Below are 72,089 nucleotides of genomic sequence, written 5' to 3'. Positions count from 1 at the left end.
TTTTGATAAAATTATTTACACAAACATACAAATTATTAGACAAAAAAATTAGGTCACAAATAAAGTAGAAACAATTTAACATGCATATCATAATTGATGGTTCTCTTTTAATGAATTACCTCCAGTTAAGTGGAGAGATCGAATTAATGAATTTGGAATGTTACTTGTCTGAATTATAATGAATACGATAAGATTAGAAACGGTAAAGGTGAAGCAGAGTGGGTCATACATGCTTGATTTAACTTGATCCTGTCACGTGGGGCGACGCAGTGGGCTGCGTACAATAGCATTACTCAGATTATTAAAATATTTACCTTTTTTAAAAAAAAAAACAAATAGACCGGTTACATGTCAAAATCAAAATGGAAAGGCCATTAAAGGAGGTTAATACAGTGGGCGTATTATACTGCGTTGAATAAACTGGCTTTCTATCTTCCTTTTCTTGTCGCGCTGCGCTGCGTCAGGAAACGAAAATGCAGCTAAAAAAAGTGAACAGTTGGAACCTACAAAGCGACAGTTTCAACTTCAGTTTCAAATCCTCAGTCCTCACGCTTTCACGCACTTATTATTAAAGCCGCAGACGCAGGTAGTCAGTCCTCCTAAATTTCAAAGCGCACTTAAAGCTAGCGGAAGAAGAAGAAACCGGACCGTAAGTGATCGACTCCGGCCCACAGAGAAGAAGAAGAAGAAGAAGAAGAAGAAAATATTCGCGATTCGATCGACTTGTCGGAGAATCATCATTGCCCGATGAAAGCGAGAGCGAAAGCGCCTTGGACCGTCGTCACCAAGCTAGGTTTACCGGCCGTCTTCCTCCTCTGCTCCTTCTTCTTCCTCGCCGGCTTCTTCGGCTCCACTCTCCTCTCTCAGGTCCGTGTCTCTTTCTCTCCCATCTGGAGTTCCTTGTTTGGTTGGGACTTAGTTTTGTTTGTTTGACAACTGGTCGTCGGCGGCAGGATGTCCCCGGCGTGCGGAGGCCGAGGATGTTGGAATCGGTCGACGAGGAGATCGATTTCGATCTGTTGCCGAACGGGGAGACCGGAGAATCTTCTATTTCAAGGATCCCCTTCCAGGTGCTTCTTTTCTGCCTGTTGACCTGCTCTGATAGTTTTTTAACTGTTCCGGCAGTTTAATCGGAGTTGGAAGTAATGTGCTGTGCTGTTACTTATTTAGTTCTTAACTGTTGTGTGCTAGATGTGAATTTGACCGATTTGGCGGTAAATTTGGTTTAAAGGAGAAATTAGGTAGAATCATTATGTGATTAGATGAATAGCCTCTTTTTCAGGATTAATTATAATGTGTGGTATGGTGTTCTCCAAAAAATAAAAATGAAGTGTGATGTACTGATTCTCCTGAAACATCAGCAGCGATTTAACGGTTGTATTTAGAAAGTGGTTTTGCTTTCTGTTAGCTTTGTTTGTTTAGTTAGTTAGAATCGCTTATTCAGTCTGTTCGAGGATAAGTTTGACGGGGAAGGGATTCTATGGTTCTTCGGAAGCAATTGATTTGAAACTCAATCTTCTTTCTTCTCTTCTTCTACCCTTCTTCTTTGTCCACTCCATTTCTTCCTGCTCTTTTCTGTCTATGTTTCCACCAATTTGCAGCCGTGCTCTGTTTGGATTCATTGAATAAGTGAATTCAGGAAACGACATGATGATTGTTGGAAGGAGCACAATTTGGATCTTCTCTCGAAATGGATTGAAATGAAAGTTCAGAGAACTACAAACTTCAGAGAATTACCTGCTTCAAATTATGTCATGGTTTGATTAAGCAGTTTGCCATCAACTGTTGAGATACCAAGTCGATTTTTTGGCTGTTCGGTGGCAGACGTTCTTTTGGTTTATTTTTTTTATTTCATTATTTTTTTATTCTATGCATATGCAATGCTCAGGCATAAATCCAAATGTTGGTGATTTTTTTTTATCATTATTCTGCTATCCAAAAAACTGTATACCTTCATTTTTTTTTTTTTTAAATTTCAAAGGCAATACTCAAAATGTTTTATCTGACTGAAAGTTTTGAGATGAAAAGAAAGGGCTGTCTGGTTAGTTGAAGGGTATTCTTGGGCACAAACTTAGGGGGAGTAACAATCACCTATGACCACTGGATTGTGACACTAGTTCTGATTATTTCATTCAGGTATTTTCCTGATACAATTAGAAGATCAAAGCAAAGGAAAAGATAAGGTTTCCTTTACGGAGCATTACTCCTTTTTCATTTCTTAAATGTGCAGACTTGCCATTTTAACTTATCACTGAATTATTATTTCCTTCTGTGCGAGTTCACTTTCTAGGTTTGTTTTGAGGCACTTCAGCTATTTTTATTTTTGTTTTTATTTTTATTTTTTGACAGCTTGGAAATTGGGTATGTTTAGGCACTCCCTGATGTTGGCTGCATCTTTCTTATCTATTGGGTACTTAACAGTGTTAGGAAATTTAAATAATGATTTACGCATAGATTACATCTTATTTATTGACATATATCAAATTTTCAATAAATTACATTTGTAAACAAGTTGGTATAAATTTGGCATAGATAAAAGGGATTTTGAAGTGGAGTTTTGTCGTGGGTCTACTATCTGGTCAAGAGTACAATGTGCGTTTCTTGATTAGATTAATTTCTTCGGTTTGCTTGTAGACATTTTATGCTAGTATTTAGTTTGTCTTGCCATTTGATGCACTTCATGAATTAGTTTTGATCAAATGTAGGACTTGTCATACATATTCTAAAAGTTGCCACTAGGCTTTTATGTTATGGTTAATATTGATGTATCTTGGTTAGTAATGAATGATTTACTTAATGAATACTTGGAGTGCATTTTCAAACTTCATGGCTAATTTAAAATTTTATAGACAAGTATTTTTCTTTTTAAGTTTTTGGGTAAAGTGGTAAAATCTAACTTGACATCAAATCTAGTCATCAAAAGATCCTAGGTTCTAGTCTTGTTGCCCACATTTATTGTCTAGTGTTTAAAAATTATTATATTCCCTATAATGGGTATTATTATTTACCATGTATTTGTCTCTCCATGTGCTGTCGGGCTGCATGTGTGGGAGAGTGCTAAAGCTTGATATACATTGTTGGCCCACAACCTAATAGCTTAAGATTTTGGGTAAAGTGGTAATATAATAGGATACAATAATGCAAGACAATTCGAGCAATATTTCGTTATTAATGTGAGATGCATATTGTTCAATTGTCTTAGTACCTATCACCATGCAAACTATTTGGCTTGCCTAAAGCTTTTGAGAACTCTGGGGGATTAATTTTTTGTTGCACTTGCGTCAGTAACACGTTCTAAAGGGTCAAGTGTTTGACCTTGAACAAAATTTAAGAACTATTGCTCCTATTGTTTATGGAACCCAGTGTTTGTGCATGAAGTAGGAAACTTTATACAGAACCCAACTGCATACGTTTTGCTTCCCTCAAGCTTGTTCTTATGTTTGTGGAACCCAGTAATTGTGCGTGAGATATTAAATTTCTAGGCAGAAACTAACTGCATGTGTTTTGCTTCTTTCAAGCCTTTGTCTTCCCTAAAAGTCAATTTTTAAGTCACTGGCAAAATTAATTGGCAATTTATTTTATGGGATTTGCATTTTCACTACCTATTTATTCTGTACCATCTTAAACTTATGCAGGTTTTAAGCTGGAAACCGCGTGCATTATATTTTCCTAATTTTGCTACTGCAGAACAATGCAAAAGTATAATTGAAATGGCAACCGTAAACCTTACTCCATCAACCTTGGCTTTACGAAAAGGAGAAACAGAAGAGAACACCAAGGGAATTAGAACAAGGTGCATCATTTATCTTTCTTGTGCATGGAATGTATTCTTTGATTTAAGCCAATATAGCTTGTCCCGCTGTCAATTTCGCAAATTTTGTCATAGAGTGCCTGTAGCATATTTAGAAGGATATTTTGAAAGGGAGAGACATTGTAATAGAAGGATATTTAATTGTATTGGAATATTTAGTTGCATGGATTTTCTTGGATTTTAGCAGCTGAATTATATGGATTGTGGACTTCAAATTTTTTCTTGTGCATGGAATGTGTTCTTTGATTTAAGCCAATAAACCTTCTGACACGGGATGTTTTAGATGATGGAATTAAAAAAATTGGCCAATACACATTTTACTCATCAAATCTAGCATTATGTACAATATCTAAGCAAAGAGAACAATTCATCTTCATTGCCTACATTTCAGTACCATAGAAATCTAAAATGTTAATAGTCACTTCTGTGAGAATGCTTTCAATTATGAAAATTTACTTTTTGAAGATTATATTGATTTGTCCGTTAAAAATTATATAAAATGTTAGCTTATACTCTTCTTTCAATCAGTTCTGGCACATTCATTAGTGCATCTGAAGACAAAACTGGGATCTTGCAAAATGTTGAGGAAAAGATTGCAAAGGTTACAATGATTCCCAGGATCAACGGAGAGGTAATTTTTCACGGTAAAGTTCTGTGCCATTTTCAAGCATTCAGAATATATTGTTAATCTTGTTATTACGAATTGAACACATGTATCAGCACTGTGGATTTTGTGCATTCTTTTCCTGTTCTTAATAAGAAATTGCAGATATGCTTCTAGGTAGTACATGTTTTCCAGGTGCTGTCTTAGTAGCTTTGTAGCCAAACTAACAACCAAACTTTAAGGTGCTGTTTGGTTTATGGGATAAAAATATTCTCATGGAATGAAGTTTCTGGGAATCTCTTTCTTGGGGTACAGAATGCCTACCTCATGGGAATATTTTTATTTAGTTTGCCTTGTGACAAGAATGCACATAGGATTACCGTTTCGATATTTGGTTCAACATGAGAATCCTAGTAGGTATTTCAAGAAGATTACCATTATATCCTTAATGTGTGTACGAACATTATATCATATTTTCAATCCAAAAAATATATTGATTACTAAATACATGTCGCAACTCCTCCTGTGATGCACTTAATGTCCTAATTTTTTCACACACAACTGATCCCAATCCCGGGTAAAGGAGGAGGGTTGCGTTAGGTAGCTGACAGTCAGCGTAAAATTTGTTAGATCACTATGATATGAATCCTTACCAAATATTTGCTGGGGCGTCCCCTACAAGCGATGTGTTGCACTTGAACCACCTGGGTGTAGTGAAAAGTGGGCGAGAGTGGGCTAGGTCGTTGCCCCGAAGCGACGCGCCGTGTCAGCACCCAGGTATGCTGTCAAATATGCAAGGGTTCCTGCATCATTCTGGACGTGGGCAAGTAAATACGTTAGTTCAGAAAACTAGGACTAGATTAGCAACTTGGAATATATTGACACTTACGGGTAAAAGCATGGAAATTATGGATACAATGATCAGAAGAAGAATTAATATAATTTGCATTCAAGAAACTAAGTGGGTGGGGGAGAAAGTTAGAGAAATTGATAAATCAAGATTTAAACTTTGATACATTGGAAAAGAAAAACATAAGAATGGAGTAGGCTTTATTATAGACAAAAACTTAAAAGATAACGTTGTGGATGTAACTAGAGTAGGGGATAGAATTATAAAAATTAAGATGATATTAGGATAAGAGATAATAAATATCATTAGTACTTATGCTCCTCAAGTGGGCTTAGTAGAAAATCTTAAGAGACAATTTTGGAAAGATATGGATAGTATTATACAAGGCATACTAGGGACTGAAAAAACACGTTGGAAGGGATAATAAAAATTATGAGAGGATATATAGAGGATATGGATATGGAGACAAAAAATGAGCCTGGGGAGATGATCTTTGACTTTGTTATGTCATATGATTTTAGTATAATGCATACTTGCTTTAAGAAGAGAGAAGAACACTTAATAACCTTTAAAAGTGGACAAAATAGAAGTCAAATAGATTTTTTTTTTTTTAAACTAGGAGGGTAGATTGTTTATCATGCAAGGATTGTAAAGTTATTCCAGATGAAAGCCTAACCACACAACATAGAGTTATAGTGTTAGATATATGTATTAAAAAATGGAAGAAAAAGGATAAAATAAACCAGTGTAAGAGAACTAGATGGTGGAACCTAAAAGGAGAAAATATAATAAAATTTAAAGATAAAATGATTAAAGATGAGGATTGGACTATAGAGGATGAGATAGATACAAATACTCTTTGGAGCTAGGTTTATTAAAAAGATAGCAAAAGAGATTTTAGGTGAATCAAGAGGAAGATTCTCGAATAGCAAAGAAAGTTGGTGGTGGAATAAAGATGTATAAAAAATCAAAAAGACAAAGAATTTGGTATAAAACGTGGCAAAAATGTTGAAACATGGGTAACTTTGAAAAGTATAAAGAGGCAAGAAAAGATGCAAAAAATGTCGTTAGTGAAGCTAAATATAGATCATTTAATAGTTTGTATGATAGATTAGGTACAAAAGAAGGGGAAAGAGAGATATTTAAACTTGCTAAAGTTAGAGAAAGGAAGAGTAAGGATTTAGGAAATGGAAAATTTATAAAAAGTGAGGATGATATTGTCTTGGTTAAGGACGAAGATATTAAAGAAAGATGGCAAAGTTACTTTAGTAAGTTGTTTAATGAAAACCAAATAGAAGGCTTAAACTTAGAATTGTCAAATGAGGGAAAGACTAAAAATATGAGATTTATTCACAAAAATAGAGTTAACGAAGTTAAGTTTGCACTAAAAAAGATGAAAAATGGGAAAGTTATAGGACTAGATAACATCCCAATTGAAGTTTGGAAATGCTTAGGTGATAACGGAATTATATTGTTAACTAATTTATTTAATGCAATTATAAAAACTAAGAAAATTTCAGATGAATAGAGGAAAAACACTTTAATACCTATATACAAAAATAAAGGAGATATTTAAAATTGTAATAACTGTCATGGAATTAAACTTATGAGTCATATGATGAAACTATGGGAAATGGTAGTTGAACAAAGATTAAGGTTAGAAACGAAGGTCTCAGAAAATCAATTTGGTTTTATGCTTAGGAGATCTACCACAGAAGCTATTTATCTTTTAAGAAGACTAATGAAAAAGTTTAGAGAAAAGATGAGGGACTTGCATATGATATTTATTGACCTTGAGAAAGCATATGATAGAATACCTAAGGAAGTTCTATGGTGGGTTTTGAAAAAAAAAAAAGGTGTATGTAGTAGGTATATCGATGTCATTAAGGATATGTACGATGGAGTAATGACTAGTGTAAGGACTATAGATGGAGAAACTAGAGAATTTCCAATCACCATAGGTGTACATCAAGGATCTACTTTGAGTCCTTATCTTTTTGCTTTAGTGATGAACCAATTGACTAAGAGTATTCAAAAGAAGGTTCCATGGTGTATGTTGTTTGTAGATGATATTATATTAATTGAGGAAACTAGGGATGGAATAGAGGCTGAGTTAGAATTATGGAGAGAAGTTTTGGAATCTAGAGGCTTTAGGATAAGTAGAAATAAGATAGATTATATGAAATGTAATTTTAGTAATGATAGGAGAAATATTGGAGACAAAGTTAAACTTAACGATGAAGAAATAAATAGCACTTGTAGATTTTGATACCTTCGATCTATCATGCAAGTTGAAGAAGAAATTGAATATGATGTAATGTAGAGTTATAGCAGGTTGGGTAAAATGGAGAAGTGCTTCAAGGTGCTCTGTGATCGTAGAATACCCTTAAAATTGAAAGGGAAGTTTTAGAAGACAGCTATAAGACCAACCATGCTATATAGATTGGAATGTTGGGCGATAAAGAAACATAATATCCAAAAAGTAAAAGTTGTCGAGATGAGAATGCTTAGATGGATGAGTGGTATAGCATTGAAAGATAAATTAAGGAATGAACATGTTTGCGGTAAGTTAGGTGTAGCTCATATAAAAGATAAGATAAGGGAGGGACGACTCAGATGGTATAGACACTTGCAACGTAGATCACATAGTGCACTTGTGAGGAAGAGTGAGTTAGTTATTGTGGGGGGGGGGGCAGTAGAAGGGGTAGGGGTAGACTTAAAATAATTTGGGAGGAGATTGTGAGTAAGAATTTAATATCCCTGAATCTATCAAAAGAAATGGTCCATGATTGCATAAATTGGCAAAAAATGATTTATATAGCCGACCCCACCGGCACCTAGTGGGGCTAAGGCTTGGTGTTGTTGTTGTTGTACTAAATCCATGTCACAAAAATTTGAACCATGATAAATCAAAAAAAAAAATTCAACACATAATAATCTGATTAATTGAAATAATGGGGTGATTTGGGCTTAAAATTTCAACTATTTTTTTATATTATTATAACATAATAATATTACTTATGTATATTTATTATTTATAATATTTTATTATTTTAAATAATGAATAGTGTGTGATAATACTATATTATGTTAAAGCCATGGGGGTGATTTAGTCCCAAAAATATGATACCTATGAGAATAAGATTCCCATGTTTTATGGAACCCTTCATTCCTAGGCAATGCCAAACTATAATGGTCTTGGGCCCAACTCCGATGAGACATTGTCCGCTTTGACCCGCTGTCCTCAAAAGGCGTCTTACATAATTGGAGCCCTAACCATCCTGATAAAACTATTGTCTCCTTAGTACACACCCAATGTGGGACCATGACATGCTCTTTAGTCAGATCTCTGATGCCCTCCTTAGAATGACTTATACCTCTGTGTAGGATCCACCCACATGATAATACCCCCAGGGTGGCTCTAATACCAAATATAACAATCTTGAGTCAAAAGTGAACAATACCTCATCGAAGTTGGGTCCAAGACTGTTACATTGATTAATGCCACGTTAGATTTTAGGTCCAAAACAACTTGGGGGCATTTTTGGGAATGTCGAAGGTGTTGTGAACCATTCTAGTGTTTAGGTCAATTATATGAATCCTTTTCCATCCATCTACATGATATAGGGCAATATCCTCAAAAATTTGGAATGCTATCAAACTTTTACTTATGGTCCAAGTCATTATAGACCTATTCTTCATCCCCCTATTGCTTGTGTTGAAGAATTGGGTAAATTGGAAGAGCTAATATCAATGATATGTCTCTCCTTCTATTTATAATATATGCCAAGTACATTACCATGACCATAATACCCTTACTAACTCATGCCCTAGCTTGCATTGATTAACACAATAATAACACATAGCAGTAACACTAAATAACTAAATAACTAGTAACACACCCTCAAGCCGGAGCATATATATCATATGCTTTTGGCTTGTTACAAATGGATTTAACTCGAGCGCCTCCCTAGAGAAGTGAATAAATTAGCAAGTTGGAATTCGGACTTCGCATAAGTTGTTGTAATGAGCTTCTGCACAAGTTTCTCTCGAGCAAAGCGACAATCAACTTCAATGTGTGTTAATCTGCTCATGGAAGACTTGGTTGGAGGCAATATGATAGCAACTTGATTACAACACTCAACTCCATATGCCGAGAATATGGAAAATCATGTTCTTCTAATATGCTTGTTAGCCAAATAAGCTTGCATGCAGTGTGGGCCACAGATTGATACTCTGACTCAGCACTCATTTGGACCACCACATTTTGTTTATTACTATATATCAAGCTGCAGTCAACACAAAAAAAAAAAAACCAGTTGTGGATCTTTTTTCATAAGGTGACCTAGCCCAATCTGCCCTTGTTCATCTTCAAACATAAGTGTGACCTCGATTTTGATATAACAGATCCCCCCTAGGTTCACTTTGAGGTATCTGAAGACATGAATGGCTGCTCCCGATTACTTGTTCTCAAAGAATCAAGAAACTAGTTCACAACACTTGTTCCAAAAGATGTAACGAGTCGAGTAACTGTGAGATAATTTAACTTTCCAACTAGTCTCCAATATTTTCCATGTTAGCCAACAAGTCACTCACATCTAGCATTGCCCAACAACCGATCTCTTGTCTAAAAGTTCTAGAACATACTTCCTTTGTGGCAAAACAGTCCCCATATGAGATATGGATATTTTTATACCCAAGAAGTATTTCAATGGCTCTATCCTTGGTCCAAAATTTACTTTCATAGAAAATGCTTTAGGTGCTAGATGCCTCAATCTATAATCACAATATTATCTACACAATGTGTAGAATCCTACCTGAAGCAGTATGACGATAGTCACACCCCACTGAAGATCAACCTAATTACTAAAGACACTGAACTGATCAAACCATACAAGTTTTCTTGAGCTGATACTAATGTGACTCCCCCTAAACAACAAACCCAGTTGCTTGATATAGACCTCTTATTGCCATGTAGGAAGACATTCTTCACATCTGACTGATGTAGAGGCCAATGCCACTTGGTGTTTAAGGAGATAACAAATGAGGCAACTTGCGAGTAGGGAGAATGTGTCAAAAAAAACTAAATCGTACACTTGAGTGTATCTTTAGCAACAAGACAGGCCTTTGGATGAGCCATGAAACCATCTAGATTGCCTTTCATGGCATACATGTAGTGACAACCAACCATAGACTCTCCAAGAGGATGAGGTACTAGATCCCAAGTATCATTATTGCGTAACGCACGCATCTCTTCAATTATTGATTCCTCCATCAAAATGCAATAGGACTTCATGAATAGATTTTGAAAGAGCAATATAAGATTTGAGTACTAACAAAATAGTAATTTGAGGTTGACAAGAAATCGAAAACAAAATTACAATTTGGATGCTAGATTGCTAGGTACAAGTGCTTTTACCTTGCTGAACAAAAATTGGAAGATCAACATCCTGGGAAATAAGATCATTGGGTGAAGAAACTAGAGGCATGGATGTAGAAGTTGGAGGAGGCTCTCCTCCTCCCTTGAGTCTCTATGTGTACACCTACAAATTGGGATAATCCAAGCGATGAGAAGGACTCAAACTTGATGAAGATATAGGAGGACTAGTCTCAGAGATGATATGTTAGGATCTAGAAGTTTAGGCAAAAGAAGGGACTCATCAAGGTCAACAAAACCAGTGGTGGATCTTTTTTTAGAAGGTGTAGGATTGAAGAAAGTGACATTAGAGACAAATAATTGATGTAAAGCAAGGCTATAGCATTGATATTTCTTTTGGTAAGTGGCGATAGAATTGATACCAAATGATTAGTGGGAGAGATACCAGCTGGCATGCAGGTTGTATGATTTGTAAGTTTAACTTCACAATAATTATTACAATTTTAAATATCTCATTTATCTTTCTATATTGGTATTAAAATGTTTTTCCTCCATTCATTTGCATTTTCTTAGTCATAATAATTTTGTTAAATAAAATAGTTAACCATATAACTTTGTTACCTCTCAAGTCCTAAGCATTCCCAAACTTTTCCATGAATGTCATATTTTCCATTTTTCATATTCTTTAATAGGTAACTTCATTGATTCTAATTTGACATATACATCTCAAAATTTAATCATTTTCCGCGTTTGTCAATTTTAAGTTTTGGTCTTCTACTTGGTTTTCATTAGGTAACTTATTAAAATAAATTCACCATCTTTATTTTATGTTTCCTTCAACTAAAACAATATCGTCCTTGTTGTTTATATTTTTGACGTTATTAGGTGTTTACCTTTCTTTGTCTAGTCCTTGTAAGTTTGAAAATTTATATTTCTCCATCATTAGTACCTAGTCTAGTACACAAGTTGTCATATGTTCCCAAAATTTGCTTCACTAGCAGATTTACTTCTTTTTTACATATTTTTCTTGCCCCTTTATACTTTTCAAAGTTTTCAGTGTTTCTACATTGTTTCCTTTTTTAAACCACATTCTTTTTTTTTTTTAATTGGTTTTTGGATGTCCTCATTCCCATCACCAACTCTCTTTGCTAGTCACTGAAACCTCTTTTGCTATCTCTTTAGTAGAACTAGTCATCCTATTCCAAAGGGTGTTTGTGTCTTGTTTGATCAGCTTCTTTTATCATTTCAAGTTTTACTAGATTTCACTACCTAGTTCACTTGCACTGATGTACATTGCCCTTTTATTTTTGCCCTCCTTCCATTTTCTAATATGTATATATTAAAGAAAAGGGCGTCCCTGGGCCACAAGGTTAGCAGGTGTTCTTCTGTCTTCTTATTAAGTGTAGTTAAACTCTCTCTTCTGTAGCCAAAGGCCAATTTAATATGGATTCCTTTCCAACTTACAACGAAGCACCCACAATGCGGGTGCCTGGCCTAACTTAAAGAACTTAATTAAGTGCTATATAGAATTTCTGTTATTTAGGTTTATATAGTGAAATTCCAAAATTGTTATAGTTCAGTTGCATAGTCATGTGGCATCCAAGAGGGTGGGTCTGTGTGACATAATGTTTTCAATTCTTTCAATTCCCTGTCAAACAATAGAATTTATCATAGGCTGTCATATTTTGTTTCACTTCATATATTCTATGGATCTAAATTGAGTGTGAAGTTATCATGACAGGATGGAATGCCCTTGACACGCAGAAAATGGTGTCTGCCATCTGGAGGTGATTTATGTGATGTCAAGCCACAAAACCCTTAGACCTGAAGTGTGGTTTAAGTTGGGAAAGAATTGACAATATGTAGGAATTAGAATACTTAAGAGCAAATGCAAGGATGAGTGAAGGTTTCAGTGAAATAACTGAGGTTTATGCTGGGAATACATGCTATATATTTTAGTTGTCTATTTTAGGAGGGAAAATTTATTTTACAATGAGATAATCAATCTTCATATAGTTTGGCAAAAGTCTGGTTTCACTGTTTCCTAGCTCCTGCAATGGTTCTCAGTCAACCAGAAGTGAGTTGCTGTCAAAATAGGAAAATCTGAAAGGGATAAGGGTCAAATTGGGCCTGGGTTAGTAGTTACAAAAAAATAAATTTTCATCACCAAAAAATAGAAAATATATCCCATGGATCATTATATAGTGATTATCATGTTCTTCTGCATCATAAAATTTTTTGAGGAAAACTTAATATGTTGTTTCCCAAGTGATAGACCCAGTTTTGTTGGCCTTGAAATTTTAGTCAGGATTAAATTTAAATTCAATTATGTGACTATTTTCTTTCCTACAACTTGTCAGCTTGTCAAATTCCTTAAACAGAAGATAAATGTAAATTTGAAATGGTATATATATTTTCTCCCCTACAATTGTTTGGTTGTTATTTTGTCTAACATTTTCTGGGTAATTTGATGATATTACCATGGTTCAGGCATTCAACATATTGCGTTATGAGATCGGCCAGAGGTATAATTGTCATTATGATGCATTCAATCCTGCTGAATATGGTCCACAAAAGAGCCAGAGGGTAAGTACGTATAAAAAACATAGGTCTTCATCTGGAGAAATTATTCAAGAGAGTTGCCACTCCATGCTGCCACTGGTGCCTAAGATGGGCCAACTCTCCCTCTACCAGATGAATGGTTAAAAGAGAGGGCTTCTTCCATGTGGCCCAAGCGTAGTCACCAGGTGCTCAGCCAGCATGGAGGGGCCATTCTCGTTATAATTTTTCATTTGGTTGCTGTTGGTTTACCACCTGACAAATATGTATTTTCAAATAACACGTGCATGCATACACATTACACATACACATGCACACACATTAATTACTTTCTGCTGATTCCTTCATCAATTGAATGTTGACAGAATATGTGCTCCATTTGGTTGGGGATAATTTTTTTTTTTTTTTTTGGAAAAGAGTTTTCTATTTCGTTGTTTTATATTATGCATAAAAGAGAAATATATTAATGGAAAAATCTTCCATCTTAGAGTAGAAAAGTTCCTTGAAGAAAAGAAGTAATTTCCCCTCTAAACAAGTAAAGAGGGGTCACTTTTTTCTCGGAAAATTGTTGTCTTATTTTCTGTTGAAAAAAATTTTCCATCCAACCTGATAGTGGGAGGCTAATTTGAGCCATTTTCTATGTCTAATTATCTCACTGTTTTATTTTTCTAAAATGCTTGATATCCTAGATTCAGATGTATCAGATCTCATCCAATGCTGTGTGCACGTAAAGAATCAGTATATTTTTGTCATGTCTGCTGGGCCACAGCTTCAGTTGGTTAATCTCCACTGACACAGAGCAATGTAAATTGTGATAACAAAATTTATGCTTAAAAATAAAAAATTTGTTCATTGCAGGAGATTACTTGTAAAAACAAAATTTATAATTTTCTCAAATATTTCAAGATCTACTTTTTCCGTTTGGTGGTTCAAATTTAATTGCATTGGAGATGGAGAACAAGGTTGTCTTTATTGGATATTGAGATAGGGGGCCTGTTATGAACATGCACTTAATGAAAACACCTACCACTCATTTTATATCTAATTATGATGTAAAAACTGTGTGCAGGGACTCTAGTCCAAAATATATAAAAGGGCTTCCCCATGAGGGGAAATAGGTGGGTGTTTGGGTAGCAAAATGTAAAATTTGAGTGGAACCATATGGGTTTGACAGCAAAAGTTTCCATATTATTAGTTGGCGTGTTGATGGGCGGAGAAAGAATCATGAAAGTCTTGCTTCTGTAATCAAGAATCTAGCTTGAGATATTATAATGCAAAAAGCATCTCTCTCCGATGCGTTTTATTCATTGTGAGATTGATAATAATCACTAATAACCTGTGAAATCTCACACTCGAATATCCCAGACAATTTTTTTAATTAACTCAATGTTATTTTTTTGACTCTTTTTTTAACCAAAAAAAAAAAAGCAAAAAAAAAAAAACTATAAATAGTGTAAACCAACTGGCACTGAGTCAACTTCTGTTTCTTTTCATTTGTATGACCCTTTTCAGGGTGAACAATCAACAAAATTCATACAAGATACTTTTCCGGATCAGTCAACTTGAAGGCCCATTGAAGCCAAAGAACTTGAATTTGTTTATTTTAATAATGAAATCAGTTGTCATTTTTATCATGACTGCTTCACTATACAGGGTCTTCTATGAAGTATCTACATTTGCAAAAGAAGAGATCATAGTCTCCAATTTTATGATTCAAATAATCAAATTATTTAATCATTAATGAGTCTTTCATAACATCAAGCTTGATTGACTGTGGCACAGATTGCTTCTTTTCTGTTGTATTTATCTGATGTTGAAGAAGGTGGAGAAACCATGTTTCCATTTGAGGTAAGGTCACCACCTCTGGTCCCCCTCCTCCCCTCTTTTGTCTTTTTCTCTTTTCTGCCCATTTTCGTTCTCTTGATTCCATTTTCTAAAAATGATTTTGACTGCAGAATGGCTCAAACATGGATCTCAATTATGATTTCCAAAAGTGTGTCGGTTTGAAAGTAAAACCACGACAAGGAGACGGACTTCTGTTCTATTCATTGTTCCCAAATGGTACAATTGATCCAGTAAGCTTCTCTTCTAGTTTCCATTGACGTGGTGCCCATTGTTATCATAGATGAAATTTATTCTTGTCAATAAAGAAGGATGTGTCCAAGTAGTTCAAGAGAAAATTCTCATTCAAAATTCAGCCATTTTAACTCTTATGCTTTAAAAAGTCTATAGAAAACTCTTACGCTGCCACGATGAGAGGGGGATAATTAGATGAAGGTTTGATGTACTTTGTCTTCTGATTTTGTCGATAGTGAGAATGAGTAGCACCTACTACATCGTTTCAGTTCATATATACTGCCAAATTGGTCTACATTATTTTACATAACCCTTTATGTGAACTCCTAACTAGTTCTTCTCTCAATCAGAATGCTCAAGCTTTCTGGCTTCCATAGTCCACAGAGAGAGAGAGAGAGACAGAGTTTGTGATTCTTCATTTAATGGGTGAATTGGAACTGATTATAGGATTGTACTTCACCTTAATCTCCAAGTATTTGTTCATTTGTTTATGCCATCATGTTTGAATTATGCAGTTTGGCCGACCTAGTTCTTGACAATTTAGGTTATGTTTGGTTCACAAAATTCCTGTTCCTAGGAATAGAATGGAATATATTGAAAATTTGATGAAAATGTAGGAATGAAATAATTTACAAAGAAGTTGTTCACCCGAAAGAGTATGTTGTTCCATCCAAATAGAATGGGAAGGGAATAGGCATTTTGATCTTGGAATTTGAGAATATAGTCATTCTTTCTATATTCCTTGTTATGGGTTCATAAAAAAAAAAAAATTGCATTATCATATGTTGTTCAATCCTCACCTTAGTATTTTAGCAATTATAAAATCCCATGGGCGCTGTTTTGCACACTACATTCTGGACCTCTATACAGTTCACAAGAGTTGCATTTCTCATATCTGATTGTTAATTGGCATCTAATTGTCATATATGGCTGGCTGGATGCTCTTGCAGGCATCGCTTCATGGAAGCTGTCCAGTGATTAAAGGAGTGAAATGGGTAGCTACCAAGTGGATCAGAGATGTCGAACAAGATGACTAATATTCTTGCCCTACATTTTTAACTATTTTGTGATACAAAATTTTGCTGTTGATATGATCTTTTGGCAAAAATAAAAAAAAAAATAAAATAAAGGAGAGCAGTGCATGCATGCTTCTCGGCTTCCCACTACCTCTGCCCATTAGCCTCCAATGACAGAGAATATAGTATATATATATATATGTTATGATGTCTTGTATCTCACGCCCATGTTAGTACTAGAAAGTGCAACTGTAGTTTTACGGCGAACGGTTCATTTTAGCATGCATTTGTAGCATGCGAGTCAATGGAATTACGTATATGTGCTTGCTTGTTATCGGATTTTCCCTCCATAGTTTTTCTGGATGGTTGGTTTTTTAGGATTGACCCGTGTGATTCTCAACCGACCTTTCATTTTTTGTTTCAAAATAAGTTTTCTTACTTTTTTGAATCGGTGGTGATTTTATTGAAGACATAATTTAAGCTTTCATAGAAGAGGTTGAGAATATTAGATAATACATGCGAGTTGAGAACAACTTTATCTAGTGTTGCTGCCGCCCATCATCTGATGTTTTCTTTATTAAAGTATTTCACTGTTCAAATCATTTTTACATTTTATATATTTTAATGGGTTAAAACTTTTGTTATATAATGTATATTCTCTCTCTCCCTCTCTCTCTTAAATTGTTTTTGGCTTCTCAAGCGTTCTTTATATATACAGAAAGTCACTTTTTGTTGTAGCAAGTGGAAGATTTGCAGTTGTAGCAAATAGAAATAAGATTTTAGTTGAAAAGAGAAACTCAATAACTAATTATTTGGTTTTTTCATAAACAGTATCAAACATTCATCCCACAGATAATTGTTAATGTTGGTTTTTTTAGAAGGATCGTATACTTTTCTTTTCTTTTCTAAGGAAAATTTTATTAAGAATAAAAAAAGCATTAATTTGTGACTAAGTACTATAATCTCATTATACTATAACTTAGTTATTAACTATTTTAGTAAGTTCATTTGGCATGATATATAAGTATAACGATGTTCATATACATTTGTAGTATTTGTAACATGCTTTTATGTAAAATTTAATTACTCATAAAAGTATAAAATGAAAAATAGTAATTTGTTGGTTTTTTAAATTTCTACAGTAATATTTTTTTTATGGAGAGAATTAAAGAACATATATTTGACATGCATAACGTTTTTATTACAAGAACAATGATGCTCACGTATATTGTGTATGTAATGTTGCAATAATTTAAGTTAAATAAAAGGAATTTCTTAATATTTAAAAACTATATACTAACATTTAGTGTGATAGTTAAAGCAAGTACTAGTTTTTTTTTTTTTTTAATTTAATACATATATTTTTTTTGGCAAAATTTCAATTTTATTATGGAGAAATTATTTGACACAAATACATGCAATTCTCGTGCAAAACAAGTGTTTAAAACTAGTTTTGTTAGAAGAAAGAGTAAAATTTCAAGGTAATCCTACTATTAGATGAAATTATTATAACCATTATATTTTTAATTTGTAAAATTAAGAGCTTATATTTTTTTAGTTTTATTTGATTGAAGTTAAATTAAAACAACTTAATAGTATTTGTGATTTGAAAGAAAGAAATTAAGAAAAGACCTCTCCATCTTATGGATTAATCAACTTTTTTTGGGGTTTGGATATTATTTATTACAAGAAAGTATATATTGTTTGTTAATTATTTCATGCTAACTACACACTTGAAGGCATGATGAGAAGTTATAATCATTTCACAAATAAAACTTGTTCAGATTTTCAATGTTGTGCAAATTAATGCGCAGTGGAAAAACCAAATTGTGTAATGTAGCAACTAATGATGAACAATACAAAAACACAATCATAAAGATAATAAGGAAAGCAAATAAACAATGACACAAGAATTAACATGATTCGTTAGAATGCATGTCCACGGTAGCAAGCGGTGGCTAAAATTCACTATATATCAAAACCTGGGTTACAACATTGTATTTATGCTAACCCTACACGTATAGAGGGATTCGAAAGTTCCATAAATACCCCTGTATCAATCCCTCGAGGATTTGCCTCTGAATCCCTAACCTATTGATCTTCCTAATTCAACAGCACTGAACAAAATCATCGATGGTTTCTTACTAAGACTAAAACCGTCAACGGTTTCTTACTAAGACTGAAACCGTTGATGGTCTATGCCAAACCGTCAATGGTTTCCTCCTAAGCCTGAAATTGTCAACTCACTTATGCAAACAATCGACGGTTTTCTCCTATAGTCCAGCTTCCCTATTTTTCCTCAGCATGCTTTCTCTATGCATGTGTTTCACTCAATATGAGCCGCATACTACAACAATCTCCACCTTGGCGAATATTCATCCCTTAGGATAAAACGAAAAAAATAAAACTCGCAGCTCTACCTGGAACAATAGATTGGGACGCCTCCCTTCTAGGATATGGAGACGTTGATCAAGTCCAAGCAGTGCTTGAACTTGTCTGTGGTAATAAGCTTTGTCAACATGTCTGCTGCATTTTCAGAAGTGTGAACTTTCTCGAGTAGTAGTTCACCAAAAGAGACCAATTCTCTGATCCTGTGAAATCTCACATCTATGTGCTTGGTCCTTGCATGATACACCTGATTCTTTACCAAATAAATGACATTCTAGTTATCACAATGTAACTGAACTCCACCTTATTGAATACCTAACTCCTTGACCAATCATGTAAGCCACAACGCTTCCTTGGCAACCTCGGCTATTGCCATATACTCTGATTCAGTTGTAGATAGTGCAACTAACGACTAAACCATGGACCTCTAACAAATAGGCCTCCCACAAGGGTGAATACATACCCTGTGGTAGACCTCCCGTCATCCAAGTCCCCTACATAGTCTGCATCCACATATCCTACAATAGAAGGATCACCCTGTTGTCTGCCGAACATGATGCCATAGTCTGTAATACCCCTCAAGTGTCTGAAAATCCACTTGACTGCATCCTAATGCTATCGATTCAAATTTGAAAGAAACTTGCTCACCAAACTTACAACTTATGCCAAGTCCAGTCTTGTGCAAATCATTATAAATTAAGCACCCCACTGCATTGTCATATGAGATCTTTGACATGTCATGAATTTCATCATCTGACTTCGGGCACTAGGAAGTAGACAATCTAAAATGATTCGCTTGAGGTGTACTCACTAGTTTTGCACTATCCATACTAAACCTCTTCCACATCCTCTCAACATAGCTACGTTAAGAAAACCAAAATCTCTTGGAAGCTCTGTCCCTGCGAATCTTCATCCCAAGAATCTTGGCAGCACCCAAATCCTTCATGTCAAATTCATTGCTTAACAAGGTTTTCAAATTGTTGACCTCAGTTATACACTTTGCAGCAATCAACATGTCATTCACAGAAAGTAACAGAAAAATAAGTGAACCATCATCAATGATCTTCACATAAACACAGCAAGCATACTCACATCTCCTATAGCCAATCTGAATCATGTAACAATCAAACCGCTTGTACCATTGCCTCAGAGACTGCTTCAGTCCGTAAAGTGATTTCTTTAATTTACAGACCAAATGTTCTTGTCCAAGTTGATTGAACCCTTCTAATTGTACCATGTAAATCAGCTCCTCCAAATCACCATAAAGAAACATTGTCTTTACATTTATCTACTCCAAATGCATATCGAAATGCACCACCAATCCAACACTGCCCTAATGGAAGTGTGTCTGACCACAGGGTAGAAGATCTCACCATATTCAACCCATTTTGTGAGTAACCCTTTACTACCGTAGGAGCCTTGAATTTTTCTCCTTTTTTTGATACTGCTTCCTTCTTCTTATATACCCATTTGCATCCTATCGCTCTCTTCCCCTTTGGAAGCTATTAGAATTGGTGATATCCCAAAAGGGGCGTGAATTGGGTATTTAAATTTTTAGGTCAAATATTTAACCGATTAACAACCTAAACCGAATTTGATTTTAGCGTATGTAAAGCAATCACGAACAATACATAAATATAAACATACAAGTGCATAAATTAAAGAGAGTAGGAATAGAGAAAACAACACCGCAATTTTACAAGGTTCGGCTATACCTGCCTACGCCCTTACCTCAAGACAACCACTTGAGGATTTCCACTATTCACTCCTTTAACAGGGTGGAGCTGCCTCTACAATCCCTCATTGTAGGCGAAGATACCTCTCCAAGCAATATCTCCTTGCTTAGTATAATTCAAACCCAAACCATGAATGTGGAATGAAAATACAATGGTTTGTGTACGAAGAATGCTCCTTAAAGAGCATATGTGTACAATGGAAAACAAATCTAATACACTCTCAAATAATAAGATTGAAGCTCAGTAGAGTAGATTGATGTTCGTTAAGGTATTTTGAAAAACATGTGTGAGAGAACTTGCAAATGAAGTGAAAGATGTTTCTCAATGTTGCACAAAGATTCAAAGATGTTCAAAAGTATTCTCTAACTCTCCAAGCCTAGTATTTATAGGCAATCTTGAAACATAGTCGTTTTATGGTTGTTAGAAGTTTTAATATATATTTTATTCTAAAAAATAGTCATTTATAGTCATTCTTGGCTTAACCCGAGAGGTCTGGTCGACCGGACTAGCTTCGGTCGCCCGGATTGTAGGAGATTTCCATTTTAGCAATTTTCGGTCGCCCGACCTGATGATCAAGTTGCCCGGGTCATAGCTCGCGAGGTTTGGTTGCCCAGACTTAAGATCCGGTCGCCCGAATGCCTTGCAATCTTGGGTTTTTGGGCATTTTCATGTTCAAACTCATTTTAGACCTTTGAAATAGTTTATTGCTTTAATAAAATGATTTTCCATAAAAAGTTTAAGTCCTTAAGGTCCATTTAAGGTCAAGTATGAGCTTCACTTCAAATTCATTCATATGTTTACTTACAATCAATCCTAAATACAATACAAATGAAAAGTTCTTTAAGTCTTCGATTCTTGCTCTTTAAATACTTCATGGAATTTTCCAAGTGATGTGTCATTGAATGTTTCATGGCTTCCATTTTGCATCGGTCATTGTGCTTTCTTAAATCGTCATTTCTGTTTATACACTTAAAGCACATATGAAATGCTTTGGTTTGTCATTATCAAAATGGGATCAGGCTCAAATCATCAATTTTACGGTTGTGGAGGTGAAAAAAAATCACTAGGACAATGTGGAATAAATAAAAAGGATGCATGGTTGAACCCAAGACTCTCGAAAACACGGTTTAGTATGCCTTCATAGGGAAGAACAACCCTCTTGCCACTCTCCTTAGTAAAAATTGTTGGAATTGGTGTATTTCCGAGGGGGGGGGTGAATTGGAATTTTAAAAACTTGTTCCTAGGTTTAACCAGATGTCAGTAATGCACAACCTAGGGTCTTTCTAATCATATACCAATTGCGCAGTTAATGATATGCGAAAATTAAATCATGCGCAACATTCACAATATATTAAATATAACATACATGTGTAGGAATATAAAGTGTTGTTCATCCTCAAAATTTACTATCCATATGATTCACCATCCCCGAAAGACAAACAGTCTACTTATTTTATTACTTACCCTCACTTATGGTGGAGGAATACCGTTGTTACATTCAAAGTTCTGGGAGATTACATATACAAAATAACATTCAGTGGAGAGTGGTAGTAATTAGGAAATAGTATAAATGAATATGTAAAGTTTCTTTTGCAAGATAACTAACTCATGTAATAATTTTTAGTTAGTAGATAGTGATAGTTATGGTGCAACCTCAAGAGGGGGGGTGAATTGAGTATTTAAAAATTTGTTACCTTGGTCTACAGATTTTAACAACAATGTAATTTAGCCTAAGGTCAGTCTATGCAATCATCAAACAAACATACATGTGCAGTAAATGTAAATTGTGGAAATGTAAAAAACACGCATGATATGTTATCGGGGTTCAGCCAACTGTACTTACGTCCTCACCTTGGCCACACCAGCACAAGGATTACCACTATAATGCTCTCTTAAATGAGTGGAGCGGCACCTATACAACCAGGTCAACTCCAAGGGGTTGACCTCAACCGACATGCCTTAACAGGATGGCGCACCTAGCTTTCCTAACTGGGTCTAAGCCAATCCGAGACTATTCCACAAGGCTAGTCTCTCTCTTCAGGCCCGTGCTTGGAATACAACCAATGTGTATAAATTGTTTGTACGTGTAAATGCGCTTCAACACAAGCAGATGTGTGCACCAATATAGCTCAGTCAATAATGCAAGCATGAATGATATGTAAATATGCTCAGTGTTCTAATGTGTGCTAAACACTTAATCACGTATGTATTTTCAATCCAGATCTAGAGTGTATATCTAAGTAAGATTTGAAACACACTATTTGAATATCACAAAATCATATCAGGATTTCAAATATGCTAAGTTAGATAAATCAAACAAACTCAATAGGATATTTCAATGTATAAAGCACAATGGAATTGTTTGAAAGACTAGCTTTTGTAAAGGATTTTTGCACACAAAATGTAGGTTTAGGTAACTTGCAACAATGATGCAAGAATCAAAACCCTTAAAGTTTTTCCACGCTAGATTTATCAAATGAAATTGGTGGAAGAACTTTAGACTATACTCTCAAGTAAAATCAATTAATTAATACATCAAGAGAGAGTATAAGCTAGAGAGATTTACGCACAATGACCTTATAGAGATACTACAATGCTTAGAGAAAGAGAATGAGAAGTATGTGAGTGTTTGCAAGAAATATTTGGCTAATATAGGGTTTTTAGGGTTTTGAGAGTTGAGAGAATTTTTGCCCTAATCAAGTTTGCTAATCATTGCTAATTAAGACAAATGAATTGGTATATATAGGCAAGGAGGATTTTTTGATCGTTGGGGACAGAATGGGTATAATTAGAATTGTCTAAAGGACCATTAATAAAATTAACCCAGTTTACCCCATTTAAAAAATCAATAAAAATTATTTTAACCCGCAAGGTTCGGGTGCCCGGCCTGAGGTTCGGGTGCCCGAATAGACAGTCAAAAATTCAACTCTAAGAGGTTCGGGTGCCCGAGTTGAGGACCGGTTGGCTGAATCAAAGTTAGTAGCCAAATGTCCGAGGTTCGGGTGCCCGAAGCTGAGTTCGATTAACCAAACCAGGTAGTTCGGTCGCCTGAGCCTCTATTTGAACGTAGACAGACGGTCGCCCGAGTAGTTGAAAAAGTGCTCTAAAGAGCACTTGGGTGCCCGAGGAAGATACGTTCAAAAGAGGTTCGGTTGCCTGAAGCTAAGTCAGCATGTTGACTTGTCCGGTCGCCCGAGCCGCTTTACATGGCATGGGTTCAGTCGCCCAAACCTTCTCAACCTTTCCAATTTTCAATCCAATTTTAGCCAATTGTAATTCCCTTGATATGAAGATGATTATGGGGATTTTTTGTGCATTTGTTTAGAGACCTAAGGACTTTCTATTCTACCGGAAAAAATCCCTAAGATTTGTGTAGGTACCTAAAGTCCAACTGTGGTCATTTTGAGCATACCTACCTACCATGCATGATGCAAATTATTACAAGCCATACACGCGCACAGTTCATTATAAATTACATCCTAGAATGAAGAAATAATCAAATAAATACAAAATACAATATATGTATCTTCATTCTTCGGCACGAACACCTCACGCCATCATGATATGTCTTTCAGTCCTAAAGCACGTACAAGGTGAACTTGCATGCAATTCTCAGTACAACCATTAGTACCAAGAGTATTTGTCATAATCAAAACTGGGTGTAACCAATGTGGTCAACAATCTCCCCATTTTTTATGATGACAAATACCTTATGCAAAAGTTGGTTCAGCCAAGAAAGGCTCCCCCTAACTTTATGCATAAAGAGAATTAAAGTAAAAGGTAATAAGAGATGTGAGCATAATTAAGCGTAGTATTACCCACCTTTGCCTCTTCTCCCCCTTTTGACAACAACAAAAAGGGTTAAACAATAAGCGCGAAGGCAAAGAACATCAATTAGATACAATAGGTAAATTGAAAAAAAATTTGGTAGCATGCCGTTTGAAAGTAGAGTATTCCCAATCACAACTCTGTACCTAAGCGACTTGTTTGGAGTTATAGTGAATAGTATATAGCATATTTCAATCAATTAACCCAAACAGAATATGCATCGAGGAAGTATAAGTAGCATGCAGCACGTCAACAATCTTAATGTTCTATACTCCCCCAATGGATGATTATGCAAGGATGAAGATTATTTTTTTTATTTGGTTTTCACTCATCCTTTCAAAAATATTTTAAAGTTAATTTTATCATAATCATCTCTAGTTTCCAAAACAAACAAGTATGCCCATAAGGTATAGTATATTAAACGTGTGAGTCTGATACCAATCGTTATAACTACATGGTAGAAAAGATACCAATTGTTAAAACAATACCACTAGTTATAAGGACATATTATTAGTTTTAAAATGAACATGGTATCAAATATAAATTTACCAAGTTGTGCACATTGATACGAGTTGATATTATATTTTCCAAAAGATATAGTGGTAAATGCAGGATATATGTATTTATATATTTATTTTCTCAAAGCCTAATGATTTTTAAATAAAGGACTCCCCTTAAGAATATGCATTTTCTTTATAAATCAACTTGAGCAAAATTCACAAATTTTCTTAGAAACGCACTCAAGTTTTAAGGAGTTTAACATTAAGAGAATGATATTAGGTTATGTGCAAAGGTTTTAAAACAAATTTTGGCAGCATTTTGTCTAAAGATGTAAACAATCCATAAGAATCTGCCAGTATTCTAAATAAATACACACAACCAACCCCAAAGAGTTTTAACCATTAAATGAAAATAAGTCAAGCATAAGTATTTTGATTTTAAGTATAAATCACATTTGCACACAACAACAAAGCACATCATCTCAATTGTTTTGGACAAATTTCTATAGAAAATTCGGCAGCATGTCGGCTATAAACAGGACATTTTCCAAAATTAACCTGCACAAAAACGATTCTCAAACAGGCAGTATTTCAAGAGTAAGGCATGCGAGAACCTATAGTCTACCAGCAGGAAATTCTCAACCACTGCATCCGCCATGCAAGAGGCTTTCTATACTAAGCATGTATTTTAACAAAATAATCATTTAAACACAAACACATGCAAACCAAAGTACTGCATATATATATATATATATATATATATATCATAATCAAATAGCATAGTCACCATATCATAGTATCTGTGTGTGTGTGTGGTGAAATCAAATAGGAACAGATGTATAAGCTGTTTTAAATATAGGTACAGACCAAATAAAAGATATGTATCTGAATAAAATAACATAGGTGATCAAATAAGGAGCTGTAGAATGACGGATTGGATCCTCATGAAGCACTCCTAGGTCTCTCCGTCGTCATGATCATCATCTCCCTCCTCCCCACTCAGCTCCATCTGGTCGTCCTCACTGATATCCTCATCATTCATCTCTCACAATTGCTCACCAAGGATGTGGAAGTTAGCCCGCACCTCAGATCGAAAATCAATGAACTCGCTGTAAAAGGAGTCAAGTCTAGCCTGAGAAGAAGATGCCTGCTCAGTCATGGAGACTCGGAACTCCTGAAATGATGCGAAGAGATCGGTGATGGCTGCCATGATCTCGGCGGTAGATGGTACATGGGGCAGCTCCTACGGGACCTACTGCGCTCCCAGCTCTCTCTCATGTGCAGTAGGCAACCACATGTTGCCAGTCAGCTCGTATCCCATCAACTTAAAGGTGGTGGAGTTGAAAATGTCGGATGGTCGTACTTTCTTGATGGTGGCAAGTGGTGACTTATTCAGTCTCTCCCTAACAAATATCCTAGATAAAATACCACCGTAGGGTAAAATGATCTTTTTTCTCATGGTTTTGACAAACATCCACCGTAGGATCAATCTAGGTAGGTCTAGCTTCTTCCTGGTGAAGAGGCACCACATGACAAAGCAGTCCAAGTAGGACACATGATCCCTAGATCCTGACTTGGGCAAAATGTTATAAGAGATCAGGTGGTGTACCACCTTTGCCTCTAAAATCAAGGATCTGTAACTGGGGGTATGGGTCAAATCAGCTACTGGACGTGCCATTACCAAGTTAACGAAGGTACTTACAGTGAAGTCCTGCTCGGCTATCCAGGTGGAGGAAGAATCAGGGCAGATGAAGTCGCCACGTTGGATATCAAACGTCTTTGCCATATATGCATCATCGAAGTGGATGTCTGTCTCCAGCACCCTGGTGTAGTAGCCTTGGCCATCCTGGGCAAGGTTGGCATAGAAGAGTCGAACGAGCAGCAGTTACATCCCCCTGGGCTGAAAGGCGATGAGCTCGTACCATCCCTGATATCAAAACATGTCTAGAACATTACTGAAGTGGGTTTGCATGAATTCGATATCGAGGACTTTTCCCAAAATGGGATCCTTCAGACGAAATACCCTCTCATATTTTATTCGCCGATCGGGTGTGGGAAACCATTGATCCAATGGAACTCCCACGGCAACACGTCTCTCTTGTCTAGCCATGGAAATGAATCTAATTGAAGGCTAAGGAAGGATGTGAGAGAGAAAACTAGGAAGGCTCTCAAGGAAATGGAAGAAAATGAACCATTTTTCACAGAGAACCATATATATCAGCGTAGTTTGGGTGCCTGAGCATTGGTTCGGTCGCCCGAACAGCCTTAATTACGAGAGGTCTCTGAGTCTATTCGGCAGCCCGAAGAAATGTTCGGTCGACTGAATTTCAAGCACCAATTTTGTATTTTCGAGGGTCGGCCGCCTGAACAAATTTTGAACTAAGTCAATCGGTCATCCGAAAGTCTCAGTTCAGTAGCCTAAATATATATTCGAGGACCCGAAGATGGTTCGGCAACCCGAGCGGATTTGAACACAGGGATTCAGTCGCATGAAATGTGGTCAACAACTTGGTCAACCTTCTAGTTCGGTCGACCGAAGTACAAATGTACTTAATGGTTTGATCTTATTTTATTTGTTTCTTGAAGCAGGAGACCCTATGGATTATCTGTAGGAGTTAGGACAATGAAATGGCTTCAAGGTAAGATTGGGACAAGATTTATAACTTTAATTCCAAACCTTAGAGCTGAACAATGGACTGAGTATGCTTAACGAATGATGTTCATATTTGAGCAAGGGGTTAAGCAATTTGAAGTTTAGATGCAAGGCACTCATGCCATGTCCATTTTGGAGAGGACTTTTATTTAAATAGCCAATAATATATATTTAAACCAACAAGAATATTCATTTAGGCCAGATTAGTTTTGTGCTTCATTTTACATATTGGCTTAATTCTCCAAGATGCTTGGTATGCTTTTGAATGGAAAATATACAAGATTTCATATTAATGAGCCCCAAGCCACTACCTAACCTTTTAGAGAATGCTGCACCCTACAACTAATCCTAACTACTAAGGAAGAGCTATGTGATCATGTAATTCCTGTTTGAGCAAGTCCTTCCTTTTCTTTCTTAATCACCCATACCATTTTTCTTCCTTTTGTATTTGATGGGTTAGAAGTTGGTGATTCTTTGAATTTCCATACTTGTTTGGGTTTCACACCTTTTCTTTTAAACGGGCAGTCAAATTTTGTGTGCCCCTTCTTTTTACATAAGATACATGTGGTGTGAGTGTATGGACTAGAGGAGGTACTAGCATAGTGTTTCGATTCTTTTACAAAGTATCCCATGTATAGGTTCTTTCTTTTCTTATTTTCAATTCCATTATAACATATACCTTCTTTATCTAAGGTCATCTTTTGTGCACCTAACAGTTTATCAAAGTTCTCCTTGCCTTTAGTGAACGTATAGATGATCTTAGATTGGTCTTCTATTTTCTTCTCTAAATCTTGAATTTTTTAGTTTTCCAAATTTTTGCAAACATTATGAAGTTTCAAGAGTTCTTTAGACATATTGTTTGTTTTACTTTCAAGATCTGCAATCAAGTAATCTTTACTATCATCATTAGAAATTTTAGATTTCAAAATAGTTATCTCATTTTCTAATGATTCATTCTTGCTTTCTAGACTATTGATTTTCAAAATTTTTTCTCTTTCAGCAAGAACTTTAGAGTCACATTCTTTCATGCATGCTTCATACTTGTTTTCCAAAGCAAAATATTTCTTGTTACATTTAACAAGTAACTTATGAGTCCTAAGATATTCAATTTGCAATTCCTCATAAGTAGGCATGCTTTCACTATCAATGCTATCATATGATTCAGTATCAGATGCAGTATTCAATCAGCACAAGAATCATGCTCATATTCATCTACTAAGACAGATGGAACTGAAGTAACCTCATTATTGGTTAAAGCTACATAACACCAGTTACCTTCCTTAAGATCAGTGGAGCCTGAGTCACATGGAGAGATGACTCCCTTTTGCATGGACACACCATATTTCCACTCAAGTTCATCTCAAATCTGCTTAGCACTACTACAAGCCATAACCTCACATAAAACATTAGAATCTAAAGCATGCAGTAAGGTATTCATGGCATCAAAGTTTACCTGTACTAAGTTCCTATCATGATCATTCATTTCAAACTCAGATTTAGGAACATCAGTACACCTAATAGACTTCATAGGCACACAATCACCCTGATCAATGACTTTTCAAAATTTCCAATTTAGAGCTTTTAAATACACAGTCATTCTAAATTACCATATAGCATAATCAATACCACAGAATACAGGTGGGTGTGTGACTAATCTTCCCTCACAGGAAGGGGGTGCACTAAAACGAGCCATCATGATCTTTTACTAAATAACTTCTAAGTCTAAGTAACGAAGCTCTGATACCAATTGATAGTTATGGTGCAACCCTAAGAGAGGGTGTGAATTGGGTATTTAAAAATTTGTTACCGAGGTCTACAGATTTTAACAACAATGTAATTTAGCCTAGGGTAAGTTTATGCAATCATCAAACAAACATATACGTGCGGTAAATGTAAATTGCAGAAATGTAAAGAACACGCACGATATGTTATCGGGGTTCAGCCAACTATGCCTACGTCCCCGCCTTGGCCACACTAGCACAAGGATTACCACTATAATGCTCTCTTAAATGGGTGAAGCGACACCTATACAACCAGGTCAATTCAAGGGGTTGACCTCAAACGACATGCCTTAACAGGATGGCGCACCAAGCTTTCCTAACCGGGTCTAAGCCAATCTGGAACTATTCCACAGGGCTAGTCTCCCTCTTCAGGCTTGTGCCTAGAATACAACCAATGTGTATAAATTGTTTGTACACGTAAATGCGCTTCAATACAAGCAGATGTGTGCACCAATATAGCTCAGTCAATAATGCAAGCACGAATGATATGTAAATATGCTCAGTGCTCTAATGTGTGCTAAACACTCAATCACGTATATATTTTCAGTCCAGATCTAGAGTGTATATCTAAGCAAGATTTGAAACACACTATTTGAATATCACAAAATCATATCAGGGTTTCAAATATGCTAAGCAAGATAAATCAAACAAACTCAATAGGATATTTCAATGTATAAAGCACAATGGAATTGTTTGAAAGACTAGCTTTTGTAAAAGATTTTTGCACACAAAATCTAGATTTAGGTAACTTGCAACAATGATGCAAGAATCAAAACCCTTAAAGTTTTTCCACACTAGATTTACCAAATGAAATCAGTGGAAGAACTTTAGGCTATACTCTCAAGTAAAATCAATTAATTAATATATCAAGAGAGAGTATAAGCTAGAGAGATTTACGCACAATAGCCTTATAGAGATACTCACAATGCTTAGAGAAAGAGAATAAGGAGTATATGAGTGTTTGTAAGAAATATTTGGCTAATATATGATTTTTAGGGTTTTGAGAGTTGAGAGAATTTTTGCCCTAATCAAGTATGCTAATCATTGCTAATTAAGACAAATGAACTGGTATATATAGGCAAGAAGGATTTTTTGACCATTGGGGACACAATGGTTATAATTAGAATTGTCTAAAGGACCATTAATAAAATTAACCCAGTTTACCCCATTTAAAAAATCAGTAAAAATTATTTTAACCCGCAAGGTTCGGGTGCCCGGCCTGAGGTTCGGGTGCCCGAATAGATACAGTCAAAAATTCAACTCTAAGAGGTTCAGGTGCCCGAGTTAAGGATCGGTTGGCTGAATCAAAGTCAGTAGCTAAATGTCCGAGGTTCGGGTGCCCAAAGCTAAGTTCAGTTAACCGAACCAGGTAGTTCAGTCGCCCGAGCCTCTATTTAAACGTAGACAGACGGTCGCCCGAGTAGTTGAAAAAGTGCTCTGAAGAGCACTCGAGTACCCGAGGAAGATACGTTCAAAAGAGGTTCAGTCGCCCGAAGCTAAGTCAGCATGTTGACTTGTTCGGTCGCCCGAGCCGCTTTACATTGCAAGGGTTCGGTCGCCCGAACCCTCTCAATCTTTCCAATTTTCAGTCCAATTTTAGCCAATTGTAATTCCCCTTATATGAAGATGATTATGGGGATTTTTTGTGCATTTGTTTATAAACCTAAGGACTTTCTATTCTACCGGGAAAAATCTCTAAGGTTTGTGTAGGTACCTAAAGTCCAACTGTGGTCATTTTGAGCATACCTCCCTACCATGCATGATGCAAATTATAACAAGCCATACACGCGCACAGTTCATAATAAATTATATCCCAGAATGAAGAAATAAATAAATGAATACAAAATACAACATATATATCTTCATTCTTCGGCACGAACACCTCACGCCATCATGATATGTCTTTTTTTCCTAAAGCACGCATAAGGTGAACCTGCATGCAATTCTCAGTACAACCATTAGTACCAAGAGTATTTGTCATAATCAAAACTGGGTGTAACCAATGTGATCAACTGATAGTATTTTGTTTTTGGGAGAATTTTATTTTGTATATGTAATCTCCCAGAACTTTGAATGTAACCACGGTATTCCACCGCCATAAGTAAGGGTAAGTAATAAAATAAGTAGATTGTTTGTCTTTAGGGGATGGTGAATCATATAGATAGTAAATTTTCGAGGACGAAATTTTTATAAGGAGGGAAGAATGTGGAGACCCGGTGAATTATATTAATTAAATAATAGGAGGAGGAGAGAGAAAGGAAATTGTAAATTTTGAACAGGGTCTCTGCGTTCGTCGATGAACATGCTTAATGGGATCGTCGACGTGGACACGCGTCTCGTCGATGAGAAGTTACCAAAGGACTATTTTCAGTTCTGAATTTCGTCGACGAGGAATAAGCGTTTGTTAGCGAACTCCCTTTGTTGCATCGTCGACGAGTGTAGGTGTATAAATAGCCTGAACTCGATTTTCACCACAGAATTCATGTGAAGAACTTCTCTCTCTCTCTCTCTCTCTCTCTCTCTCTCCTCTCTTCGGTTCTCCTTCCTTCTCTATAAGATTTTGGGTCCGTTCTTTGTTTGATCGATGATCTGAAGCCACCACACTACTCCTGGGGAAGTTCTCTTCAAGTCTGCTGGAGTATATCGTTGGTGGGGCTAACTTGGACTTCATCACAAGTTTAGGGTAAGGATTTTTATTGAGTATTTGGCATTCCTACAATTGTAGAAAATGTAGCATTTGAAGAAATACTGAAATTTTGTTTGGGGTAATGTTGTTTCAGGGTATTGAGTGGGAAATCCTGCGGGTGCAAAACTAGTTGTTTTAGGGGCTTTCCAGTAATCAGGTAAGGAAGTAAACTAAAGCAGTAATTTTTCATGAAAATTATTATTAAATAATAGCAGATTAATTTTCAGAAAGCATATATTATGTATAAGTATATTTGGGAAAATATATATTTGGGAAAATATTGCTGTTACACAGGAATATGTTTTTAGTGTAAAATGTCAGAAAATGTAATTCTAGAACAGATTTCATGTTTTTATTCAGTTTGTGTGGCATGAATATTATTTCACATATATTGTATTATGTTAAGTCAAATTTATAGAAAATGCATGTTTACAGTTATTTTCAAGAATAACATGGATAATATAGGAAATTATAGTTTCAGAATATATGATAAACAGTACATATGCTCAGTTTAGTATCTATAATATGTTCGGCGTAAGGTCGTGATTGATAGCCGGTGCAAGGCCGCAGTTATGTATGTTATCCGGCGCAAGGCTGTGATTATTTATGTTATGACAGAATTCAGAAAATTCTGTCAATTTATTTATGTTAAAATAGTATATGATCATGTACTATATGTTATTAGAACTCAAATGATAGTTCAGATCAGTTTTCAAGAGCACGGTACCGTAGTTATACAATTTAGTTCAGTTCAGACTTGTGCTAACCACCCCTACCAGTAGAGGGGGTGGGAGATGGATAGTCGATGTGGATTTCAGTGTAGAGTTGTAGATGTCTACTGGCAATTCGGACCAGGGTGTGGCGGACCCATCATACTTACAGACATTTTGACTCGGCAGTGGTCGGCCAGCTATTGTCGGGTCCCGCCTTCGGGCTGCACAACCCGTCATGGGGGGTAATACATGACACCAGCTAGCTATTCATCTTGGGTATATTTTAGTACTACTATTTATAGCAGATGATCTTATGAACATTAAGATACCAATATGATTTAGTATAACTATGAAATTGTATGTTTATTCAGTTATGATATTATCAGTGTTTTCAGGCATGTAACATGTATTGTATATCTATTATAGCACGCAAATATTCATGTTGTCACACAACTGTATTTAGTTTATTTCCCTTACTGAGAGGTGTCTCACCCCAACACAAAATTATTTCAGGGAACCCAGAAAGACAGGCGAATTGAGTTCCACGCCATTAAGACAGTTGTTCTACCCTACCAAAAAGGTGAGTTTTGAACTAGGGTCAGTAGGTTTTCGATGTAAGATTCTAGTTTTAACTTTTGGTGTTTTGAGGATTGTATGTATACATCTACAGAAGTATGGTGGAATGTAAGTAACTCTGGTATTGTATTTTATAGTTAGGTGGATGAAATTTATATTTACTGCTGCTTAGGTGTTCGCTGTGTATGACAAGTATATTCCTGTTACCCATGGGTTCGGGTTGACTTTTTTATGTTATAAGTTAATGGTATCAGGGAATTTAATGTGGTTGATTATATAGTAAGATAAGCAGGATGTTACACATACAGTTTCTGCTTAAGATACAACTTGTTCGTCAACGACTTGGACATATACCGACTTTCCAATTTCATTCAAATTGCCGCCTGCAATTCCTCATCCATGACGTGATACATCACATCATCAGACAGACGAAGCTTGATAGTTGTCACGATCTTCGCTTTCGGTTCCTTCCAACTCATGTCATTCATGCCTTCCGGCTACCTTATGTATAACACCTTCACCATACCCTGCTGCACTAACAAGTCCTTAATCTTTCTCTTCCATAGTCCGAAATTTTTTGATCCATCGAACTTGACAATATTTAACTTCGTAGAAGAAATCCCAGCCATTGAAACCATTAACTTTGATACCAATTTGTTGTGCAAATTAATGCGCAGTGAAAAAATCGGATCATGTAATGCAACAGCTAATGATGAACAATACGAAAACAAAATCACAAAGATAATAAGGAAAGCAAATAAATAATGACACAGTAATTAACGTGATTCGGCAGAATGCCTACATCTACGGTAGCAAGCGGCAGCTAAAATTCACTATCCATCAAAACCTGGGTTACAACATTGTATTTATGCTAACCCTACACGTACAAAGGGATTAGAAAGTTGCCTAAATACCCTTGTATCAATCCCCAGAGGATTTGCCTCCGAATCTCCAACCTATTCATTCAAAATTCAAATATAGTGCCGAACAAAACCATCGATGGTCTATGCCAAATCGTCGACAGTTTCTTCCTAAGCCTGAAACCGTTGACTCACTTATGCAAACAGTCGACGATTTTCTCCTGCAGTCCAGCTTCCTTGTTTTTCCTCAGCCTACTTTCTCTATACATGTGTTTCACTCAATATGAATCACATATTACAACATTCAATTAGCGGTCAGCTTCTAACAAATAGATTATCAAAAATGATTCAAACTATTTTGAAAATCCAACATACAATTTTTTTTCTTTTGCATTGTTATCTTTCGGTAGTTAATATAAATATCTAGTCCACAACATTTATCTTGACAGAATGATAAGGAAATGGCTCTATGTGCTCTTTTCCATTATTTGAATTCTAATCCAAAAGTACTACCAAATTGCAAGATACCAATTGCAAGATGCCACTTTTGCACTTAGATCCATACGACTAACCGATGTAATTTAGAGTGAATCCTAATGATGTAAATTTTGTAACACTTTAGTGGTTCCAAATACTAACATAACATCCTATAATGATGGATTTCAAATCCTACACAAGAAGCTACTTAACATGTTTTTCAATTTATATAATTTTTAAAAAAAATTAAAAATAAAAAATATGATTTATCTTTCATTATTTTTTTATTTTTTTTTTTAAAAAGGACGGCACCTCCTAACTTTATTAAAAAACCCCTCACTTATGACAGAAGAATACCGTGGTTCTAATATCAAAATGCATATACTGTGAAATGATAAATACTTTTAAGTTCTATTAAGGAGCATAAATTTCCAGCCTTATATTATGTTGTGTAACAAAACTCAATATAAATTCATATTATATCTAACTCAAATATACACCAATTCTAGTCTAAAATCCCAATTCCAAGGTCCCATGTAGTATACCTTAGTTCTACCCCCAGGTATTCATTTCTTCTCAAGTGTATGAGGAGAGAATTTTGCAATGGTTACATCTTTCCACACGCACAACAAAACAAGAAGCAGCAAACATCCTAGCTGTACACCGATGCGTTACATGTCACCCCAACTATCTAGTCTCGTATTAAAAAAGATGTATCCCTCTTTCATAGGTAAAAGTGTGACGCAAAGAGACCTTATGCAAGGCTGCATTTCTAGCTCTTGAATCATTAGTCGGGTATGATACATGAAATGTCATGTTATTTACTAATGCCTAACGAAAATATTTTTCACAATCGCACAAAATAAATCTCTATTGCATCCAATTAATTAATAATTAACGAGTGCACTTTTTGCATGTGGAATTTCCCAACACTCACACTTCCCAATGCCGGCTAAAAATGAAAATGAACACAACGACTTTCAACCATGTAGCTCATCAAGGTGGCTTCCTCTGCCTTCCCTTGTGGTAAGATACCAAACTATATATTTCACTAGCAGACCTGACATTTGCGATTCTTTGCTTAAAGGGATACATGCCCAGCAAATATCGCGCCAGATTGTGCTATCTTTAACTGATTTACCAGCGAAGGACCACATTGGAGCCTGGATGTACCAAAACTTTGTGATTGATGATGATCAAGAATTGCAGAACCACCATCACAGCTTTTTCTTCTTCAGATGGCGCCAGCAGAGACAAAAAATAGAACTCTAAAATCTGATTTTGTGCTCTTGGAACTAATGTATTTCAGAAGCATACAGTTTTTGTTCCTTTCCTTGCCTCCCAAGTCCATCGACCGCTCTTGGCTGACACCCAGAATTCATCAACCACAGCGTTGTCCTGGGGCCACAATGGGAAATGAAATCACAATTTGTGTGAGTATTGATAAGGTTGCTTCCCCCACTGCTTCAACACATGCATGCAACCAGCAGCTGCAAATAGGCCAAGAGCAGCAAATGCCATGATTGTTGCATTCCCTAGGTTTCGGAAGTAGCCTCCCTGCAACATGGAAATAAAAACATCATCTAATGCAAGCTGAGTACAGGTATAGCTTTGTTGAATTAAAGCATTCTTCTTAATAAATGCTTTTAATTAGAATTTTGAGGCTTCCACATTCCAGCTTAAGACTGGCAAGTATGCCCAAACCTAAATTCAATGTCATAAAAATGAAAATTCCACCAAACCTCAAACCTTTCCTCTCAAAAATTGTCGAGGGCAAAAGAATTCTTTTTCAAAGCATGTAATGAGATATTGTATTCCAAATGACTAGGAAGCACTATTAACTATTGCATTAAACTCAAATCCAAACCAAATGTAAAAGGAGAGACACCTACCAGGTCCAACCAGTTTGAAGGTTGAACTAAAAGATTGGACAGATTCAAAGCAAGTGGGCCAATCAGCTCTAGTTAAACCACTCTCTTCTAGTTGCTTTATGAAAAAGGAAGATATTGAAGAGTTCAGAACTTAAAAGTGGGGAGGCAATCCTCGCTTACGCAGCATTCTGCCAGGCCATAGTATGACAACAGCTGAACCTAATGTTCACTTGTTGCATTATTTATAACCATCACAAATAATGTAACAAATTAAGTTTTTCTAACAAAAAAATGGTTAATATCAGACTTTTAGAGTTGATAGAAGAAAAAAATAAGGAAAAATCATCAGATGAAGGTATTGATTTTGTGGGATGATGAAGTTAGTGCTCTTAGTTTGACCTGGAAGTTGAACTGAAATTTGAAATTGAATCCTGTTCTAACTACTAGCATTTTAGCAGCAAGCATAAAAATTATAGCCATATAGTATAGCTAGAAAAGAAAGAAAGTTGAAGTTGAAAAATATAGAACATAAAGATCACATTACTAATATTATCAAAATAAAATATTTTCCTAACTAGTATTTTCAAATTGTTAATTAATGCATCTATTGTGAGTATTTAAAGAAATAGTAAATTTTGTATCATTGTCATCCTCATTATAATCTTTTCCCCCTCTTGCCACTTGGTATATTGAGAATGATATATGAAAGAGAGGGAAAAAGTGAGAAGAAAAGTAAATATTTTTTTGGTGTAACAATCCTGTAGCGGTTACGTAACGGCCGTAGCGGCCTTTACGTAACGGTGCGGTCCGTAACAGCCGTGATTTTTCTTCCCACCGATTTCCCGGTGTGTAATGGTATCGGTAACCCAAAAAACCATTATGTAACTACATTACGTAATAGTCGCAACCGTTATTTAAAACCATGATCATGATTCACTAAGTGATCCTCCAACAACCCACTCTGCATTTGCATGCATCACCAGTGGCAGCCTCACAGCCACCTTTGCACTATTAGCAAACAGCTTCAAGTCCCCCAGCCAAGGGATGAGCAGTCCATCCACTTGCGGCAGCTGACTGTGAGGAAGCCTTCCCAACCCCCTTAATCGTGAGATTCCCAGGCCAAATACTCGAGTATTTTGACCCAGTCTAATCTCACAATAATTACCAGAGCATCCCTTTACAATGTTAGGCCAACTCCAACCTTTTGGCCCATCCCATTTGAAGACCAGATTTTTGCCGACCTCCTTCCATCCAACCCAACCCACGACGAAGTAGGCCCAATATTTACCTCTAATTCTAACTAGTTCTATTTCCAACCCAAGAACCAACCCCCCCCCCCCCCCCCCAAAAAAAAAAAAACAAAAAAAAAAAAGCAAAATGTGAGCTTGCCTTTGTTAGGCAAAAGCCTAACTGTGAGCTAGCCCCAATCCAACGAACATACAGAACCATGGTGACAAAGAAAACAGTTTGAGCTTGTGCAATGAGATGTGGCCAACTCAAAATATTGGCGGGAGTGTCACGGGCTGACTATTTCACACCTTTGTGAAAGGACCGTGCGGCGCTAGCTAAAGCACTCTTGCTAAACTAGCTAGCCTGTCGTTACCATAATTCATCAACGAAACACTTTCATTATCATTCAATCAAACATCAACGGAAGCAACAAGCAATCATGAAAGCAGTGGCAAGCAAGTAGTAAACATTGAAGCAACGTAATTCATTACAACACCTCCATTAACATTGTGTGTTTAGCAAGGGAGGCAAGTAGGCCAAACACGTTGACAATAGCTAGTGAGTTTTACAAGATTGATGAACACTCACCCTCCCCCTAAAGAGCTTTACATGCAATTTTCATCCTAGCACTAGGAAACATCAAAGTGACCGAGGACTCATACTGCCTTATTTGGCATACAAAGAAACTAGTACTAGAAAATAAACCTACACTAGTATTTACATGATGGAAACCCATCCCAAACGCACAAGACAAGTGATCACAGGTAAGCATAATGCTCTGAACAAGCTTGGCTCGTGACGCTCACCCACCTATGCGGTTGACATCCTCGTAGACTTTGGCACTAGGTATACTTCAACTTTGACCACGAACAGTTGCATATCTTCCACAGAAATCCAGCTGATTTTTCCATCACCAAGGCCTTTCCACTTCACTAAGAACTCCTGCCGCTTCTTCCTTGAGGATATGAACTCTCTGTCTGCAAGGATATCTTCAACTTCATATCTGTCAAGTTGCACTGTCTTCAACTCTGCTCTGTTTGACTGACCTCTTCTAAAATCGTCAGTGTCGGCGTTGAAAGGCTTGAGGCAGCTAACGTGAAACAAGGGTTGCACCTTCATCCAAGTCGGAGGTTTGATTCTGTAAGAGACCTTCCCGACTTTGGCCAAGATGGGGACAGGTCCTTCATATTTGCGAAGTAGTCTCCTATCTCGTCCTCGTAGTGACCTAATCTATTCAGGATTGAGCTTAACAAGCACTAAGTCACCTACGTTGAAGTGTTGCGGTCTTCTCCCCTAATCTGCCCACTTCTTCATCCGCTTAGAAGCTTTCTCCAGGTAAGCTCGGGCAGTCTCTGCATTCTTTTTCCATTCTCTGGTGAAGACGTATGCCCTGGGACTCTTTCCCTTGTACGACTCATCCATCGTGTGAGGTAACAACGGTTGCTGGCCTGTAACAAGCTCAAAAGGGCTCTTGTTGATTGTTGAGCTCCTTTGGGCATTGAAACAGAACTGAGCCACATCAAGTAGTTGCACCCAATTCTTCTAGTTGGCGTTGATGAAATGGTGCAAGTACTCTTCTAGTAGCTCATTGAATCTCTCCATCTGTCCATCCATCTTTGGATGGTAACTCGAAGAGATGTCAAGATGTGAACCAAGGACTCTGAAAAGTTCTGTCAGAAGTTACCAATGAATCTTGAGTCTCAGTCACTAACAATGTCTTGGGGAACCTCCCACTATTTCACAGCATTCCCAAAGAATAATTGTGTCGTATCCTCTGCCAAGTAGTACTTTGGTGCAGCTATAAACATACCATACTTCGAAAACCTATCTATAACCACAAGTATAGACCTTGCACTCCCACTCTGGGCAAGTTGGTGATGAAGTCCAGTGAGACACTTTCCCACGATTTGGACGGTACTGGTAAGGGCTCTAGTAGCCCTGCAATCTTCCTCCGCTCCACCTTGTCTCATTGGCAAGTGAGAGAAGTTCGGGTATAATCAACCACATCATCACGCATGTGCGGCCAATAATACATTTGCTTCAATAAGGCCAAAGTGCGCTGTCATCCTGGATGTCCGGCCCACATGGTATCATGACACTCTTCCCCAGATCACTAGATCGTGGCACAAAAAGCCAGCTACCATGGGTCATCAGCAATCCGTCTTCCATCCAGAACTTCACTTTCCCCTCTTCTATCAGCTTCATTAGGTTTTGCCCAACTGGATCTTTGACTAAGTTCTCCTTGATGCGCTCCCGCATCGTCATCGTAACAGCACTCACAGTCAAGTGTGCTACCATCTGCAACGCCGCCAACTCGGCCTTCCTACTCAGTGCATCTGCGACTTGGTTCAAAAGCCCTGCCTTGTGCTCAAAGGAAAAATCAAATTCTATTAAGAATTCCTACCATCAGCCCTACTTGGGTGTTAACTTTGGCTATGTGAAGAAATTGCTAACTCCTGAGTTATCTGTTTTCACCACAAACCTTAACCCAAGTAAGTAATGTCTCCACACGCGGAAACAATGTATCACCGCTAGCATTCTCCTTCTCTTGAGTTGTGTACTTCTGCTCTGCTTCACTAAGCTTACGGCTCTTGTACACAACAGGATGCCCCTCCTGTAACAAGACTCCACCAAGTGCGAAGTCTGACGCATCTATTTGCACCTCAAAGGGTTTCATGACATCCGGAAGAGCAAGTACCGAATCTCTCATCATAGCATCCTTCAAGTCATCAAAGGCTCCCTAGCACTTCTCAGTCTAGTTCCACCCATGACCCTTCTTCAGTAGTTTGTCATAGAAGTCGTTCTCCGCGAATACCCTCTATGAACGTCCTGTAATAGTTGGCAAGGCCAAGAAAGGAATGCAATTCCTTCACTGTTGTTGGGATCTTCCATTCTTGAATTCGCCCTTACCTTCTCTATATCCATCCAGATATGATCTTGCTCAATCACATGACCAAGGAATTTGATGCTCTGCTGAGCAAAAAAGCACTTCTCTTTCTTCACATACAGACTATTCCCCCTCAGCCTATCGAACACCTTTCATAAACGCTCTTCATGTTCCTCCAGAGTGGAACTGTAGACAACAATATCATCCAAGTACACCACGACAAACTTGTTGATGTACTCACGAAATACCTGGTTCATCAAGGTATAGGATGTTGCAGACGCATTCATCAATCCGAATGACATCACCAAGAATTCATACACCCTATATCGCATCACACAAGTAGTCTTCGGCTCATCCCCATCAGCAATCCTTACCTGATAGTAGTATGACCTCAATTCAGGTTTAGTGAAGTACTTGGCATCACTCAACTGATCCAACACATCAGCAATTAACGGAATAGAATATTTGTTGCACAATGTCACCTTGTTGAGCGCACGGTAGTCTACACACATCCACATGCTCCCATCATGTTTCTTCTGAAACAACACCAATGCTCTGAACGGTGCTTTGGAATGGCGAACATATCCCGCTTCCAACAACTCATCAAGTTGTCTCCTCAGCTCTACTAGCTTTGGAGGCGCTATCCAATACGGTCCCTTAGCTGGTTGTTTCACTCTTGACAACAACTCGATCTCATGCTCCACACCCCGTCGTGGAGGCAAGTTATAAGGCAGCTTATCTAGCATTACCTCTTTGTACTCATCCAACACCGCTTGGATGGTTGTAGGCACTAGTTCTTGGCCAACTTCTTCATCTACCACCACCGTGGCTAGATATGTCTGCTCACCCTTTCTCAATCCCTTCTTAAGTTGCATGGCTGAAAGGAACTTCCCATCATCCCCTTTCGTCGCAACAGCTTGCACCATGCACGGGTGATTTCCCATTAAACATAGGGAACCAGCTGAAAGCATCGGCATTGCCTTCGTCCCCCTCAGGAATTCTATTCCCAAAATGATTGGAAAGTCATCCAATAACACCGCTATGAAATTCGCATAACCTTCCCACTATCCAAGCTTCACAATCACTTGCTTGGCTACTCTCAGAGTAGGCTGAGCTACAGAATTCACTGCTTTTATGCGTCCTATATCCTTCTCCAAGGATAAGTTGAGTCTCCATGCTTCTGGCTGTGAAAAAAAATTATGAGTAGCCCCGGTATCCACCATAGGGCGGGTACTCTTCCCATTGATCCTCAAGTTCACAAACATCAGTCCTTTTGCTTGTGTAACTTTCCATGCTTTCGCCTGCTTTTCCAATGCGTTCACCCGCCGCATTGCACCCGACCTTGGGGTATCCTCCTCTTCCCCATCACTTTCCACTACCTGCTCCGCAGTGGAAGCCTGTAAGGCATTAAGTGTTGCTTGGTGAGGGCACTCAAAAACTCAGTGAGGGCCTCGACACAAGTAACACGCAATTTTACCCTTTCCATTGGGTGTATTGAACCCTCGAGACGACGAAGCTTCCTTCAAAGTTTAGGCCTTATAGTCGACTCCCCCACTTTTGGGTTTGCCCTTCTTGGAAGAATTTCAACTATTTCCCCCTACATCAAACTCTTTGGACGAAGCGGTAGTATCACCAATGTAGTCAGTCAAGCGTTCCGCAGCAGCTTGTGTGATAGACAAGTCTTGAACTCTTTGCCTATGAAGTTCTGTTCTTGCCCACGGTTTCAACCCCTCAAGAAAATAGAACAACATGTCCTTTTCTGACACGTCCCTGATATCCAACATCAAAGCAAAAAATTGTTTCACGTATTCTCTAATTGACCTAGTATGCCTGAGGTCTCTCAGCTTTTTCCTAGCATTATATTCAACATTCTCAGAAAAATATTAGGCCTTGATCTCTCTCTTCAAGTCTGCCCAACTATCCACTACACGGTGTCCATTTTCAATTTCAATGTACTTGGTATGCCGCCACAGTTTGGCGTCAACAACCAAGTACATGGTCGCAGTATCCACTTTCACCTATTCTGAGTTCGTCCTCCTAGCGCGAAAGTATTGCTCCATATCAAACAAGAAGTTCAACTTCTTGGCATCACGGGCACCCCCATATGTCCTGGGTTATGGTACCTTGATCTTGCTAAACCCCAGAGTGTTAAGAGTTTCCCATAGCAAGAACCATTAGATTCATCTTTGCATCCAAATCATCTATCCAAGATTGCAAAGTTTCCACAATACGGTGAAAGTCCTCTAACATTTCACCTATCAAACTTGCTTGATGCTTTTGTGATCCCATCACTTCATCAACAAGTTCTCTCAGTTGGGCCATCTCCGTGGCCACATTATTGGCTGTCGTCTCAGCCTATTCTCTCAGCATTGGTTGGTGCCATGGTCATTTACCAAAACTTTCCCAATCCCACAACGAAGGTAATTGAATTCACGTTGCAACTAACCGAGCTCTTATACTAGGTGTCACGGGCCGACTATTTCACACCTTTGTGAAAGGACCGTGCGGCACTAGCTAAAGCACTCTTGCTTAACTAGCCAACTTGTCGTTTTCCACAATTCATCCATGAAACACTTTCGAAACACTTTCATTATCATTCAATCAAATATCAGCGGAAGCAATAAGCAATTATGGAAGCAGTGGCAAGCAAGAAGTAAACATTGAAGCAACGTAATTCATTAACAAATGTCTCCGTTAACATTGTGTGTTTTGCGAGGGAGGCAAGTAGGCTAAACACGTTAACAATAGCTAGCGAGTTTTACAAGATTAATGAACACTCACCCTCCCCCTAAAGAGCTTTACATGCAATTCTCATCCTGGCACTAGGAAACATCAAAGTAACAGAGGACTCATACTACCTTATTTGGCATACAGAGAAACTACTACTAGAAAATAAACCTACACTAGTATTTACATGACGGAAATCCATCCCAAACGCACGATACAAGCGGACACAGGCAAGCATAATGCCCTAAACAAGCTCGGCTCGTGACGACATGCCCATGACTTCCTGCAAAAAACTCATATGTTAGCTCAATAAAATAATGACGACATCACCGACCTTCGTAGACACATTCTAGGACCTCAATAGTGAATTGGCCAAAGTGTTGACAGCCTAGATGCCTAAACAAGAGGAAAGGGAGCGGTTGATGATACTGCTACCTCCGATTTAGTTCCTTTCACAAATGAGTGAACACAGGAACTACATGTGCGTCATCATCAAACTTTACACATCAGCTACAAACCAAGGTCACACTACTCGATTTCAATAGGAAAGGTGAGCTAATGAACTCTATGATAACAATTTAGAGAACATCTTTGTTTGCAAGGGTGTTCAAGCCTAAGAATAAAAATACAGCCTTGCCATACCTTGTTTAAAGGGTCGGGCAAGCAATAGGTGGAATAATATAGAGTCACAATGCTGTAAATTTAAAGGTTCCATGACCAGGTGGATCTGAATGAATGATATGTTGATTCAAAAGTTTGTGCCATTCAACTATGCCTAGAAGTACTCCCGATTGTGTTCATCGACTCCACATGGCAAAGATGTTGACACATAAACTTGTGAGTTACAAATTCAACCGCTTCCTTGCCTAATGTCGATTGATGAGATGAGGGTGAACAGAGCACATCAGCACGTACATAGGACTGCAGGATGGATCAAGCTTTTTTGATTCCCTGTATGGTTCCTCCTTATGCACATAAGGGAAGGGTCATATGAAATGAATATCTTACGTACGGTTCTAGAACAGAGATTTTTGAAATCAAACGACAGTCGTAACGGATGTCAATTCAGTCCAAAGGAAATTACGCAGAAGCTTTGCAAAATTGTTATAAAGCTATGTGACTAGAAATTGATCTCTATGGTTGAAATTATGTACTCTATAACATAGGCCTTATCCACACAAGTAATGGAAAACATCCAAAAGCTATAGAATATTATTTTCGAGCACTAGAACAAAAGCCATTTTTACAACAAGCTTTTAATAATATTTCCATAATCTGTCATCATGTGCGACTATCCCCGCAATAGAAAGAAAAAAGGAAAGAAAAATTAAATCCAATAGTAAATACGAGAAACAAAATAGGCTTTCTACATATGCTTCATACAACACAACAATTTTTATCAGCTGCAGCAGAGAAACAAAACTTTATGCACAGCCAACATTTCAAATCCATTGATCAAGCTGCACCCTATGCCAAAGATGTAGAAAAGGGATTCATCTTTATGAAGGACAACTGGAAAAAATGGTCAAATTGCAGGGAACCGGCCATCTTAAACCTTTCAAATCCTGTGGAAGCCTACCAACTGAAAAGGCCCTGAACAGAAAGCTAAGATTTTTTTTTCTTTTTATTTTTCCTGGGGGTGGGGGGGTGGGGGTAGATATAGCCGGTATCTCAGTAGTGCCCTAAAATAAAATCCTTACATGTAATGAGAAGAAGAATGAGCCAAACGAGACTGGTGATGTCTATGAACCTCTGGACCCTCATAGCAGCAAGGAAGAGAGTTTGGCACTGACAGCCCCTACAGGTGCATGTTTACACTGTTCTTTGCCGATGGCTGACAAAGACAGGTCTGAGAACATCTCTCATGAATGAGCTTTTTAGGTATGTAGGAATTGTCAAACATGAGATTCCAACAACCAGTTAGCATCGGTTGTTAACAATCAAGTTGAAATTAACTTGATATCGGCAAACGTTCATCAGCTCAATTACGTATTCTCAAGACTCACATTGTGCATGTTTCTAGATTTTGAACACATCTCAAAGATAGCTTGCCTGCTTGTTTGGATATTCTATTGGTTATGAGAGGGATTCTTTTCAAGTAACAATGCTATGTTTGCAATTCTCTTACTGTTGACATAATGGTTGGTTGGAACCATTATGAGTTGCAACTCAACCATTATCCCAGATGCCAATGATATATAAAGGTGTGGGGTTGAGTTTGACTCATTCTCGATTACTGAGTTCGCCTTTTATTAATCAATGTCCAAGCCGGAGGCCCTACATATCATACAAAAAAATATTCAGATTTTGATTTGAAGATCCAGATTATGTAATTTTGATTTTGATTTTTCTTATTTATTAAAATTTGATTCTGGCAATATTTATTTGTAGCAAGTTAGGGAAGTTTTTATTTTACAATTTAGGAAACTAATTTCCTGTATTTAGTAGGTTGTAAGCCTTTGGAGGCAAGTTGATTATTGAAATAAACTTGGGTTTGTGTTTTAAGGTTGGTACCCAACTAGTGTGTGTTTCTTGTGTGTCAGTGCAGCATCACAGTTGTTACACCAGCTTCCTAACATATGCTATGCTTACTTCCTATTATACCCATTATTGTTATGCTATGCTACTTGCTTCCATTATTTAAAACCACGATTTGAACTGCTGAAGCAACTACTTTCCACATTAAGGTAGCACAGAAAACCATAGTTGTACTGGTGACAGGCTATTTTTTGGGTCTTTGTTTGCTATGGATCCTATATGAGGAATATTTTGGGTCTTTGTTTTGACTTATGGGTTTTCTTCTATTTTATGTAGTCAGTTGTGCATGGTCAAGATTTACTGTTCACATGCTATTTTTCAGGTCATTTTTATTTTTCCATGGATCCTATTTGAGTACTATCCTGGGTCTTTGTTTTGAGTTACCTCAATTTTTTGTTCTATTTTATCTAGTTAGTTATGTCTGGTAAGTATTTTTTATTTCAACTTGATTAGTAATTATTTGGGTTAAGCTAGCAAATACTTTTCTGGGTCATTGTGAACCACTTCTAAGCTTTGACTGCTTTGTATTGACTCTCTTTTAACTCAAATAATTTTTTTACTCCTAACATGAAAATCAATTGCCTTAAACTCTAGAAAGGGCAAGATTTTCCGTAGTCATCCTACATCACAAAAATAAACAATAAATAATTGTTAGATTACTACTTTACCTAAAAGCTTAACCTGTTAGGTTATCAAGCCTTTAACACTCTCCCGCATGTGGTGAGATGAGCAAACAATAAATAACACTCATTACAGGGAGTACAATAATTTTTAAACATCACACAATAAACGCGGGCAACAATACTAGAACCCAGGACCTCCTAATAACTAGCTCTAGTACCATGTTAGATTCCCACTTAAATGGATTTTGGTTCGAATCATTATCAAAAATAAGAAAATGCTTCTGTCAATACATTCGAATAATTAAACGTTTCACAATTAGTGAACTAAATTCATTTTTATAACCTACATTTTCTAAAAAAATCAATCTATGATCATAAGCAAGTACATGAATATACTCTTGAAAAATAAGTGGATATAGAAAGTCATATTGTCACCTAAAAGCTTAAGCTATTAGGTTGTAGGCCAACAATGTATATCAAGCCTTAAGAATAATATATAAATCAAGTTGTTGACAACATTTTAAAACCTGGACCAGTCTTGATCCACATATGGGGTTGGGTTGGTTCGATTGGTAACTTGGTGCTCAAACTAGTGTCTAATATTTTAATTATATCTTATAATTTTTTTGCCAAAATTTATTAATGCCCTTATATGTTACACGTATATTGTAATACTCTGTAAGGAAAAACTAAATATAATTATAGTTTTTTAAATATTAGACTAAAATTTGTTTATTTTTTAATAATATTTAAATATATATTCCTGGTTTAAACCAATGCTTTACATACTTTGTACTTTTTCCTCTGTGTGCATGTCATCAAAATTGTTTGAATAGTCAGGCTGTATTTATGTACATAGTCAGGATATAGTTGGAATTCTTTGAGTATGTACAACTACATATAATCAGATGACTCAGATGTTTGGCATGCATATATATTTGCTAGGTTTTTGGAATATACATTTACTTCTTTAGCTTATTGACTAAAACTTCTTGTGCTACATTGGTAAGCATCCCTCTTCTTAAAATGGTAGGACATAGGAGTTTGAGTCATCTACCACCAAGTATCAGAATTCTTTTCTTACAGCCAAGTCAAATCACCAACTCACTGGATCCAGCCAGGTCCTGCATGGTTATCTGGGTTGGTCCAGGTTGACCCTGGTTCATGAGGTTTCCGTGCTAGGTATATAGCCCATAGCAGCTGTTTGACCATTTCTAGCCAATTTCATCCAGGTTTTAAAGTTAAAACTGCAGTTATTCATATAATTTTTTTTATGGAAATACCATATACACATTATTTTCGCACCATATGGGGGCTCATATCAAGCTTTGAACATGGCATGGCAAGGTGCTTTCTAGCCATGCTTCCTACCTCAAGTACTATGAGTTAGATACACGTACTTGCAATAGGAAAAGCAGAACTGTTGCATTTGCAGGAGCTAAAGACAGGCTTATCATCCCTCCACGCAACTCATTAGGTACATATCTGCAGATGGAATGTTCAAAGAACTGTCATAATACCCCTCATAAACAACATTCACCAAGGCTTAACTCTCACTAGCTAGAATCAATCACATTAAAAATAAAATAAATAAATATCTCACATACAAGCTCCTCAATCTGGCAAGTGAAGGTAAAATGAGGCCAACACAAGCATGGAATAAACAGAATAGTGTCAATAAAACTCCAATTTCCTGCAAATCACAACTTACAGAATGTAACATTCTGAATACTTAGAGCTTTGAGATCAGTAGAGAAATATGTATTGTCAAGGCATACACACCTGATAATCATAAGCGACTATAGACAAGACAAACCCCATCATAATAAATGCATACACTAAGTATTCCTCAGTTCGAAGTGGGGATGGTCCATGAATGAGCCATGGAAATACTGTGCTTCCTAACATTCTTGCACCCAGAAGGCATGGATATACCAACCCCAAATGCACTTCTCGCCCATCAGCCTGAAAACGTAACACATAAGAAAGTAGCTGCTTGATGAATACTTGGAACCTAATGTGATTTTAAAATATGATGCAATCACAAAACACGATTTTCACCATTGGACGGCCATAAAGCAGTGCAAGAGGGGGTTTATAAGAATCTCAAACAAACAATCTCAATTGAAAATTATCCTTGGATAGTGATGTTCATTCTTGGTGTCTGGATCATTCAGGGATGTTCTCTTATAAATCATTCTTAGAATTTTAGACCTCTATTCAAACTCTCCCTTTCCTCTTTATCCTGTTATTTGGAAGGTTAAAGTTCCACCAAAAATTAAAGTGTTTGCTTAGTTGGTTGTGCTTAACAAAGTTAGATAAACCTAAATTGCACATTGACTTTATTTATTTGTTCATTTATTTATTTATTTTAATGAAATTAATTAAAGACCATCAAAATTCAATTTTAGGATAATTCATAACTAATTAGGTACCGTTCATAGAACGGGTGTGTAAGGGGTGCTAGTACCTTCTCCTCGCATAACCAAACTCCCCATCCCGACTCTGGTAAAGCAAACTAAGATTTGGTGTTCTAACCGCACCTAAAGTAAAGATTAGGTTGGTGGCAACTCCATTCAAATTTCAAAATCTATTATCCCCCGTCATTCCAGACCTTTCGACAGGAGGTTGCAGATTAGGAGACCTTTGAAGGCTCTCTCTCCAGATTTTTGCTTGCTCTCTTATAGGAATTCCAAAACAGCCTCTCATCTCTTTTTGCATTATGATTTTTCATGGAGGATTTGGAATAAATTGTTTGGTTTTATAGAAGAGAGTTGGATTTGTCCCAGTTCAGTGGAAGACTTGGTTAATCACTTTTTTGCAGGCCTTGGAAGAAGGATAGGACAGCTCAACGTAAGTGTAGCAAGTATGCAGTTTTATGGGGTCTATGGTTGGAACGTAATGCGGGGGAAGAAGTGGAATTCGTATTTGGTGTAGGAAAGATTCAGTTCTTGACTTCTTTATGGTTTGTCGGGTATGGAATTTTCAGGGAAGCTAGCTTTCAGAATTTAAATAGGGATTGGAAGAACTGGTTGGGCCCTCTGCCAGTACGCATCTTCGGAATCGCCAGACACTGAATTAGTTTCCGACGGTGGAATCGCAGCTTCCCTGCCATTCTAGCTCAATCCAAATGACTATTTCCCAAGAGATATAAGAGACAGCTTCAAAGGGAGATAGCCTTGCCATTATCTCACATACTGTCTTCTGATTGAAGAATTTATTGGCACCACAGAGATTTCAGGTTCTTGAGCCTTTCTCTCTCTCTCTGAATGTTACACTTCTCTTGTGACCTATTATTTGCAGTCTGATGTTTGGATTTCTGTTCTTTCCCTTGTCTGTTATTCTTTTTCCGTTCCGCCTCTCTACTGCTGCTGCTTCTCCTCTTCTTCTCTTCGTCTTCTTCTTCTCCTTCTCTCAATTCTATCAATATATATAAATTCTAATATCTGTTCTACCTCACGAACTTCCTTTCTTTCCTTTCTTTTCCTTTTCTCCCAAAGACCCAAACAAATTCAAGGATTCTTATTTGTTCAGCCCTAAAATCATGAAAAAGCAATAAAGATTTTATGGGTTGAGAAATCTTGTTTCTTCAATATTCTAGGATTTTGAATCTTAAATTTAAATAGAAGAATCCTTGCAATCCCTCGTTGCTTAAATATTGTTCGATTGATTTTCGTTAGCAGCATCAAGTTTCCTGCGGCAGAGGCGAGAATATAGTAGCCGAAGCCATAGAAAATTAAATCTTGGTTGACCCAAAACTTCAAATTTATTTTCCGACCCAACTCCTATTTGGGTAGATTGAAGAATTCTTGGATTTCCTCGTTGCTTAAATATTCTTCAATTGATTCTAGTTACCAGCATCAATTTTCCTGCATCAAAGGATATTTTTCAAGCAGTTGTATTCACCAGTGAGATCTTCTCCTCTCTTGTTATTCTTTTCTTATTACTGTTATTATTTTTTTTTTTTTTTCAATAAATGGTTAGTTGTGGTGATTTTTGTGTCTAGGATTTGTAGACTTAATATTTGACTTTTTTATTTTTGTTTTCTCATTTTCAAGTCTTGGAATATAACAAAATTTCTTTTTTATTTTTTAGTTTTATTTTTTTTAAAGTACTATTGCATGGATTTTAGCCTAGCTTGGATGCACACTCAAAATTGTATGCTTTAAATTTTTTTTTTTTAAATGCATTGTATTCTGTGAGTAGTTTCTACTAGTTGTAGGGTGTAACTTGGAAAACTGTCTTTGTGAATTAAGTTTGCTAAAAAAAAAATTGCAAATGTGTACTTCGCCTGTGTAATTCTTTGTACACACAGCCAGTCCTAAGCACGGATAGAGGAGCAGGGTTGTGTTAGATAGCTAACAACCAACGTAAAACTTTGTCAGATCTTTTTATCATAAATTCTTACCAAAATCACCTAAATCAAAGGAATAGATCGGGTCTATATAAAAAAGAGAGGGTTAATAAGTTAATACAAGAAACTAAGATAAGATTAGCAACTTGGAATATAGGGACTCTTACGGGTAAAAGTATGGAAATAGTTGTAATAATGTTTAAAAGGAAAATTAATTTAGTATGCCTTTAAGAGACAAAAATGGATAGGAGAGAAAGCCAGGGAAATTGAAAAAATGGGATTTAAACTTTGGTACACTGGCAAAAAAAAACATAAAAATGAGGCGTCTATTATTGTAGACAGAGACCTAAAAGATAATGTAGTAGATATTAAAAGAATAGGTGATAGGATCATTACAATCAAGTTAGTTTTAGGTGTAGAGATAGTGAACATCATTGGTGCATATGCTCCTCAAACAAGCTTAGCAAAAAATCTAAAAAGACAATTTTGGAAAGATATAGATAGTATTTTACAAGGGATCCCGATGTATGAAAAGACATTCATAGGGTCACATTGGCAAGGATAATATAGGGTATGAGGGGATACATGAGGCCACGGATATAGAGATAAGAATGAGTCTAGTGATACAATCTTAGATTTTGCCATGTGTACGATTTGGTTATATTGAACACTTGCTTTATAAAAAGAGAAGAACATTTAATAACGTTCAAGAGTGGGTACAATAAAAACCAAATAGATTTCTTTTTAACTAAGAATAGGGACCGTCTATCTTGTAAGAATTGTCAAGTTATCCTGGGTGAAAGTTTGGCCGCACAACATAAAGTCTTAGTATTAGATATACATATTAAAGAATGGAAGAGGAGTAGCATAAATCAACACAAAATGACTAGATAGTGGAACTTGAAGGGAGATAATATAGTAAAATTCAATGATAAAATGAACAAAGAGTGTGATTGGACAGTAGGGAATAAGGTTGATACAAATACTGTTTGGAATAAAATGGTGAATTCTATCATAAGGATAGCAAAAGAGGTTTTAGGTGAGTCCAAGGGAAGATACTTGGGTTGTAAAGAAAGTTGGTGGTGGAATCAAGAAGTCCAAAAAACCGTTAAGACAAAAAGAAATTGAAATAAGATATGGAAAAATTGTAGAAATATAGAAAATCTTGAAAAATATAAAGAAACGAGAAAAAATGCAAAAAAGAATATCAATGAAACTAAACTAGATACAAAAGAAGGATAAAAAGACATTTATAAACTTGTTAGAGTTAGAGAAAGAAAATGCAAAGATTTAAGTTTTGTAAAATGTATGAAGGACAAGAATGATAATGTCTTAATTAGAGAAGACATAAAGGAAAGGTGGCGGAGATATTTTGATAAGTTGTTCAATGAAAACCAAAATGAAAGATTGAACTTGGAAGTGACAAATGAAGAGAAGATTAAAAATAGGAGATTTATTCGTAAAATTTGAATCCTTGAAGTTAAGATGACATTAAAAAAAGATGAAAAAGTGGGAAATCGAATAATCTATAGGACCAGATAAAATACCAATAGAAGTTTGGAAACGTTCAAGGGATAAAGGAATCATTTGGTTAACTAATCTATTCAATAATATTATAAAAACCAAGAAAATGCCACAAGAATGGAGGAAAAGTATGTTAGTACCTCTGTATAAAAACAAAAGCGACATTCAAAACTATAATAACTATCGTGGAATTAAGATTATGAGCCATATGATGAAATTATAGGAAAGGATAATTTAACATAGAATAATATTAGAAACGAAGATTTCAAAAAATCAATTTGGTTTTATGCCTGGGAGATCAACAATAGAAGGTATTTACCTTTTAAGAAGTTTAATGGAAAAATTTAGGGAAAAGAAGGACTTGCATATGGTTTTTATTGATCTATAGAAAGCTTATGATGGCGTACCTAGGGAAGTGCTTTGTGGGTATTAAAAAAGAAGGGAGTTTGTAGTAGATATACGGAGGTCATTAAGGATATGTATGATAGAATAGTGACTAGCGTCAGGACCATAGTAGGAGAGTCTAGAGAGTTCCCAATCTCAATAGGCGTTCATCAAGGTTCTACTTTGAGTCCTTATCTTTTTACTTTAGTAATTGATGAAATTACTAGGAATATCCAAGATGAGATCCCTTGGTGTATGTTGTTTGCAGATGACATCGTGTTGATTCATGACAGTAGGAGCAGAATGAAATTTAAGCTAGAACTTTGGAGAGCCACATTAGAGTCTAAAGGGTTTAGGATAAGTAGGAATTAGACTGAATATATAAAATGTAGTTTCAGTAATGTAAGGAGTAACAAAAGAAGATTAAACTGGATAATCAAGAGATTAATAGCACTGATAGATTTAGATATCTTGAAACTATTATGCAGGTTAAGGGGAAATTGAAGATGTAGTACATAAAATTAAGACAAGTAGAGTAAAATGAAGGGTTGCATCGAGTGTGTTGTGTGATTGTAGAATACCGTTAAAATTAAAAGGAAAGTTTTATAAGACGAATATACTGCCAGCTATGCTTTATGGTTCAAAATGCTAGGCAACTAAGAAACAACATATACAAAAGTTGTTGAAATGCGTATGCTAAGGTGGATGGATGAGTGACTTAACATTAAAAGATAAAGTAAGAAATGAACATATACACAAAAATTTAGGCATAGCACTAGTTGAAAACAAGATAAGGGAGGGGCGATTTAGATGATTTGGGCATTTAAAATGCAGGCATAGTAGAGCCCCTATGAGGAGGAGTGAGTTAGTTATGGTTTCTGGCATGAAAAGGGGTAGGGGTAGGCCTAAAATTACTTGGAATGAGGTAGTGAGGAAGGATTTAATAGCCCTTAATCTAATAAAGGAAAATGCTCTGGATCAGGTGAATTGGCGAAAAAGGATTCATGTAGCCGACCCCACCTAGTGGGCCTTGAGGCTTGCAAAAATAATTTCAAAATAGTAGTATAGCACCTAAGCAAACCCAATATCTTATTATTACCTACTCCACATAATAAGACTAGAAGCCAACTAAGACAAAATCATCCCTCGTTTTCAATTATATATTGTGGTTATGATACTAGGAATCAAGAACACTCGAGAAGTCTAAACTTATTTTAGGGCAAAATACACTGAACCCTCCTGAGCTTGCCAAAAAGACAAGGACCTCCCATAACATTTCAAAAAGTACACGTCTCCTTCAATATCTTGTTTTTATCTTAATTATTATCCCTCCATTAGTCAGAAAAAATTCTATCAATGACAAGTCCAGAGTCAGAACCACACATTAATCCATGTCTGAATACCCATGAAGGCATGCATCATAGCCAGTTGCATCCGTAATTAGACACTCCTCCCACCCATGAAACACCACCATAACTTCATCACAGTGCAGTTCTTTGCTCCACATATTTGCCCACAATCAAGCCTCAACATAACTAATCAAGAACAAAAAAAGAAAACTGGGAGACAGAGGTGCTTGCTCATCAATTTTCCCAGTCACCATTGTCATTGGAAGCCAGTCAGCCCAAAAGACCCCATACATGTGTGCAGGCACTGGCCAGACTCATGGGAGACTGGTGCCACTTGCAAAATGTAACTAACGAGAGAAGTCAGTGTGTTTTTTAAATGTTAGGGGAAACTGCTGCCTTTTGACAAGACTCATGCGAGGTCACTGGTCTGTGTATTTCACCTCTACTTTACTGATTTGAGGTTCTGAGACTAACAAAAAAAAGTTCCCACATTTACTGACTTGGAATTTACTTATACCCATTTTCCTGTGAAAGAATTGTCCCTCCCTAAAAATGTTCAAACAATATCCCATTAATGGTAGGCAACGACATCTGTAAGCATCTACTCAATTGATATGTATAAGTCTTTTCCTAATCAAATAATACCTTCCCATCCAAAGATAATACTATTTTAAAGCTGCCTCTGCAGAACATTCAGATTGGACAAGGAAAATATTCAAGAGAACATTATATGACCTTTTTAATAAATTGCAAACCAGATGCAGAACTTTTCATAAAATTACAGGCATAAGCTCCTCTAGTGATAAATAACAATCATTGCTAAAAAAATATTTTGATGAAAAACTATACAAAGTTAGGCGCAACGGTAAGGTTATTGTCGTGTGACCTAGAGGTCACAGGTTCGAGGCGTGGAAACAGCCTATTGCAAAAATGCAAGGTAAGGCTGCATACTATAGACCCATTGTAGTCTACCCCTTCCCCGGACCAGGCATACGCAGGAGCTTTGTGCACCGAGCTGCCCTTTTTTTTTTTTTTTTTCTTTTTAACTATACACATAAGTACCTAAAATGATGAACAACTATTCAAGAAAACAATAAAAGCCTTTTAATTTCTTTAAGAGTCGTCTGTTGGGTCTTGGTATCAATGTGGATCCGTTTGTTAGGCTAGCTGGTAGTGCCATTTTGAATCAGTCCATTACGTATTTTAAGTGTCCCCCCTAGGTGGTAAACCCAATGCTGACTCTTTATGGGACCCCATTTTTGAGAGAGTGGCTAGGAAACTGGCGAGTGGAATTGGATCAGGAATCCGATTTTGGATTGAAAGGAGTGTTCTTCACTTTAGGGGTTTGCATTACCCTTATCCATGCTTGTCTATCTTCCATCCCTTGTACCTTTATCTGCTTAGAATCCCTTTGAGATTGGCAGAGGCTCAAGAAGTTAATAAGGGATTTCTTATGGTTGAGGGGGAGAGAGGGTAGTAGATATCATCTTGTAGGGTGGGAGACTGTGTGTAGGCCTGAGAGGAGACTTGGGTATTGGTAATTTGGTGTTCAAAAAAATTTCTTTGGTGGGGAAATGGTAATGGCGCTTTCCTTTAGAACCCAATTCTCTTTGGTATATGGAATTCACAGTAAATTTGGAACACTACAAAACTGGTGGGGTGCTAAAATGGGAATTAACATTACTTATTCAAGTCTTTGGAAGTTTGTATCTCAAAGTTACGATAATTTCCTTCCCCAAGTCCAGTACACAATGGATAATGAGGAGCAAGTTCACTTTTTAGAGGACCATTGGTGGGAGGATTTGTCTTTGGTTATTACAATTCCTTGTCTTTTTTGGTTATCTAATCTTCATGATACCCTATTCCTGTTTTTCTTCTTATGCAAGAAGATAGGCATTCTTGGACTCCCATTTTGGGAGAAATCTTAAATGAGAGAGACTGAAGAGTTGGCTCTCTAGACCAGGTTGCTCGACTCTTTTAATGTTTAATTGGGGAGTGATAAAAAGGTTTGGAGCTAGATCCTTCTGGGGAATTCTCTAATGAATCTTCTCTCCTACTTGACTTGTGCCTCTACTGCAGATCCTTTTGCATTGTATCCTTCGATTTAAAAAGTTAAAGCTCCCTAACAAATAAAAGCTTTTATTTGGACAGCGATACTAGAAAGAATTTTCTTCAAAATAGAAGACCAAATAAGTCCATGTATTTGTTTCTTTTGTTTGGGTGGAGAGACTTGCACACATCTATTTCTTCAGTGTCCTTTCACATTGTCTATTGGGAGTAAACTATTTGGCATACAATGTGAAAATTGGGTTTGTCCCTCCACACTGAAGGCATTCTGTACCATTGTTTAGGGGGTTTGGCAAAGGAAAAGATAGTTAAGTTTTTTGGTAGGAGAGGAACACTAGAATATTTAAATGTATGGCTGTTGCTAACAATTTTCTTTGGGGTATAGTTGCTCATCTTGCGTCGCAGTGGGTGTCAACAAATGGATTTTTTCATCATGTTTCTTTGTTAGACTTGCAGTGGGATTGGTTGGCTCTGCTACATTGAGTAGGTTTTCAGTTTATGCCGTAATCTTCGTAACTAGCTCCTATTGATGTAAAGGGAGGATTCTTATTCTCCTTGTTTTTCCTTTATCTTTTCTTTTCTCTTTTTTTCTTTTTCTGATGTACATTCTTCTCTGTTCTAATAAAATTCTGTGTTTATAAATAAATAGTAATACAAGCTTTTCAATAAATTGAAAACCAAAATCAAAATATTATTAAGAACACATGTTCCTATAATGATGAATAGCTATAACAATTCATTGCCAAAAGTATTCCATATATACAGTAATAATAATGTAACAAGTGAGAGAAATCGAGTTAGATGCACAAAAATGCTCATGAAAACTGTGACAACTATTATGTTGTTTTTCCTACATGTCTTGAGATATGACAAATGAAATAGATAAGAAAGCTATAAAATGCCAAACACATAATCATTTGAGATAGAAGCCCAAACTATAGTGCCTAAAGCATATCTTAGCATGTAGCCTGGTCAATTTGATGACTTACGAGGTTTCCATTGCAGACTTACTATCAATTCAGAATACAGCTTAAATTAAAAATCTCTACAAAAATGCGAGTCAGGGGTTGTGTAGCCAAGTTGGGACTAAAAACCTTATGTTTCTAACACTATAGATATTACATAATTTTGGAACAAATTTTATAAAAATAAAAAAAAAACAAAACAAAAAAGAGGGGTGGAGGGCAGAAATAAGCTAACAGTCTTGGCATGATCAAGTTGCATATCAAATGACGTGGCAATATATTAATTATATTTAACTAGCCATGGGCACGCACTAAGTGCATGCTCTGCGATTTTCTATTTTTTTAAACTTTTTAAAAAATTATAAAGAAAATAATAAGAAATTAAATAGTATAAGGGCATTTTGGGATTATTGTAGATAATTATAGGGGTATTTTGGGAATGATTATGAGTAGTTATAGGGATAAATTTGACATAATTATAAGGGTATTTTGGGATAGTTGTGGGTAGTTAAAGGAGTATTTTGGAATAATCATGGGTAGCTATAGGAATAAATTTGACATTTTTTAAAGATGACACCAAAGGGAGAATCCCCTTTATAGTATTAGAGATAATCAATCTAATTATGTTTCACAAGAATAAAATAGCAATGAAAATGGTTTGAAATTTGTATTTTTCTCATAAAACACATAAAAAAAATCAATATCAAAGTTAATTCCAAATGCTCATGGCATTAACATTTAGGGATCACTACCAATACCACATATAAGTGAAAAAATAAATAATAACACAACATAAGATACTTTTGTATGTATAAGCTTTTCCAGCCTGCAATTTGAGTAGCCATATATTTATTCTATTGTTTCTCAGACTTTAATTGAAAAACAAATTTTTCCAAAAGAAAAATGTGGAATTCTCAATTTTAAGAATTCAGATTTTAGATTATATACCTTTAACATCTTACATACAATTTCCAAAAGCCTCCAATTCAATTCAAGTTTTATTTTGTTCATTCAAAAAAATGAAAACATCAAGTGTTTCATTTCAAAATTTTAAACCACAGCCATTTTTTTCTGCTGGGGAGAGCAGATTTTGTGCTTCATATCTTTTTCCTGATACTTTAATGAACATTTTCTTTATTTAGTACAGCAAAAAATTTGTACTTTTTCACTGGTAAGACATCTCATTGGCATTCCCACGTCCAAAGGTATCCATATTTAAATCAACCTTGACATGCAAGGCTAGAGAAATGCTTGGACATAATATCAATTATGTCTCAGAATTTAAACAGATCTGGAATATTAGGAAGAAACTGGACCATCAAAAATCCAGAAAAATCTAGTTATGGGTAAAGATCATACCACCAGTGTTGGAGCCCATAAAATCCAGAAAAATGAAATTGAGAAATGAAGGCAAGCTTGTGCACATGCCAATAGCCATATCCTCTTATCTGTCAAGCATTTAGAAACATCAATGACGAGAATGTAATATAAGTGTCTCACATCGAGATAGACCTTTTTAAACAACTAATAATGTATTTCAAAATGCCAAAAGAGGGGCAACCTTGAGGGATAAGATGGATTAAAAAAATATACAAGTGCAGGTAAGAAAAGAATTGTATACAAATAACAATGTTTTGCACGCGAAATTACTCCCCTTTCTGGATTTTGTTGGACTACATAATCCATATATGATATATATCCATTGGGCATAATATACATTTAAAATAAATATTAGTACAGTATTTGTAGTATAATAACAAGCATTCGTGAGGCGACATTTATTGCTGGTCAGCCAAGCCATATCCTGAGAAAGTGAAGTCCTAACATTTAACTCTTTTGCATGAAATGGCTGCTCTCAAGATTCAAAACCTTTGCAATGAACCTTATAAAGAAAGCTGAATGAACAGAAATGGCAATAAGTAATTTCTAAAACTCACCCAAGTGCTTGCCTAATCACCACATAGAGAGGAGATGAAAAAGTTAGGTTAAGACCATATATCCTAAGAGTGGATATATAAATAAAGTGAACTAATGGACATGAGAAATCAGAGGATTTATTAACTATCTGATGACCATAGAAGTATGAAACAAGAAGAAGAGAAAAAAAGTGGAAAAGGAAACATGTGAAGTGCATAGAAACAAAAAGGCGCACCTCAACTTTCATATTCAATAATTTTTAAACACAACATAATAAATGCGGGCAACAAGACTAGAACCCAGAACCCTCTAGTAACTAGCTCTGATACCATTTTAACTTTATCTAAAAGCTTAAGATAGTAGGTTGTGGGTCAACAAAGATAAAGTGGTAACCTAATAGCTTAATTTTATGCTAAAAGCTTCACAAAGATTAAGCCTAAATCTAATACCATGTTAGATTACCACTTTTTCTTGTTCAATTATCAAGTAAAATGAATAAAATAGATAAGTAAACAATTATTTTTTATTTAGAAGACAACAATTTCACTGATATTAATCTTCAATTATATTTGGATAAATTGTCATTTCAAATATGGCTTGAAACAGAGAGAAAATACAGAAGAAATTATTGTTATTCTCCTTTTGTTTTCCTTTCCTTTTCCTCACAAAAATTCTAGTACCAAATTGTTAGGCAGCCCATTAACTAAAAGATTATGCTCTTAGATTTTGGGCAAACAATGTACATCAAGCCTTAACAAACCCCCACATAAGTAGCTTCATTGAATGTGGGGAGGCAAATAAACAATAAACAACACCCACCATATGAAACATCGTAAATTTTTTTTCCCCACAAACAGGCAATAAAGGCAGTCGACAAGAATAGAACCAACACCTCCTAATAACCATGGCTCTGGTACCATGTTGAGAAAACTACTTCCCCCTAAAAGCTTAAGCTGTTAGGTTTTGGGAGAGCAATGTACATCAAGCCTTAGAACAAATGAAGTGTTGAAGCCTTAAGACAATAGCATTAAGCCCACAAATATAAATTTATAGATTAATATTTTCATTATCTTAGACCATAATTATACATTAACTTTGCTAAATATTGATTGTCAATGAATTTGAAGTACCATGCCATCAAATGTTGCTGCTTTTGATAAGTTTGAAGGGCTCATTGCCTGGTAAAATGATAAGAATCTCACTGTCAAGTTCAAGTCCACAGATATAAGTCTTGAGAGCACCAACTTCATGCAAAACTTCTGAAGGTTTGGAACATTTCCAGACCAACCCACCCCAGGACCCCATTCAACAGGACCAACATTATACTTTATAAACTGTCATGCCATAAGTGTTAAAAATTAAGACATAAGACAGACAAGTAAAAGAAAGCTAACTTTTTAATACTTAGCATCCCTACTTTATAAAGTGTTATATGAAAAGTGTTCCAAATTAAGAGTTAAGGCACACAGATTAAAAGGAACTTAAGTAATAATATGTAGTTCTTACCACCAAAAATATAAACAGAGAAGGACATCCTATAGTCCTTAAGGGCCAGTGTTTGGGGAGTTTCTGTCCATCCTCTAGTAGTAGAAAAGATACCCATTATTGCCAAGACAATAGCTGCAATAGAGGGAGAAACTATATTTTTCTCCAAATCATCACCAACCAGCCAATTTGCAAGTACTTGGCTTCCGATTAAAGATGCAGACTCAGAAAAGGTCATTAACCAAAACATGTCACTTAATGTATCTTGCCTGTGACCTAGCTGCAAAAAAAGAATATATACTCCATCATCAATATGCACCAGTTGCTATGTGTAAATATACACAGTGTGAGACACAGGGCCCACATGATTCCAGAATACTGACAAAAGAAACTGAAACTGATCACTTAAAAAAATCATAAATGCATCATATATTCTGCCCATGCGATGCATAAAAATGAAGAATTAATAAACCTTTTTAACACAAACCTTATCATGTTCAACCACCATCCATGTCTCAAAGCTGAATGAAAACAATGAAGTAGCAAGAGACAAACAGATACTTGCTACCCAAATACTCGGGTGTGAGATTATCCACTTCAACATGCCAATAAAGAGGTGTAGGGTCCAAAAGATCAAACAGACTTTCTTTTGACCACTGCAGTCAGGCATGCAAAAATATTCAATATTATCAAAGGTTACTTCACCATTCTAAGTTAGAAAATGAGTTATATTAAGATGCTATTGAAATGTAAAAACAATCCCCAATCAAGAAGATCTTCCTGAACATTTTGAGCACAATGCAGTTGAACCACGTCTTATTCATATGCAAAGTATGGAGTCATAATATTATGTGCCCAAAGAATGATCAAAAGTAGGGAGTCTATGGGATTTAATATCGAAACATCAAAAGCACATTAGAGATTGATCTTGGATTTCACTTTTTCATATGATCTTTTATAACAATGAATGCATGCGTTAAGGAGAGAGAAAGAAAATAACCCTGAAGAGTGGGTAAAATAAAAGTCAAAATAGAGGCAAAAATGTGATTTAAGGCATGGCAAAAACATAGAAATATGAAGAAAAACAAAAAAGACTTTGAAAAGTATAAAGGGGTAAGAAAAAGTTGCACAGGGTTTGTTAGTGAAGCTAAACATAAATCATATAATAATTTATATACTAGACTAGAGACTTGTGGGGGGTGGGGGGTGTTAGGGAGACATCTAAGTTGCTAGAGCTAGAGACAAAAAAGGTAGACACTTAGGAAATATCAAATAAATAAAAAGCAAGGACGATAGTGTTTTAGGTTTTTTAAAAAAAAATGTCAAACTTTTTTTCATAAGCTATTTGATGAAAACCAAGTACAAGGCCACAACTACGAATTGGCAAAGGAGGAAAAGGGGAAAAAATGAGATTTATCCGCAAAATTAAAGTCAATGAAGTATACATTGAAGTAGATGAAAAACAGAAATGCTATAAGACCAGGTGACATCTTGAAGTTTGGAAATGCCAAGGTGATAACAAAATAATATGGTTAGCCAATTTACTAGGCATTTTAATACCGATATAAAAAATAAAGGAGATATTCAAAATTTATAACAACTATTAGGGAATTAATCTTATAATTAAACTTTCGGAAAGAGTATATGAACAAAGATTTAGGTTAGAACAAAAGGTTTCAGAAAATTAGTTTGGTTTCACAACCAGAAAATCAACTACAAAAGCTACATATCTATTAAAAAGATCAATGAAAAATTTTTAGAAAACTTATACATGTTTTTTATTAACCTAGAAAAAGCCTATGACAAGATACCTAGGGAAGTTCTATGACGTTTTTTAAAAAAAAAAAAGTATGTAGTAGGTATATAAATAGCCTATGACAAGATACCTAGGGAAGTTCTACAATGTTTTTTCTAAAAAGGAAAAAAAAAAAGAGTTTGTAGCAGGTATATAAATATAGTTAAGGATATATGTGATACTAAGAAATAGTAATGAGTAGTGTTGGAAAATGGAGAATCTAGGAAATTTCCAATTACAACAGTTGTGGACAAGAGATTGCTTTGAGTCATTTTTTGCATTAGTGATGGATGAACTTACTAAGGTAGTGCTTGGGAGCATGGATTTTGGACCCTGGATTTGAAGGAGCTCAATACAATTTCGCACTATGTTTTGTCCAAATCCACACAAATCCAAATCCAAGACCCAAAATCCATGCTCCTAAATGAAGGGTAAGAGCAAGGTCTTAAATTTTGATTTCGACTCAAATTTTGAAACTCCAAAAGTACGGAAATCAATTTCAATTTCAATTTTAAAAAATAACGAAAATTAGTGGTCAAGCATGGAATTCTTTGTGAAACTTTAGAAATGGTTAACAAACATAATAATATAAGTTTTAGGACTAATATATTACAAATTACATACATCTATGTTTTGTATGAGGTGGAAAAATTGTAAAATAGTCTGTGTATCAAACATATTTGTAAGATAATGTACATTAAACATATTCAGTTAATACAAATGAAATTCATAAATCATTTAAATATTATTTATTATACAAATAATAATAATGTAGACATGAATGGTGAAATAAAATGTTAGTGTAAGTTTATTTTTTCATATAATTTCAAAATCATTTGTAATAATATTTTGTTTCGATAAAATAAAGTAATATAGAAATTTCACTTCACTTTTAAATTTCTCATTTGAATTCTGACGAAACTTCATCGTATAGTTAAAATTTCAACAAGTTTTGCAAAAATTTAGAAATTTCAATAAATTTCGGATGATTCGTTGAGATTTCGATGGAAATTATGCAAGACTGAAATCGATTGCCATTTCGATTTCAAGGGCGACAAAAATCAGAAATTTCAAAGGAAATTTTGACAATTTCGTGGAAATTTAAGACCATGGGTAAGAGTATCCAAAATGAAGTTCCACAGTGCATTATATTTGTGGATGATAATGTCTCAATTGATGAAATTAGAGAGTAAACTTTAATCTGGAATTATGGAGGGAAACTTTAGAATCTATAGGTTTTAAGATATGTGGAAATAAGATGAAACACATAGAAAGTAATTTTAGTTATCTTGGGATGAATATTTAGAGAAAATTAAACTTGATGATCAAAAAATTATTAGCACTCGTAGATTTTTATACCTTGGATCTATTATGTGAGATGAATGACAAGAAATTAAAGATGAGACAGAGTAAAAGACAAATTTGTAAAATGGAGAAGTGTTCATCGCATGATCATAGGATATTGTCTAAATAAAAAAAAAAAATGCTATAATTGACAAATAAAAGATCGTATATGTTACATGGATCACAATGTTGGCAACTAAGAAACAAAATATTCAAAACATAAAAGTTACTAAAATGAGAATGTTAAGGTAGATGAGTAGTATAACTCGTACTAAGGAATGAATACCTAGAACCTATCAAGATAAGAGAAGAGGAGCAATTAAGATGCTTTGAACACATAAATGTAGGCAAATAATGCACTAGTGAATGGATTGAGATAGTTGGTGATTGTGGCAATAGAAGGGGAAGGGGTAGACCTAGAATACATTGGACTAAGAGAGAATTTGACAGCCCTTCAATTGTCAAACGATTTTGCCCTAGGTCATGCAAAAATGGCAAAAGAGAATTCAAATAGCCTATGCCACCAAGTGGGACTCAATGCTTGGTTGTTGGTTACTTCATCTTAATAATATTGTAAAAGCAATTCCACATTTCTCAAAAACAAAAAACAAAAACAAAAATAAAAACAAAAAAAAAACCTTGAGCTGTCAGTCAAATTAGAAGAAATAAATTTTACTCTTCGTAGTACAATAATTCCAAATTTGTCAAGGAATATCCCATCAATTTTCATGATTCTCAATGCTGACTAATAATCCAAATAAGATAAAGTATATTATACCCTCCAAAACATATATTGCTCATGACACCGAACTAAAATGTTTGTTTTTCTCAAACCATACACAACGGTGTCGCCAAAACTCTCAATCTTCAAACTGTAACAGTGTAAAAAATTCAGGAATCCAAATGAATAAATTCGAACAAAATGCATACAAATACACAAACATATGACACACAAATAAAATAAAACGGAAGAAGTACCAAAACCACTTACATTAAATCAGCAAGCATGCCGAAGCAGGTACCGAAAACAACAGCCACTACGCATCCGACACAGAGATAAACCACCATTTGCTCCCTAGTAACACCATAGTAAGCAAGCTCAAACTCTCCAAACACCGACCACATGCCTTCCGTTACTGAAAAACAGATGGGGAAAGAGAAATTTAAGAAAAGAAAAAATAAGAGAAGTAAGAAAAAAATAAAATGAATTAAGAACCAAGAAGGGACAATGTGGACGAAGAGGACAAGACTGACCGCAGGCGAGAGAGTAGAGGAACAGAAAACTTCTCTGGAAACGAAGAAACGACGAGGAGAGTGCATGATCGAAGACAGTCGAAGCCCTGTTGGAGCTGTTCTTGGAGAAGTAAGGCAGAAGAATGATTGAGAAGAAGCACAAAAAGAAAATGAACAGATATACGCTTGGATTTGGTTCCCAGACAAAGCTCTCGATGAAGACCCCCATCGATCTCCAAGATGCACAGGCAAATGTTCTGATCTCAAACCTCCACAGCGAGAGGAGGAGGAAAATTGAAGGAGAGACTTTTGGAAACGATCAATGTCGCCGCTAACAGCTCAAAAAGCCACGCTAAAATGTCGCCGTGAAGAGCAGAAAAAATGACGTAGTATTACTGAGAAAAAATACCAATAATAAAGTAAAATCGCTTTTTATTTTATTTTATTTCTTGGGTAAATGAGGAATGAGAATAAAACAAAATATTTTTCTAATTTTCGCACCTGAATTGTCCATTTTCCCTATATGTATTGCCACTAAAATAACTTTTTCTATTTAATCTTAGATATTGACGGCTTTAAATAATGATATATCATGCTTGAAAAATCCTCACCATAGCCTAAAATTTGTCCCAAAATACAAACTTGAAGTTTTTGTATTTTAGTATATACATTTATTGATATACTCAAAATAATAGGCACATAACGGTTATAAATCACCATTAATATTTCTGCATAAATACCCTTAAATTATCCATAACCTCTCATAAAAGAGTACTTAATTATTTTATAAATGAAATAGATGCAATCTCTCTACAAACTATGCAATCATTTGCCCAATTTGTGAATTTTTTTTTTTTTTTAATACTTCATTTTGAAGCTAGAAAAAATATTAAGTAAAAAAAGGAAAATATCAAATAATCCACGTCTTTATATTTGGTTACCAAAGAAAGTGAAGAAAAAATAAAAAATATATCAAATCTATGAACGAATTTCAATTTTACGCATCATTAATATTTAGTTTCTTTAATATTTAATTTTTTAGTCATATCAAAATAAATTTTGATTTTTGGACAGTATTTTACAGCGAGAAAAATAAAATAAAAATGAATTTCCTCCTTATTTCTTTCCTTTCTTTTTTCCCAGCAAAATTCTTAATCCAAATAAACCCTCAATAAAAAGGAAAATCTTGCAACAAAAAGTAGATAGGTTTTTTTAATATTAGAATAAATATATTACAACTCGAAATATTTTAAAAGAAAAAAAAAAACAAAAAAGTCCATAAAGGAAAAATTGTAACTATTTTGATTTCTAGTGACAGAATTTATTGCATTTTCATAAATAAGGGTAGAAACAAAAACAATTCAAACGGTTCAATGTTTAAATTGAATTGTGCTTAGAATGAGCTTAAAACTTCTAAAAACCCTATAAACAAAATTTTAATTAAAGGGTCTACATAATTCCAAAACTCTTTAAACAAGCCCAAAAAAAAAAAAAGAGGATTTAGAACATAAATATATTTTCAAGAAACAATATAAAGACATTTTGACCCTATGTCAAATTTATGGCCATTTAAAGGAATTATTTTAAATTTTAAATAAATTCCTTTGAAAGGCCAAAAATTTGATGTGGGATTATGAACAATCACACTATGAAATACAAGTTTGCCAAATAACATAAACACGGTGCATTCATAACTAAATGAGATAATAGCGACCAAGTTTACGGTTTGGTTTTAAAAATAATAGTTGGGGGATCTAGGAACAATAATCACACACAAACAAAATATAAACAACCAAAATGGAACACCAAATTTACGTGGTTCGGTTCAATCTAACCTATGTCCACGGAGCACACCAATTTCACTATAATTGGAAGAAATTACGAGGAGAAAGAGTCATTGCTCAACTCTACTCTCTCTCTCTCACTCAAACAACACTATGTTCCTCACACACTATAATGCCCCGAACCCATAAACCCAGGTCCAGCGCGTTATACCTGATAAAATTCTGACATTCCATAATTCCATACATACGCAGCGGAAAACATAAATATAGTCTTCATACTATATAAACCATAATATCGTAATACCAAAGTGTTATATTTTCTACCTATAAATCCATAAAATCCAACCATCATCTGCATTTCCATATATACATACATTTCCAAAACATTTCAGTATTTTCACAACCATTCCACCCTTAAAAGACTTAAAACATAACAACATAAATAATTACATCCAAAATATCATCAACATATACCATGTTTCTTTATATTTCTAAAAAAAGATTAAATACCCTTGAGTTCCCTAAGCCCGACCTCGAGGATGTCCTGAAAAAGAAACATTCATATTCGGGTGAGACACATCTCAGTTAGGGAAGAACATGAGGTAAATAGATATCATTTTTATTTCATTTGCAAATCATTATATAACATTGAAATCATTTTTTGAACCTAAACAATCACATGCAAATATTTAACCCATGAGATTACCCAATGATAGGGGTGATTACCCGCCCATATAAGTAATACCCCTCTACTCTTTACTCAGTAAACTCTCAAGTGTTAGATTAATCTCGTACTCACACAGTTCAACAATAGTTTACCGGCAAAGGCCCTAAGGATAGGGAAATCTACCCGCCCAAACAAGTAGGTTCCCTCTGCCCTAGTACGTTATACGGCTACTGCCACATCTGTAGCTACTAGTGCACTCGCCTTACTCAGAAAGCCCTTAGGTGAAAGGTACGTCTCGCCCAATCGTAACATGATCTACGTACATACGTACTTCTAATATCATAATACATCATTCTTTCTATCATTATTCAATCATACACCTCTGTTCAAATTCATAGCTTAACATTACATTGCATTTCACTTTAAATGACTCTTTCTCATTTGTATCATTCACGTTTCACATTTCATTTCATTGCACTGTCATTCCATTATCATTTCATTGCATAACATTTTCTTTTCATTCCTTCGTACTACAGCTGGTCTTTAGCCATCATTTGTTAGTCCACATAGAAATGCGCTAGAATCTACTACAGTTAGTCCACATAGAAATATGCTAGAATATGCTAACATGGCTGTCTTTCAACTGTCTTACAATTACATGGCTGCATTTAACATACACAGGCAACGTAATTCATATCATATTTTATTCATAGTATTTTACTTATTTAACCTGTATCTCATACATTTAACATATATATGCACAGAATCTCATGTCACATAATTTAGTAATAAAATTTATATACATTCCTTACAAAATAAGTCAACCCATAATTATTATTTATACATTGTAAATACATTTCATTTCTTATTTAATTCATCGGAAAATTATTTTTACTTTCATTCATTTACTTTCACATATACCTAACTATATCGACAATCCTAGGCTCAGAAAACATAAATTTCATGACTGGTATTTTAAACCCACATAAAAACATATATATATAAATAACACATCATCATTTTTAATTCATAAAAACCTAATTTAATGCATAAATTTCCCCCTTACCTGAATTCTCAAACTACACCGACAGGAATCCCACACAGATGCCCGCGGCGCTCACTCGGACCCTGATTCAAAAATCCTAGTTTCATTTAAATTATTCATAAATAAAATATTATTTAAATATTTTATAGGGTTATAATTTTTAAATTAACAGTTATACCCGCAAATTTAACTAATTTGTCAAAATTTTCAAATCTCACTCTCATTTTAAAGTGGGGCCTAAAAAACCCCAATTGAAAGTTTACCTACGTCAAAATAACGACAATCGCGATTAGGACCACGTGATGGTACCCGATCGTTGATTTAACAGCATAGTTACAGAGAAATTAGGAAAATGGGAAAAAGTTACCTTTTCCCAAGAGTAGTGCCTAGATCGTTCCCACAACAAATCTGCTCCAGTAGAAATGTCGGTGGCAGAGTCATAAATCCAACGGCACCTTTCGTTTTCCGATCCGCTACAAACTCATCGAGAAATTGAGAGAGAGGGAGACGGAGCGAATAGCAGGGACTGTACAAAGACTTGGAGAAGGCTGAGAGACGCTAGCGTAGGAAGGATGCAAATTCTAATTTGCATTCTACCTTTCAAATTGCATTAAATGCAATCTTATCAAACTTACTAATATTATTATATCAATATTATACATACATATATATACATATATCTATTATTTTTTTTCTTTTAAATCCAATGTAATAATGTTTAATTTAATAATTAATTAATTCAATTAACTAAATTAATTATTATTATTGTTATTATTTTTATTATATATATATTTTATATTTTCCACACTATTCCTTTTATTTGTTTATTTATTATTTTATCTATCATTATTTTTATTTTTTATTTTTATTATTTCAATCATTTTAATTTTTTGGGTCTTTACACACACTCTTCTACACAACTCTATTTTGCTCACACACACACATCTCATTTATAGTCATGGATGGGGGGTGGAAGTCGAAGTTAGGTGGCTTAATTTCAATATGGTGGGTATGGTTGGTGGTCATCAGTCTCCAACATCAACGAAAGCAGCTGGGTTGGTGCTGAAGTCTCCACCTACTGCGCACAGCTCAATAATCTCCCACTTGGAGACAGAGGCATCATCTCAAACAGTGTATAGGTAAATGATGTGTTCATATCTGTCTTCAAACATGAAGACCAATTGAAGTTGAGCACAACTTCAACTTCTCTGTAGTCACCACCTTTGTCAACATGTCTGCTGGATTCTTGTTACCTTGAAATTTTTCAAGTATCAACACTTCGTTCTCTAATAGAGATTTGACGAAATGATACGAAGTCCAATGTGTTTGGTTCTAGAATGAAATGCGGAGTTCTTTACCAGATGTATTGCACTCTGACTGTCGTTGTACAAAATATTCTTCTCCTGCTTTAATCCAAACTCTATCAACAAACCTTGAAGCCAAATCATCCCTTTATTGGCTTTTGTCACTGATACGTACTCAGCTTCTGTAGTGGATAAGGAAACAATCTTTTGTACCTGCGACATCCAACTAACAACTGTTGTGCCAACAGTGAACACATATCCAGTGGTGCTTCTGCAGTGATCAATTTCACCAGCAAAATCGGCATCTACATATCCTTTAATTTTTAGGTCTCCTTTGTCAAAACATAAGCACTTATCAATAGTGCCTCTTAGGTACCTTAAGATCCACTTCACTTGTAAAGACCCGAAGAATTATAGTAATGAAACAGTAAAAGAAAAAGGGGAGACAAGGAAAATTCCAAAAAGGACTCATAGGGTCTCGTCGATGAACACAGGGTTCTCGTTCACGAGTATCCTTCTTGGGATCGTCAATGTGGACATGTGTCTCGTGGACGAGAATTTACCGAGAGAGGGTTTTGTAGAGCCTGAAGTTCGTCGACGAACTCCCTTTATGGACTCGGCAACAAGGTGACGTGTCTCGTCGATGAATCCAGGTTTATAAGTAAGCCTAAATCAGATATCCTCCTCCTCCTCTTGTATTTTCTCCTAAGTTATAGTGAAATTTGGTGTGCTTTGTGGACATAGGTCAGATTGGACCGAACCATGTTAAATCTGGAATTCCTATTTTGCTTGTTTATTTTAATTGTTGTGTAATTGTTGTTCGTAGATCCCTAACATGTTTACCATTTAAGTGTCATTTGTCACGCCCCGAACCCGCAGGTGGGTCCCAGGTGTGAATTTGAGTAACCTAACATATCTTTGTATCAATTAAAGCATACATGATACAATTAAAAGAAAAGGGTCCGACCCCGTGGGGTGAACGGATGCCCACATCCATATGCATAACCATCCATACTCATCCAAAATACGCAGCGGAATACGATCTTTCATACATAACCAGTATCATACCAAAGTCTATACAAACTAGGATATACATCCCCATAAAACAAAACATACCCCAGGTGTCTACAAGACTATCTTGACAACCTGGATACCAAAACTCGTACCTAATAGGTACTAGCAGTAGCTACGACATCCTTGCTCCCAGACACTAAGATGCTACTTATGGCTACCTGAAGGACCTGAAAAACATTGTACGTACATTCGGGGTGAGACACCTCTCAATAAGGAAGAAAGTAGGTTAAATTAGTGTGTAGCATACCAGTGTTATTTTACATACTTCATAACACTATAAAAGATACGATACAATTTGAAACATTTCCATACAGTTTCATACATTTACATACAGTTCCATACAGTTCCATTATTTTCACAAAAACCATTCCAATACATACGATACCCAAAACATACGGTCAGTGTCGTCACACTAGTTCGCAACTACACAATGTCACCTCGTCTCACAGCGATTACATTGCTACATACGCAACTACGCTACGACGCCCGAGGCCCAATAGTGATTACGTTACTCCATATGCAACTACACAAGGTCACCTAGTCTCACATCGATTACATTGCTGCATACCCAACTATGATGTGACGACTCAGGCCCACAGTGATTACATTGCCACATACGCAACTACACAAGGTCACCTAGTCTCACAGCGATTACATTACTACACACGCAACTACAAAGTGACGACTTAGGCCCACAGTAATTACATTGCCACATACGCAACGACACAATGTCACCTAGTCTCACAACAATTACATTGCCACATGCACAACAACGCTGCGACGACTCAAGCCCACAGTGATTACATTGCTACATACGGTGTAGAACACACCCTTCGGTGACTAGCCGGAACATACTAGTGATATTTCACACCCCGGATATAGAGCCGGCCACTCTCGCCCATGGTAGTTAACCGATACATGACTATTTTACAGATCCCTGGAATCATTTTGGAACTCACGTTCCTATACATTTCAACTTACGGTAATTAGCCGCCACATAGCTGTTTTACAAATACCTAGAACAAATACATACACCCATACATACCACACTTATTTGGTTTACGACAAATCATATCAATTACAATTTCAAGTATACAGTTTATGCAAATATGGATTACAGTCACCTCAATAGTATAATTTTAACATAACCAACAGTTTCCAAAACAAAGTAGAGATGATACCCAAAATCTCCAATTTTTTCCGAAAACTGTAACCCGAAAGTCTCGTATTTTACCCGATAGATTTCCCCAAATAAGTAGCCAAAACATACATACGATCGTAGCCTACAAGCTTACCGATCCTGATTTCGAAAATGAACTGATATAAACTGAATCCCTTTACCTTAACCTGAATTCCAACTACGAACTTTACGGTCCTCAAAACTACGAACCGAGACTCCAAAACCTACAAACCACCATACAGTACATGCTT

General features: G+C 35.9%; 2 protein-coding genes across 3 annotated transcripts; one reads left to right on the top strand and one right to left on the bottom strand.

Moving 5' to 3' along the window:
- The first annotated feature begins 403 nt into the window (after nucleotides 1-403).
- Nucleotides 404-16,627, top strand: LOC131152691 (probable prolyl 4-hydroxylase 9). Its single transcript, XM_058104501.1, has 8 exons — nucleotides 404-867; nucleotides 954-1,070; nucleotides 3,636-3,793; nucleotides 4,340-4,442; nucleotides 13,133-13,228; nucleotides 14,984-15,049; nucleotides 15,157-15,276; nucleotides 16,228-16,627. The coding sequence occupies exons 1-8, from the start codon at nucleotides 748-750 to the stop codon at nucleotides 16,312-16,314; spliced, it is 867 nt and encodes a 288-aa protein (XP_057960484.1). The 5' UTR covers nucleotides 404-747; the 3' UTR covers nucleotides 16,315-16,627.
- An 18,707-nt stretch (nucleotides 16,628-35,334) lies between these two features.
- On the bottom strand, nucleotides 35,335-65,172 carry LOC131152677 (uncharacterized). 2 transcript variants are annotated; one of them, XM_058104480.1, is made up of 9 exons: nucleotides 64,806-65,172; nucleotides 64,543-64,687; nucleotides 60,900-61,068; nucleotides 60,434-60,692; nucleotides 58,370-58,458; nucleotides 48,150-48,332; nucleotides 47,975-48,060; nucleotides 47,768-47,852; nucleotides 35,335-36,048 (listed from the first exon to the last, which is right to left on the bottom strand). In XM_058104480.1, the coding sequence occupies exons 1-9, from the start codon at nucleotides 65,011-65,013 to the stop codon at nucleotides 35,914-35,916; spliced, it is 1,359 nt and encodes a 452-aa protein (XP_057960463.1). In that variant the 5' UTR covers nucleotides 65,014-65,172; the 3' UTR covers nucleotides 35,335-35,913. The 2 variants fall into 2 exon arrangements, with proteins under 2 accessions (XP_057960463.1, XP_057960471.1); XM_058104488.1 differs by lacking the exons at nucleotides 47,768-47,852; nucleotides 47,975-48,060.
- Nucleotides 65,173-72,089: the final 6,917 nt, after the last annotated feature.

Source organism: Malania oleifera, chromosome 1 (genome assembly GCF_029873635.1).
Source record: "Malania oleifera isolate guangnan ecotype guangnan chromosome 1, ASM2987363v1, whole genome shotgun sequence".
Classification (NCBI taxonomy): Eukaryota; Viridiplantae; Streptophyta; class Magnoliopsida; order Santalales; family Ximeniaceae; genus Malania; species Malania oleifera.
Note: the sequence above shows the minus strand (reverse complement) of the source record. Positions and strands in the feature narration are given on the sequence as shown.

Coding starts and splice junctions, on each gene's coding strand:
- LOC131152691 (XM_058104501.1), top strand. CDS start 748: ATGAAAGCGAGAGCGAAAGCGCCTTGGACCGTCGTCACCAAGCTAGGT. Junction 868..953: donor GCTCCACTCTCCTCTCTCAG/GTCCGTGTCTCT, acceptor CGTCGGCGGCAG/GATGTCCCCGGCGTGCGGAG. Junction 15,050..15,156: donor AAACCATGTTTCCATTTGAG/GTAAGGTCACCA, acceptor TTTTGACTGCAG/AATGGCTCAAACATGGATCT.
- LOC131152677 (XM_058104480.1), bottom strand. CDS start 65,013: ATGGGGGTCTTCATCGAGAGCTTTGTCTGGGAACCAAATCCAAGCGTA. Junction 64,688..64,805: donor CCTCTACTCTCTCGCCTGCG/GTCAGTCTTGTC, acceptor TCTGTTTTTCAG/TAACGGAAGGCATGTGGTCG. Junction 36,049..47,767: donor TTCTGCTTTTCCTATTGCAA/GTACGTGTATCT, acceptor TCCATGTTGCAG/GGAGGCTACTTCCGAAACCT.